Source organism: Ochotona curzoniae, unplaced genomic scaffold, assembly GCF_017591425.1.
Source record: "Ochotona curzoniae isolate NIBS_2020 unplaced genomic scaffold, NIBS_Ocur_1.0 scaffold_3890, whole genome shotgun sequence".
Classification (NCBI taxonomy): domain Eukaryota; kingdom Metazoa; phylum Chordata; class Mammalia; order Lagomorpha; family Ochotonidae; genus Ochotona; species Ochotona curzoniae.
This window is the reverse complement of record NW_024467115.1, coordinates 31531550-31603638: the sequence shown is the minus strand read 5'-3', so window position 1 is coordinate 31603638 and position 72089 is coordinate 31531550. Positions and strand designations below refer to the sequence as shown.

General features: G+C 42.6%; 2 protein-coding genes across 5 annotated transcripts in view; both read left to right on the top strand.

Annotated features, from left to right (window-relative positions):
* The first annotated feature begins 22680 nt into the window (after positions 1-22680).
* Positions 22681-57688, top strand: RGS17 (regulator of G protein signaling 17). Its single transcript, XM_040965442.1, has 4 exons — positions 22681-22799; positions 45600-45689; positions 46793-47027; positions 57500-57688. The coding sequence occupies exons 1-4, from the start codon at positions 22681-22683 to the stop codon at positions 57686-57688; spliced, it is 633 nt and encodes a 210-aa protein (XP_040821376.1).
* Positions 57689-66203: 8515 nt separating this feature from the next.
* Positions 66204-72089, top strand: part of MTRF1L (mitochondrial translation release factor 1 like) — a 10831-nt gene continuing 4945 nt past the window's right edge. For 3 of the 4 annotated variants that reach the window (XM_040965466.1, XM_040965468.1, XM_040965469.1), the window contains exons 1-4: positions 66204-66462; positions 69402-69481; positions 70901-71084; positions 71849-72012. In XM_040965466.1, the coding sequence (XP_040821400.1) occupies positions 66204-66462; positions 69402-69481; positions 70901-71084; positions 71849-72012 (687 nt within the window). The remainder of the gene's footprint in view (positions 66463-69401; positions 69482-70900; positions 71085-71848; positions 72013-72089) is intronic. The other variant, XM_040965467.1, reaches the window with a different exon arrangement.

Below are 72089 nucleotides of genomic sequence, written 5' to 3'. Positions count from 1 at the left end.
GGATGCTTTTTTGAGAGAATATACTCATGTTGGATTTGGCTTGCTTGCTTGCTGTTAAAACTCAGAGATACTTCCTTGGCATCAACAGAACACTGCTGGTTTTGGTCTGTGCTGCTTGTGTGTTAAGCAGAAGTGAGTTATTGCAACAAATCACAGAGAATGCTCTCAGCATTGGAAATGCAAGAAGTTAAGTACATTTGCCTAACATTTAGGGTCAATACTTGAGGTCCGTGTGACTTATTTCTTCCTCAAGAATTTTTTAAATGCGGAAAACACTGTTCATATTTCTAGAATGACATGAGATACTCCTCTTGATAGCCCCCAAGCACGTCTGAATTCTGACACCCATCTGGGGTGCATCTGAATTCACTTTTATTGTAGGCCTGAATATCACGCTTCGCAACATCCAGTGGAGAAAATCCTCTCAACCCACTTAGTCTTGATAGTGTCAATACAGTACCAGGGATGAACAGGGAAGCCTTCATGACTGAATAGCCATAATTTTCCCTTCCGGAACATTTTCTCTTTTCTACCCTCTCGTACTTCAGAAGACTAATCTATAAAGGCTGCCTCAGTGGATTTGACAAATAGAAAGTACTGGCAGGAAATTAAAGGGAAGTCGGGTAGAGTGGCTGGGTTGTAGTTTTACTGCATGATTCTGTGGGCTGATCTGCCTGAGATCCCAGCTTTGGTTAATGCTTGGGTCTGGTAACTGCCTTGTCTTTGACCCTGTAGCTCAGAATCGTAGCATTACCTTTTACCTGTTCCTTTACCTGAGCCTGGCATACTGCACTGTCCTTTGGGGTTGTCTTACATTGGCTCAGACCTGTGTTTAAACAAATGCTTATTAAACACTCTCTGAGTTAGTGTTACCTCCTGGGACTTCTGACTGCCAAATTCTCTGTGACAATTTCACCGACTATCCTTGAGCTGCTAGAGGCGGTCCCTTGTGGTACCTCCAGCTGCGTGTGCAAAGTCACAGATGCCATATTAAGACTGTCAAGTGAAGTAAGCCCATGTGGAGAGGACAGTAAGGGCATTTTACAGCTGGGGCTCAGGAGGGTATTTGCCCTGATAGTGAAGGATATATCTCCTTATGCTTATTTTGGAGAAACAAAATTATGTTGCTCTGTAACTATTTCAGGGGGTGGCATTTGGTGCAGTGATTAAGACACCATTGTGGCACTCTCAGCCTCTGTTAGACATTCTGGTTTTGAGTACCAGAGCCACTTCCAATTCCAGCTTCCTGGTAGTGCCACCATGGAAAGCAGTAGATGACGGTCTCTGCCACCCATGTGAAAGAGTTGGATTGGATTAATTTCTGGAATCATGGCTTTGATGTTGTCTAGCTCTGATTGTTGTGGGTATTTATGGAGGGAACCATATCTCTCTCTCTCTCTCTCTCTCTCTCCCAGAAATAAATTTAAAATATGTGTACATCCCTGGATAGATGAGCTTGCAATGAAAAGGATGCTCCTTTATTGCAAGCCAACATACAAACTTTCATTACAATTGAACTTTGTGAAAACTGATAAATCATGAAGATGAAAAATAAGACAGTCTTTTGGACTCCTGTAATTAGTACATGGTAGGAATACAATACATATATGTCCCTGAGTATTGGAATTTGTACATCCCTGATTTGAAGCCAAAAGATGTCTATTTTACAGTTCATTTGAAATGAAAACCAAGTAGTGTAAGTTTGTGATGGACTACCAACTGATACTTAATCACAAGAGTACTAAAAAAATATTCTGGAAATGCTAGTGTTGTGATGTAGCCTGTTGACCCACCACCAGTATTCCATCCTGGAGCTCTAGTTTGGATCCTGGCTGCTGCTGTCCCAAGATGGTGCCCCAGTAACGCACCAAGGAAAGCCACAGAGGGTGGCCCAAGTACTTGGGCCCTTTGTGCTCACATGGGAGACCCAGATAGGTTTCCATCCAGGCTCCTGGTTTCAGTTTGGCCCAGAGGGACTGTTGTGGCTATTTGGAAAATGAACTAGTTGATGGAAGGTTTCTCTCTTTCTCTCTCTTCCTCTTTCTCTCTCTCTTCCCCACCCCTCTCTCTCTCTCCCTCTCTCTCCCTTTGAAATAAATCAGTCTTCAAAAATACAAAAGAAAAGACCTGTTCTTGACATTATCTGGATATCCATGACAAACTAATGTCTTTGCTTTCAGTTTCCTTGTTTACAAAATGAAAATATCTCACCAGTGGACTTGTTCTGTAGGTTTCTGGAACATGCACGCAAGCACTGTTAAACTGAAAAAGAATTACCATTCCCCCACTTGTATGTGTTACAGCACCTGTTTCTGCCAGTTCAGTAAGATGGTTACAAGCCCGTGTTTCCTGAGGCGGATTGTTGTTGAGACCTGTGATGAATGCAATGTATTCTGCTTTATTGACTTGTGGAGAAGAGCAATTCAGCATTATTTTCCAACAGTGTGTGGATTGATTATTGTTTACTATGTTCTATATTTATAGTTCTATTTCTAGTTGACAGATCATCAGCATTAACCAAGCAGCCTGTGGCTCCTGAGCACTAGCTTACAAGCTCTGGATAGAAATTATGGCATGGTAGGCTTCTTAGCTTCACACCTCAAGTAGAAAAAATGCAAGACTCAAAATAATACTGATTACTGTAACTAAAAAACTCACATGTGTCCAGAACTGTGTAAATCACAGAGACCCTTTCATTTGATGTTTACATCAACCTGGTGAATGAGGTAGTTAGTAAATGTGTCCTATAATTACATAACTAGGGCTCAAGATAATGGAGAATATTATCCTTAATGACACTAGTTTTGACATTATTATTGGAACATGACTACTCGCTATGTGATCTACAGGCCTATTGTACATTTAAAAGGCATTTATTTTTGTTCTATAAGCAAAAACAAGTAAGGAAAATGAGAGTACCTAGAAACTTATTGCTCAAGAAGCAAAGAGATATGGAGAGATGAAACAGGGAAAGATAATACTCCTCATCTCTTGGTTCACTCCCCAAATGGCCAGAACGGCCAGGGCTGAGCTGGGAAGAAGCAAATACCCATGTGGGTGGCAGGACACAGTTATGTGAGCCATCAGCTGATGCAGGGAGATGGAATCAGAAACTGGATCCAGGAATCAAACAAGGCACTCTGATGTGAGATGAGTCTTCATCAACATAACACGTGTATGTATGCTCAACATAACACGCACATACAGAAATATATAAATTATTTTCCATGATACGGTGTTGTAGGTATAGGGATTCCCCCCTCTACTTCCACATTTTCTCCCCGCCTCCCCCAACTGTTTTCACCCATATTGTTACAATAATATAGTTCTTCAGCAACAGTCGCAAGTCCTACATTCTACTGTTTAAGTGCATCATGGCACCGGAGGTATAAGCAATCGTAGAAAATCTAGTATCTTATTGTCAAGGTATATTCAGCAGTTTCCGTGGGATCCCTCCTTTTATTCTGAAGTAGAGATGCATACTTCATCATATCTTTACTTCCAGTTATGCTAGTTTACATTATATAGTTCCTCTATGAGAATATATAAACACATCTATCTATTCATATTACATATTTATATAGCAATTATACAAGCATATATATATTTGCATTTTGTATGAATGGTATCTTATATCAGAGAGAACATATATTTGTCCTTTTGAGATTGGCTTGTTTCACTGAGCGTAGTGGTCTCCAGTCAGGGTCATTTTGTTGCAAATGGTAGAATTTCATTCTTTTTAATGGCTGAGTAATATTTCATGGAGTAGATGTACCACACTTTCTTTATCCAATTCTTTTTTGATGAAAATCTGGGTTGTTTCTATACCTTCTTTATTGTAGGTTGTGCTGCCACAAATATAGGATTACAGGTCACTTTCTCACATACAGTTAATCAACATATTAACGCTAAGGTGAAGGTCCACATCCTACACATCTTTGGACCAATTCTTCAGAATTTTGTTGCATCAATTAACTCTAATGGCAGAAATCAGTTTGTGCTTTTGTTTTGCATGGGCTTTTTTTCACTGTATTATTTACTTTTATTGTATTTGACATAAATATTATTCCATGGATGATTAGAGCTACAAATAAAACATACCCTGGTACTTTATCACCAGCAATAGGAGCATAAGTGAGGTGCACAGCTGTCATGAATGAAGTGGTCATTATGATGACACTATAAACAGCGGATGCTAATTGACCTCTATGTACTCATGGTTGGATTTTGTATCTTACTTTTACACCTACAAACACATAAAGCTTGGGGGTTCCTGAGCAGCAGGCCCCTGCAACTACCAAGGAGATAAGGCAGTGGTGGTGTTCCTCAGCACGAACTACTGGAGACATCTAATCGAGCATGTCCCTTTGTTGTAAAGCAAGTACAAACTTATACAGCCTAAGAAAGGGGAAGGCAGAAGGGCATCTCCTGACAGTCCTCCCACCCAATGATGACACTGTAATTGGCTAGAAGGTATGTCTATCCTTCTGGATCCTCCATTCATGTAGCAGGTCCTGTACAACATGCATGGCTGGCAGGTATGCCACAGGTAAAGTTCACTGTGTGTGGGTGTGGGTCAGCTGAAGGTCATGTACAACACAAAAGCTGGCAGGTAACGTGTACTGAACTTGACTTCTCAGGGTGGCTTATCAAGGAAGTCCCAGCACAACTTGTCCAAGGACAAAGAGAAACTGGGGTGCAGCCCACTATTCTTGCCTGCATGGCCAATGATCGTGTCAGGTTGATGTCTTGGTGAGTCCAGACCACTGTCAGGGGGTCCCCGGGGCCACTATGCTCTGTGTCCCTATGAACTCTCGCTTAGGCAAACCAAGCAGAAATCCAGGGGCGATCTCCCACACACAAACACCAGAGCACTTCAGTCTCTGCAAAATAAAATTGCACGTTAGTTTTGTGGAAGAATAAAAGAAGTTCATGTAGTTTTCTTTCTTAATACATACCTTTAATAAATATTTTAAAATCTTATATTTGTGTGTTGATACATGCAACTGTGTATGCCTCAGCCCAAAACCACCCCTGCTCTTAAGCAAACCAAAGGGTCCTGTAGTCCCAAAGAAGCGAGCCTACAAGTCTTCTACAGAATGTGCCCCCAGTCTGTTTCTTTCGCTTTCTGGTGAGTGCTGTGCCCCAGCCTGACATGGCCCATCCACCTCTCCAAGACTTGTCCGCAGGCCCTACAGCCTATCCCAGCCAGGCATACCTGCCAGCCCCACATTTGCATTCATTGGTGGACAGCAGCTGAGACCACTTATCCCAACCTTGATGTGCCACATGGGCAGGTGCCTTGGCCTGACCCAGACATACTCTCTGGTTTCTCCTCTCTGAAGCACCCTGTCTCAACTCCCTCACCTATGTGCTAGCACAGTGACCAGTTCATGAAAGCTCCCAGTGATCATTCCTTCCACGCTGTCCGCTGCCTCCACTCCAACATGTCCCCAGACCTGATTCCCCTAGCAATCTGCAACCGGTCCACGTGGGGGAGGCGGGGGTGTGGCCCAAGCCAGCCTTTGCCACCTTCCACACATATCTTCAAAACACAAACAAAAATAGAATAGGCAACTATGCTGGCACATTGGTATGGTTAACACAAAGTTTTCATTAACCACGCCCATAATCCCCACCAGCTATTGGCTGGTCTTCTTGTACTGTAACAGTGTAATGCAAAGGCAAGCTAGGTAGATGCCTACAGCTGGGGCCCACCAAGTTAATTTTTTTTTTCATTTTGCTGAAAAGGCAAAGAGGCAGAGAAGAAGGGAAAAGAAACACAGAAAAAGAGAGAGCTTCCCTCTACAGTCTGACTCCCCAGTCCCTGTAGTAGGAAGCCAGGAGCTGGGAGCCCAGTGTGGGTCACCCATGTGGGAGTCCAGGATCCAGCTCCCTGAAACATCGCCTGCTGTTCTCAGTGTGTGCTTCAGCAAGCCGTTGAATGGAACCACAGCCGGGACTGGGACCCAACCAGGCATTCAGTACGTGGTGCTGCCCCAAGCTGCGTCTTCAGCACTAAGCCCAAATCACCACCCAGAACTCCCAGAAAGCTTTGTCTGTGTATACCTGTGTGTGTACACATATATAATTATTTTTCTTTCTCGCAACAATCCTGGAACGTTAAGAAGTAGATACTGATTATTCCTACTTTGTCGGATTATGTTCCGAATATTACTGCACTTCCCCCGTGGAGCTGTTCTCTGCTTGAAACTAAATCAGAGGGGTTCCTTTCATCACCCATGTTCTCCCTTGGATAGGAAGACAAAGAATCATACTTCTGTGTGTGCAGCATGAAGGAAGAAAAGGCCTGTCGCTCTACTTTCCCTTCTGGCCATACTTCAGTGGGTGTTTCCGAGGAAGGTTGGGAGTCACTCTCAGGAGATGGAGTTTCTCCTTCATTGTCAGGTCTAACCTCTGTAATAGCTGCTCTGCTTTCTTCCTGAAATGAGTAACAATGCTTGGCTGGGCGAGGAAAGCACTGATTGAAATGGTTCCATCCTTGTGTGCTTCCTACAGGCTGGTGTGTTTAGTTAAAAAAAGAAAATGTGGAATGAACTGATGGGAATTCAGTATCAGGACCAAGTTTGCCAAAAATACATTCTGTCAAAGGCATAGAGATTGGAAGGCGTTATTTGAATAAACAGACATAATGAATAATTTGTGATAGGACCAGTGCAATGGCTCAATTAGCTGACCTTTTGCCTACAAGCTCTGGCATCCCATATGGGCACCAACTCATGCCCTTGCTGCTCCACTTTTGATCCAGCTCTCTGCTCAGGGTCTTCTCAGGATCTGGAGGATGACTCAAGTACTTGGGACCCTGCAGTCAGGTGAGAGAAATTCCTGGCTCTGAAGAGCTTAATAAATGAATGGCCAATCCTTTTTGTTTAAAAAAAAAAAAAAACTTGAAAATCATGGGACACTGACACTGGTTTAGTCACAGAAAATATATGTGACTCCAAGCAAAAGGACTTCAAGGGCCTGGCATGGTACCCTAGTGATTAAAGTCCTAGCCTTGCATAGGCCGGGATCCCATGTGGGAGTTGTTCATGTCCCCTTGGCCCTGTTTGCCATCCAGCTCCCTGCTTATAGCTTGGGAAAGTAGTCAAGGATGGCCCAAAACTTTGGGACCCTGCACCTGTGTAGGAGACCCAGAAGATGCTCCTGGCTCCTGGGTTCAGATCAGCTCAGCTCCAGCTTTGTGGTTACTCATTGTGAATCAACAGACAGAAAATATTCCTATCTGTCTCTCCTCCTATGTATGTCTGACTTTCCAATAAAAATAAGATAAATCTTTTTAAAAAGACTTCAGAATGATTGTGGAAAGGATGTAATTCAAATATGATTAATTTTTTTCCAGAAATGTTTTTACAGCCCTTTGTTTAGGTATGATACTGTAAATACAAGCATAAGTAGGATATATTCTCCATGATTTAGCTCCTTCTGTACTTACTTCCACATCCTGTTAATTTTATTCTCATTTGATATATTTTAAAGATGTGTGTGTATTGAATTTCCATAGCAGTTTTCTCTGTTTGTATAACTATGTTAAATAATTATGTGAATACTTACTATTTGGGGAAATATTCAGTGAGACATTCTTTTCCATGTGTTGTCTATTTTAGTTTTACTTGTTGAACACTATATTTAGTAGAGTATTAAACCTGTGATTATAAAGTAAATTGGAAGTGTGTTATCACAAAAGTAAAAGAAAAAAGAAAAAAAGGAAGGAGATGGGAGTGAGGAAAGAATCCTGATGTTCTTAGAGTTTGAGAGTTGGCATCACAGTGCAGTAGGCTAAGTCTCCACATTCAGTGTTGGCTTGCAGGTTCATGTCCCACTGCTCCACTTTTGATCCAGCTCCCAGAATAAGGCCTGGGACAGCAGTAGAGGATCGCTTAAGATCTTGAACCAAGGTACCCATGTGGGAGACACAGAAAAACTCCTGGTTCTTGGCTTTAGACAGCCCAGCTCTGGCCATTGCAACCTTTTGGGAAAGAACTAGTGGATGGAGGACTACCTCTCCGTAACTCTGCCTTTCCAATAATTTATTATTATTATTATTACTATTATTATTATTATTTCATTTTATGACACAGTTGCATAGGCTATGAGATTCCCCCAACCCTTCCCTAAACCCTCCCACCACACATAACCAGTCATAATTCCATCATTGCGGGCTTGGACCATGCAGAGTCCAGCATCTTATTGTCCAGATAAACTCAGCAGTTTCATTGGGAGACCATTCTTGATCTGAAAATAGAGCTGGCAGAATATCGTCAACTCCAATGAAAAGCCACAACACAAATTTAACAACATCAAGAAACATGGAAATTTACAACATCATGAAGTTAATTGACATGGTACTGAGTGACCAATATGTTAGAAAATGCGAGTTCTTAACCACATCCTGTAACTACTTCTCCAATAAAAATTTTTAGACTTTTTAAATTGGAAAGACAAATGTACAAAGAGAAGAAGATACAAACAGAAAGATTGTCCACTGGTTCACTGCTCAAGTGGCCGCAATGACCACAGCTGAGCTGATCTGAAGCCAAGTGTCAAAGAGCTTCTTCCAGGTCTCCCACATGATTGCAGGGTCCCAAAGACTTGTGCCATCCTCCATTGCTTTCTCAAGCCACAAGCAGGGAACTGGATGTGAAGTGGAGCAGCTGGGACAGAAATCAGCACCCATATGGGATGCTAGCACTTGCAAGTGAAGAATTAGTCAAGTGAGACATTGCACCAGTTCTTACTCATGTTTCTAACGGTTTTAATGCAATAGTAAGCATGATGGTTTTGAAAAGAATACCATAAAAATACTTCCTTTCTTTCTCTGATAAAAGAATATAACAATTTGAATTGAATGAGTCATGAAATAGGAAAATAGTGACGTTGAAAGCTTGCTTAGGTACATAGTCATTATGACATTTTTCACAGGAAAATACATCTCTACTATGTATAAATGTCTATAGTGAATTGCTTCCTTGTCCAACCAAGTGACAAGATGGCTGCAATTATAATGGGGTTTGATCGTCAGATAATGAGTTAATTATGGACGCCATGAGTCAGTTGAGACTTAGTTCAGTTACATGTGATAAAAAGTACAGTTAGCATTGAAATAAAAAAGCCAAATCATTAGTCTTTTTCTCTCTTTTCTGAGTAATCCTTTGGGTAGAACCCTGAGATAGGAAAATTCTAATTAATGGACACAAGTAAAACTCGTAAGTCAAACTATAAGAAGTTAAATGATCACTCATCAAGAAGATACTGATGGAAATTGTCAACATCAATAGCCTAGAAACATTGTACCATGTCAATTTTGGGAGAGCATTTAAAACTCTCCTCAGTATTACCTTGGGAGCTACCATTTGTTGAGTATTTACCGTAAGTGCCAAGACTTGTTCTCAGGATTTCTTGTGTTCAATTTCTTCACCTCTTACAATAGTAACAATAGGTGCTGTGATCAATTATCCTCTTTTTTTTTATAGTACAGAGGTCTTTTTGCTTACGCTTATGGTGCCATGAATTTCTAGAGAATGGATTCCAGTGGGTCAGGTTTCTTTCCACTAGTTCTGAAAAAGTAGTCTTCTCTTGGGGGAGCAAGCTGGCACTTCAGGTGAATGTAGATACCTTTTTCTAGACTTCCTTCTTTCTCTGATCATTTCCTTCATATGGTTCAGGAAGCTCTCATGCTTTTAGTCCTTAAGATGCTCAAAACGCACATGAATTCTCTTGACAAGAGTCTTGCCCTTAACTTCTTTGTGTACAAACATGTTGAAAGCGTGCTAGGTAACACTGTTTGCTCTTCCAGTTTTGGCATGGTAACACTTGTGAAGCATTCCTTTCTTGAACACCACTCATTTTCTTGATGTTTACATTGGAAATGTTTGCATATGTGTGTGGCCAAAGTAACACCTTCATGTTTTCCAAAAGGCCTGGAGAAGTGTATCCGGTGTCTTTCTCTTTCCTTGTGTGTTCTTCATCTTGGTGAGTTACTGGAAGATGGCAGTTCCAGCCAAAGTGAAGGACGTACTATCTGAAACACAAGGGGTGAGGACATACCCAAAGACCATCGGGTTGACGGCAGGGACAGCACTTGAACTGACGCAGGACAACTCCAGAGCTTGTTTTATCCCATCACAATGACAGAGTTGGGCCATGGGTTGGAGGAAATGGCCATTTGTGTATTTGTAAGGTTGAATCCCCAAAATATTTTGACATCAAAGCATTCTAGAGACACATGCTGATCTGTAGAGTCATTTCTTTCTAATGAAGCCTCATTTGCCCAAACTGACTCTATAGTGTCATCTTAGCCATTAAGAGGCATGTAGGAACATCCTTTTTCTTCCAATGTGGGAAAACATGTGGCAGCTATTCTTATAGTTGTATGTTATAGGAGCCAAAATTCTCAATTTGTATGAATTTTTCACTTAAAACGTGTTATTACAAGTCATTCAGTCCTTCGTTTTGTAGACTTAATAGGCAGAAGTTTCTGCCTGTCTTATATGTGTACGCTTGGAGAAGGAGCAGAAACACTGTTCAACCATGATGGAGGCTTTGGGGAAAAATAGATATTTTTAATAATTAGAGAAGTATTCCATATTCACCATAATTAGTGTGTTATGCACCTACTTAAAAATAGAACAGTGCATCATTACACACACAAACACACACACACACGCACACACACACGCATCCTCTCAAGAGTTTTCCAATCCTATTGGGAAAAAAATACCTGCATTGAAAGATAAAGAGTATTAGTCACTGCCCAAGGATTGACAAGATGATCTACGAAATATAGAAATTGAGGTAAACACTGCTTCGCCATCTTCTCTCCCCTGCTGTATTTTGGAGAGGGCAGTTAACTCCAGCAGTTCAAGAATGATAACCTCAGAACTGAGAGATTTTTCTTTTTAATCATCCATGTCGACTTGAGGACTCTGTAAATCTCCCACTTTTGAAGAGTTGCTCAGCCTTGGCTTGAATGCTCTGGAGTGTTTGCAGTGAAGCTAGCTCACGGGTCATTTGAGGTCTTACCGAGTATCAGGATGACTTTCCATTTCTGCAATCAAGGGCCTCACACTGCTTGCATTTGTCAATCCACCCTCTGACATTTGGGTTTTTACAAAGCAAATTTATATTCCTTTCTACATGGAATCATCTCAGAAATTGGAGATTCATGATTCCGTTATTATTCTGTTCATTAATGTAAATGCTTGTGTTCTGATCAAGATGGCGGAAGAGGTTAAGAACACGTTTAAACAGAGAATCATTAGTGAGAGTGAAGCAGAGAGGGCACATTCCAGGAAATAGGAGAGGACAGGCCGGGAGCAGAGGGGCCCCTAGAAACTGACACATACGAGAAAACAGCAGGCACAACGGTGTGGTTTTTACAGTGACCAGACACCCCAGTGGCAGTAACCAATTGGGATCTGAGCTCCACCAGTAGCCAGGTGGCAAAGGGAGTTCACCAGGAGCTCAACAGGTGAACCCAGGCAAAGAACTGCCTATTCTGCTGATTTGTTTGATTCAACCAGGAGCAGAGACAGAGCAACAGAAGCCAAGCAGGCAGTGTAGGAACAGCATGGAACTCACAGCCCAGACCCCCAACAGGCACATCAGGTGCCATTCTGTGTAGACAGAAAAAGGCTTTGGGACAGGACTGTGCATACACTAGCCTGGGAGCAAACAGTGCTGGCTTGGTACAGTACACAAACAGGGCATCCTACAGGATCCACCCAAAATACGTCCACATAGCCCCCAGACTGAATTGCCACCATATCCAGAATTCCACCAGCGAACATTAAGTGTCATTTTACATAGTGTGGCAAAGGCTATGAGACTGGAGGGACAACAGTGAACTACACATGCACTGAAGTGGGAGGAAATTCACTTGCAGCTCAGAGCATTGCATGGTCCCACTGGGAAAATGATACTGACTTTGGCATCTTACAAGTCAAAATAGATCCGTGTGGCCCCAGACCTAATAGCTAACAGGCTCCAGTAAGATCAGCATTGCCAATAACCTAGTTATTTAGGACAACTGGAGCCTCCCAATCCTGGGACTGCTTGAACCAGGAGTGGGAGAAAGATTGTACAGACAATGGTGCAGCTACAGCACGGGATCACAGGAGATGGAGAGTGCAGTCCAGGAGCTGGGGCTGCAGACACCATGGAAGTCTAACAGAGTCCAGACCTGAAACATGATAGAGGGAGTGACACAAGTGACTGCAAACAAAAACCCGGGTACCTTACGCCGTAAGTAAAATTGAACTGTAGCCCTGTGAATGACACAGCTTAAAAAACTGCCCTCATTTTATAAGATTTGAGTTTAGAGAATACATGACTTTAAAAAGTAAAAGCACTAGTCTTTGCTTATGACTCGAATCACAGTATTACACATTGCTTTTTTAAAGAGTTATTTATTGCTATTGGAAAGGTGGACATACAGAGAGGAGAGACAGAGAGGAAGATCACCTGTCCGATGGTTTACTCCCCAAGTGACTGCAACGGCTGGAGCTAAGCCAATCTGAAGCCAGGAGCCAGTAGCTTTTCCAGGTCTCCTAAGGGAGTGCAGGAGCCCAAGGCTTTGGGCCATCCTCGACTGCTCTCCAGGCTACAAGCAGGGAGCCGGACTGGAAGCAGGGCTGCCGGGATTAGAACCAGCAACCATATATGGGATCCCAGCGTGTGCAAGGCGAGGACTTTAACCACTATGCTATCGTACCGAGCCCCACATTGTTACATTCTTATTTTCTTACATCATTATATTATAAAGGTTTATTTTAACAAAGAAACAAGGAAGAAAAAAATTATCTGCAACATTTATTGAAAAAAAAAGAAGAAACCTGTATTAAGGAGAAGATTCTGCTAACCAGAAGTAAAATGACCAAGAGCAAAAGAAGAGACAAGCGACAATTAATATTATTGAAGACTCCCTGCAAAGGGGCAAAGCCTTTGCCAACCTCAGAGTTAACTGAAAAAGACATCGAGGAGATGGGGGATACAGAATTCAGAAAACCCGTTGTAAAACTTCTTACCAACAACCAGGAGCACATGCAGGAATTTAAGGAGTATGCCACACAGTAAATAGCTATGCTGAAACAAAATCAAGCAGAATTATTAGAAATGAAGGATACAATAGAGCAAATTTAAAACTCCTTGGAACATCTCAATAATAGAATGAATGAGGCAGAAGAAAGAATCTCAGAATTGGAAGATATTTCTGGCCTCAGTGGGGAAACAATCAAAAAGCTGGAAGAACTGAGTTAACCTAAAAAGGAAAAAAAAGTGGTCTAGCATGAAGATACATTATTAAACAGCCAAATATAAGAATTAGGGAAGTTCCAAAAGGCATAGAAATAGATTCTGGTTTTTAAAATGTATTTAACAAAATAATAAGGGAAAACTTCCCTAATCGGGGGAAAGAATTGGGAAATAACATCCAGGAGATACACAGAACTCCCAACAGGTTCGAACAAAAGTGAATTTCACCATGACACATGATAATCGAGCTCTCTTAAGTCAAGCATAAGGAACAGATTTTTAAATATACATGTGAAAAAAAAAAAACTGAACCCCAGTCAGACTCACAGCTGACCTCTCATGGGAAACTCTATAGGACAGAAAAGAATACAGCGACATATTCCAGATTCTGAAAACAAACAAACAAAATTGTACACCCAGAATAACGTACCCAGAGAAAGCTCTCCTTTGTCTTTGAAAAATGAAATAAAATTCTCCCCAGCTAGAAATATGCCTCTTCCTGTCTTGTCCTACAAGTGATGCTTAAAGACGTTCTCTTGACAGAGAGAAGGAATAGCTCCCACCAAAACTACAGGCAAATGTGAAGAACGTTCCAATCAAATAACAACAGAAGACGGAATCAAGCAATGAACAACCCATTACTAAAATGACAGGACAAATTACCACCCATACATATTAACCCTGAATGTAAATGGCTCAAACTCATCAATCACATGTCAGATTAGCAGACTGGATTAAAAACACAAACCCAAATCTGTTGCCTACAGGACACATCCCACCAACAAAGATCAGGGGAACCTGTATCCCATGGATATTGATGTTTCTGTGTTTATGTACATGTCTTCAAAATAGTTTTTTTCTTCCTCATATTAAATTCTTCGCTGACTCATAGGTCATTCAGTAGCATCATTTTCCTCAAGAATGTTCTTGCTTTTCTTTTTCATTTCTTCAGTGACACATTAGTCATTCAGTAACTTGTTCTTAACTTCACGGTGTTGTAAAATTCTATTTTCATTCCTGTTATTGATTTTTTAAAAATTGATTACATTGCATTATGTGACACAGTTTTATAGGCACTGGGATTTCCCCTGCCCCTCCCAAAAAAAACCCCTCCCATGGTGGATTCCTCCACCTTGTTGCATTACCACAGTTCAAATTCAGTTGAGATTCTTTCATTGGAAGCATCTACCAGGCATAAAGTCCAGCATCTTATTGTCCAGATAAGTTCAACTGTTTCTTGGGGAGACCATCTCTGGTCTGAAGGTAGAGCCGACAGAGTATCATCCCAATCAATTAAAAGCCCCGACATTACATCAGTAACAATTTATAACGTAATGGAATTAGTTGACATGGTATTGAGTAACCAACATGTTAAAAGAGAGAAAAAAAAAAAAGAATGCAAGTTTTGAACCACATCCTATGACTTCTACATTGACATTTCAATTATTAGTTTATATACAACTGGGTTCTATACACCTTAAAATGGCTATGGATTAATATTCAGCTGACTCATGTCTATTTTAATTTTAGTATTTAGTAGTTTATAGCGTTAAAGCATGATTTTGCAGAACCTGGCTGTTTTTTGGGTAGCCTAACTCTAACTCTAACAAGACATATGTCAACAGTTTAGGTGAACAGTTTTAGGAGGGGTGTGCAGAGATTTTATTTTGTGGCTTTTCATTTAAGGGGATATATAGTAACTGTGTAATGGAGATTATCTCATTCAGATGTATGATGTATTCAAATCATTCCATACTTTGGTAATAGCTTGATAATTTGTTTTTAATACTTACATTTTATTCGTCTGGTGGTAATTAGAATGAACAAGTTATTATTTGAAGAAATAATATTCTTTTTATTTTTGATTTAAAATTTTTATTTTTAATGTTGTTTACATAGTGGAGAGGCATGTATGCCCATGTGGGTCTCTGATCAGGGCGGGGAGGATTGAATAGGAGGAAATGTGGCTGGGACAAACGTTTCAGTTATTTCCCTGTGTCTGCTGAGGAGGAAGGGAGACAACATTCCTTGCAGTCAAACCAAATCAACACCCTGGGATTTGGGGTTGTCGTTTGATGATGCCTTGAGGCCACCATAATGGGAAGAATATTCTGAGGGTGTTACTTGAGTTACTTTAATAGCTCTGAGACATAGTCATCTTTGTTGCACCAGGGCTTAAACAAGTCCCCCTTAGTGCAGAACCAGACACTTGCTGCAAAGCATGGCCAAGGTAGTTGTCAAATCTGTTCTGCTTTCCATCCTCTGATGAGGCACCCCACATCCTCTGCTGGTCTAAACATGCTGGCTGTCATGTCCCTTGTGTGCATCTAGGCATGCTGTCCACTGCACCAACATCAGCAACTGAGGAGGCCCAGTCCTGTGTTTTGCCCTGTGGCCAGAGTTTGAGTGCAGTGACCTAGTTGGGGAATCTTCCCAACAAACCTTGCTATATTGACCTCAAACTTGACTGTTGTGTGCCTCTGCTAGTGCCAACCAGGTAGAGTCTATCACTTGTACCAGCCAGTGCACGTATGGGTGTATGCAGCTGCCCAATCAGTTCCTCTCCCGACACCATCTCTCACCTGAACTGACAGTTGCTACAAACCTAGTCTAGCCCAGCCCACCACAGACCTGGTCTTGACTCACACCAGTGGATGCTGCCCCTAATTGGGGCAACCCCAAGAACCTTCACCAGGCCTGCCCCTAGCCCCAATTTTTGCAGGTGCTGACATGTACTACAACATAGCCCAGACTGTTCTACATCCCATCTGACTCTCAGGCACACCCATTGGTGCTGTGGCTTAGTTCAGTCAGACCTGTCCCATCGCTTCTCTGCCTTTTGGCTAAGATCAAGTGTAGACCTGTCCCCGCACACATATGCTGATGGACGTTGCCTTCTTGTCCAGCCAGGTAAGAGGTGTCACATTCGGTGTTCTGATTAGGGATCTTGGTTAGATAGAGGAGTGAAGGATGAATCCAAAGCTTCTTGGTCTAATAATTAGAAGGCTGAAACTTTTTATTTGGTGAAATTGGGAAAATTGTGGAAAAAGCACATTTAAAGGTGAGGAGAAGAATATAAAGGGGTCAGATTGGAACTTTGCAATTTTGTGAGCCAGACTGAAAAAGCCATGTACATTAGGGTTGCTGTACAAGAACCTGTAAAATGGATTAAAACGTCTTGATAAATTCACCGAAGAAATGAGGAGCGAGAACCTAACAATGAAACACTACAGCCATCCAGCCTGTGAGCTTGAGAGTGATGGAAAGGAAACCCAGGAGACTGAAAGGTGGCAAGCAAGATGGAAAACAAATGTTTTTGATGCATGGGAAGGCAAGAGGCAAAGGTGTTTCAAAGACAGTAGAAGTAGCACTCTGTCTGCCATCAACCGACATGGGTATTGTTGTGGTTCTGAGAGTGTGCACGGCTTTTGCGTTCCGGTTACGTCCCTCCTTCAGTGATTTATGCTTGCCAGGCTCACAGGGCAGAGCAAGGCAGCTCCCTGGGTTCCCTCTCACAGCGGCACCGATTCTTACGCTAATCACTTCTCCAAGACCCGGCTTGTGATAGCATGTGAGTTAGGATCGAGGCATGCAGATGTTGGAAGAACATATTCAATCCATTGCAGTGGGACAGAAATGAAGGGAAGGGACAGAAATGACTGGAACATCCTTTTCAGAAGAATACTGCAGACCTCCCCTTTTCCTGATGTGTGAGTTGTACATTTAGTTCTTGATTTTTTCTAAACAGGGATACAGAGAGTTTCGTTTTACCTGTAATTAAATTCATTGACATATTTTGATCATTGTTAAGTGCTTTTCTTCAACACAAAGCAGCACACTTTGTTTTCTTACTCTTGGTGTAACAGGTAAGTATTTTATTTTACTAAAATAATTTATTAATACATCAAATTTAAAGGATAACAGCCAATGCATGACAATTACTACAAGACAATTCTTATCAATTTTCAACTTAATGTGATATTAATAACAAAGGTATATTCACAGTAGTTCATAAATACGTTTCTGAGAAATTTTCTCCTTTCCCCTCTCCCCCCATCTCTCTCTTCCTCCCTCCCTTCCTTCCTTCTTCCTCTGCTTTCCTTAATGTTTGAAATACCATTTTTAATTTACACTATCATTGAAGGCATAATACTACACTAAACAAAGAATTAAACAAATAGAAGAAAATTTTTAAGTAACCATAGTTAATTGGAAATATATACAGGGGCTCTAAAAATAGTTAGATGAAAAAAAATGCCCATTTCACTCCTATACATTAAATTTTAAAGAAACTACAAATCATTCTAACTACCATAGTAGTTTTGTATATTTTAAATATATACATGTAATTTACATTTTTGTAATTAGTTGATTTGAAAGCCACAGTTAGAGAGAGAGGGAGATATCTTCTGTCCACTGATTCCTTCCCCAAGTGGCCAAACTGTCTAGGACTGAGCCAGGTTGAAAAAGCCAGGTACCAGAAGCTTGTATTGAGCTCGCCCAGGTGGCTGGCTGGTACCAAGCACTTGGGTCCTCTCCTGCTGTTTTTCCCAAGCTATCAGCAGGGTTGTGGATTGGAAGTAGAGCAACCAGGACATGAATGTCTGTAAGACATGCCCAGTTGAGGGCCCAGCACGGTGGCGCAAGTGGTTAAGGTCCTTGCCTTGCACGCCCGGGATCCCATATGGGCGCCAGTTCTATCCCAGCAGTCCCGCTTCCCTTCCAGCTCCCTGCCTGTGCCCCGGGAAAGCAGTCGAGGATGGCCCAGAGCTTTGGGACCCTGCACCCACGTGGGAGACCCAGAAGGGTCTCCTGGCTTCGGATCGGCATAGCATCGGCCGTTGCGCTCACTTAGGGAGTGAATCATCAGACGGAAGATCTTCCTCTCTGTCTCTCCTCTCTGTATATCCACCTTTCCAATAAAAAGTAATAATAATAAATCTTTTAAAAATAATAATAATAAAATAGTTCTTTAAAAAAAGACATGCCCAGTTGATATGCTGCATAGTATGTCCACTTCTCAGGCTGCAGCTTTACTTGCCTCTCCACAAGGCCAGGCTTGTATAGTAATATGTCCTTTTTAACTATCGATCTTAAAAAGATACAAAGCAAAGTTCGACAAAACTATATTTGCAGGGGGTGGGGCTTGGGGAGGGAAGGGGGGAGTCCCAGTGCCTATAAAACTGTGTCAAATAATGCAATGTAATCAATTAAAAAAAAAGGAAAAAAACTATATTTTCAGCAGTACTGACACACAGACATTTCTTTGGGTTTTTTTTATATACTTTATAAAATATATAAATATGTATGTGTATTTTAATTTTAGCTTCTACACACAGGTTTTGGCTTTCTGTTTCCAGATTAGTTCACTCAAAGTAATATTCTCCATTTTGATGCAGATGATTGAATTTAATTCTTTTTGTAGCTGAATAATATTCCATTGTCTGTATGTGTGTCTATGTGAATGCTGCCTTTATTTGTCCATTTGTCTATGGATGGTGAGCTTGGCTAATTCGCTGCTTGGGTTATTATGAGCAGTCCTGCCGTGATGAGGCTGGTTCTGGAATCTCTTTGATACAGCGTGTTCATGCCTTTGGGGTATGTACTCAGTAGTGGGATTCCTAGATCGTGTGGCAAACCTATTGGTAGTTTTTAAGGAAACACCTGTGCGATCTTCCACAGTGGCTGTGCTGATCTACATTCTCACCGACGCTGTGAGGGTGTCCCCTTTCTCACATACTTCGCATCAGTTGTTATTGTCTTCTGTTTTTTAGCCGTTCCGACAGGGGTCATGTGTTATCTCATTATGGCTTTGTTTAGTGGTGCATTAATGGCTAGCAAAGTCAAGAATTATTTTATATAATTGTTGGCTGCTTTTATTTCTTCTTTTGAGAACTGTCTATTGAGGTTCTTTGCTCAGCTTCTCATTGGATTAGTTGTTGAGTTTTTTGCTTGCTTTTTAATATTTTGGATAATAATCCTTTGTGGAACAGATAGCTCGTTTTTATTTTTCCCACCTGGTTGGATGTATTTATTGTTTCCTTTGCCGTGCAGAAGCTTCTGGGTTTCATATAATACCATTTGTTTAGTTTTGCTCTTGTTTTCTGGCTTTGGGGTCTCATCCAAGAAGTTATCACCTACAGCAATGTCTTGCAATGTTTCTGTTATATTTTCCTCAGTAACTTCATAATAGCAGGTCTCAAATTGAGATCTTCAATCCATTTGGGTTGATTTTTACTTACGGTTAAAGGTCGGGATCTAATTTCATTCTCCTGCTTATATACATACAGTTGGTTTTTAGAGATTTACTAATTTGAAATCCATAGGTAGAGAAAGAGAGAGAGATTCCATTTGCTGGCTCCCTTTCTTGGTGACTGCAGTAGCCAACATTGGGCAGGCTGAAGCCAGGAGTCAGAAACTTCATCCGGGTCTTCTCCGTGGGTGGCAAGGGCTCAAACCCTTAGACCATTTTCCCCTGCATTACTTGAGTCATTGGACTTGTCAGTATTGCAGGTGGTAGCATCAACAACAGCCCCTAAATGTCTAGTGTTTCTAGCACTATTTATTCAAGAGTTTATCTCTTATCCAATGTATGGTCTGCACAGTTTTGTTTTTGTTTTTTTTTAAGGTTAGCTGTATGGTCATGAGTAAATTTCTGGACTCATCTATTTTGTTTCATGGATCCCTGTGTTAGTTTTTACGCCAACACCATGTTGTTTTAGTTACAATAGCTGCTTTAAATCTAGGAACCAGCAATTTCTTCTGGGTCTCCCATACAAGTGCACAGTTCTAAGGCTTTGGGCCATCCTCTGTTGCTTTCCCAGGCCACAAGCAGGGAGCTGGATGGGAAGCGGAGCAGCCAGGACACTGTCTGGCTCCCATGAGGGATCCCGGCTGGTGCAAGGCAAGGGCTTTAGGCAGCAGTCTATGGCACTGGGCCCTTTTTTACTTTGTTAGTCTGGCTAAAGTTTTGGATGTTTGGTGGATCTTCTCAAAAATCCAGCTTTCTGTAATAGTAGTGTTTGTTCCATGTAATCCACTCCTTCCGGTTATTTTCAGCCTTACTGGGTTTTAGAGTTATGGTACCAATCTGATGTAGTTGATCAGAGATACTCTACATTCCTGAGTTTGTTACTTACCTGCATAGGAAATTGCACGATGATCATTACTCTCCCTAAGCACTGGGAGAATCTCACTTCATTGCCAATTGTCTTTGATATCTGATGCTCCTGCTGAAACACCTGCTGTCATTCACTGTCATTTCTCTGTAGATAGTTGACTATGTTATGGATCTGTGGTTTTACCAAAATGTGTGTAATTGTGGATTTGTGTGGATGACTGTGCTTACTGTGCAGTGTACACTTTCAGTGTAAGGCTTTGTTTTGTCTTTCAATTCTACACCTGTCCCAGTCAGCCTCCCTTAAAATATCACTTTCCTGACAATGTAGTAATTCTCTTTTATGATGAAAATCCTACTGGTTCACAGTGGAGCTTTCCAGAATCACTGTTCTACTTGTTGTGTTCATAGCTCTCTAATGAATTCTGAGGATTTTCTTGGGGATTGTCACAATTTCACTTTGGGGTTGCTTCAGGAAGCGCTTTTGGATAGTAAGTCTTCTTATTGGCTTTGTGTTTTTGTTTTCTTCCTTTCCATTTTGCATTATCTCCATTCTTGTTTTGTATTTTTGTTTTATGCTTTTGTTTTACATTTTCTTCTTCCTGAGATTTAAGTTTGAACCTAAATCTCACTTCAATCCCTTTCTCTGATTCCCTTCCTGCAGCTAGATACTTTTAGAAAGACATTGTTGGCACAATCTTGTGAATAGCATAACCACAGCCTGTGACTTAATCAACACCCTGAAAACCTGGTCCCCCACTACGCAGGGTGAGACATTTTACACAGTGTTGGAGTATGCAACATTTACCCCTTTCTGATTTTGTGTGTGAACTACAAAATGAGGTGGCTTGAGCAAGCACTGTAATTTTTTATGTGAATTTTTTTCTTTTAATTTTTTGTATAATCTTACATAGTTGATTAGGATGCAAAGGGTCAAGGGCTACAGGAAAGTGGGTAAGATCATTGTTACCACACTAATGTCATCATTCATTTTTTCCCCCGTATCTTGGGCCAGGGGAGAAGTAAAGGGATTTTTTTAAATGGGGTGTTTCTCTGATTTTGAAGACTATGCTGTTTTAAAAAGTATCATTCTCTTCTGAACTGAAAATACAATTTTTGTATTTTTAAAATTTATCTAAAAGACAGAAGCAGGCAGAGTGAGAGCTTCCATCTGCTGGTTTACTCCCCAGATGGCCACAACAACCAGGCCTAGACAATGCCAAACCCACGAGCCAAGAACGCCACCCAGGTCTCCCGTGTCCGTGAGAGGAAGCCACATGCTTGAACATCGCTGCTGCGTCCCAGCGCGCAGATTAGCAGGAAGCTAGACTGGAAGCTGAGTGGTAGCCAGTGCTCGAACCACGAACTCCAGTGTGGGATGTGGGAATCCCAAACAGTAACTCAACTGCTGCGCAAAATTCATACCTCCCAAATACGATGTTCCAAGAACAAGCTCACAATGCAAAAATGACTCGAGGTGCTTTGTATTTCAAGACTTACTGTTCTTAGGCACACAGGATAACATACGCACAAATTCATGCTGAATTTGAAGCTATACCAAAATAACTTTTTTCTTTCTTATCCACAGCCCCGTCCTAGATCAGGGTTGATCTTGCAAATACTTGGAGATAGTAACTCATTTCATCTAATTTATAAGGTTACAGGTACAGAATTCTGTACCCAGTGTTTTATTTACCTTCCATAACATATAAATTATACCAAAGCAATTTAACAAGTTTTTTTTTAATTTTCTTTGAGGTCTTTATTAAATTTAAATAGATTTGAAGAATGAAGGTAACCTCACAATGTTGCTTAGCTAGAAAAACCCGGCAGCATTGATTTAAGTAAACCACAATTCACCATTCTGTAAAAATTACCAGCTGGAGAAATGAATTGATCATAAAGCTGTGACAATCTAAAGGTGTTCAATACGGAAAGCAGATTAATCTTTCTTGAGTAATGAAGGAAATTACGAGTAAACTTTCAAGCCTTAACTTGAGTACTTATTAGACATCATGGGCAAGTGACAATTAATATTACTGTTATTTCAGGTAGCGGAGAACTGAAGAATCTTGCTCCTGAAGTTTTTAAAAATAGTGTCCTAGAGATTTTTCCAGAGAATTTTCAGTGTGGCTGCTACAGCTTATTTATGTGCCCTTCCGGAGCGTATCCCCATGGGCCCTTTGTTAAAGGCTATGTTCTGCAGCATACGGTGACTGTGCTTATCATGGCTCTGTCACACCCTATGTTTTCTCTCTTGTTGCAGCCTGTTGGGTACCGAAGTAGTTGCAATGCGCAAAAGGCAGCAGTCACAAAATGAAGGAACACCTGCTGTGTCTCAAGCTCCCGGAAACCAGAGGCCCAACAATACGTGTTGTTTCTGCTGGTGCTGTTGTTGCAGCTGCTCCTGGTATGTTGCAGTATCTGTGTGTTATATTATCATACCTGTGCTAGATATTAACTAGAGCAAAAATACATGCCTAATCTTAGCATTGTAGAAGCTTTCCAATATATCTCTTTTTTCTTTTGCAAGTGGAAATGAGTGAAGACTATCATTGATTTCCACAAGCAAAATAGACTGATTTCCTCAGATTCTACATTTAAAGTGATACTAAGGTAAAAATTATTTTATCTTTTTAGATTTTCATCCTTCTTAAAGGTGATGTATACACAAGACCTTAGTGATATTTGTGTCAATAAAAAATATTCTCCACTATTAGAAAGGTGCAAAAACTTAGGTTAGATGATGGCTAGTAGCACTGTATGTATTGAATACAGTATTGTGTGCCTCTTATTAGGATGGTTAATTATTTCATTGCATAGCCAGAGAACCAGGAGCTCGGGGGCCAGGGGCCAGTGTCTCCACCATAGAACTCCGGCCAATAAAGAGGAGGGAGACAGAATCGCCATAGGGTCGTGAGCACCAATCTAAAAGAGTAAGGGTTGTGCTTACTGTGAAGGCCAAGTCAGTTTGCTGAAAACTCAAACCAGAGGTGCAGAACCTGCTTTCTGTTGCAGCGTTATTGCTGGAGGCTGGCACTGGTACCCTGTCAAAGCTTGTTCTTTGGTGCCCTCATTGATTAAAGATTGAGTTGGACATGCTGATCCCCAAGGTCCTGTCTACCGCTGAGTATCCATGATTTGAGGGCCTCATAGAACCAGTTCCAATTCTCTGGTTCCAGATTTCCAAGTTGCCTTTCAGTGGGAAAATCATCAGGACCCAAAGTCCAAATCAAGATGATGCATGTGGGATTCTTCAAGGTGGTTTGGACTTAATGGAACTTTCTTCTGAATTATAATTTTGGGATCTCTAGAGATGCTGTTTGCAAGTGGATCCAGACTGACAATGTCTTCTTCATCTTCTCTGCCTGTTTCAAAACTTGAATAAAGGCCCCAGTATTCGAATCATCTCTTTTTGCATAACCTCTATAGTTCCAAACACTCATTGAGGACAATAGTAGTGTCCTTGTGGCCAAAATGTAAGATAAATGTGATCAGTTGTAGTGATAGCCCTTTATGTTGAGAAAAACTCCCCCGGCACAGAAAACAAAACCCAACTCCCCAAAAGCCATCACAAGTTGTAGTAATCTGAAAGAATTGACAAAGTTTTTGTGAGTATCAAAATTGCTACCTAGATCACGATTCTTTCCTCGGAAAAGTTGTCTGTGATATCTTTGCCTTCATTCTCAACACAATTTTAGGAGGAAGTAGATTTCTAAGTGAGGTAAATATTTCCATCATGATTGTATAATTCTTTGTTTTTCCATTTCACTCCTAAAGATATCGTGCAGATCTTATTCTGTGAAATACTGCGTAGTAACTTAATCCTGTGGTTCTACACTTGATGTTAGCCAAAAGACCAAGAGGTTATCACCCTGTGGTTCTGAACCAGGTCCGTCCTCATCCATAACTGTTTGTGTGACGTTCATCAACTTTATAACTCCCTCTGGTCCCACAGATCCTTGTCTGCCAGAGGACAGTTACACAAGGCTATTCCCCTAAACCTACCCTAAGTGCAAAACACTATCTGATACATAGTCATTTAATAGCAGTTTCCTAGACTCTATGGAGCACAACATATTGAAACTATAAAATCCCAGTAAAGGAAAATAATCTGCTTATTGATAAAGCCCAAAACTTATCTTGGAAAACAGAACTATCTGGGATTTTGTAAAAATATTGAAAATAGTTGTAGTGTTGAGAATTATTTGTTTCCCGTTTCTTTTTGCCAGGTTCCTATAATGAGTATATCATTTTATTTACCTGCACAGTTTCTGAATTGCTTCATGATTAAAACATCAAAGCATTACAAGCATGTTCTGTTGTGTTGCTGATTTTGGCTGTTAAATCAATAGCAAAACTTGGCCTTAGCAATTCTTGAAGTCCACGTTAAATCACAGAACATTTCACGTTAGCTCATAATGATCAGATATTGTAGGAGATAGACTGAGGACCGATAACAAAATAATTCTTGGAAGATGCCTTCACTGGCCACACCTCTAGGGTGACACACATTTTGCGATCCTGAACAGGAGGTGCATTGGCTGTGAACTCTGTTAGTTTGAGGGTGAAGAGTCAAGGTCAAAAACTGCATTTATTAGCCCTGAGTCACGGCTGCCTGAGTCCAGCCTAGCAGCTTACAGATCCTTCTGTGTATAATAAATGATAGGTCATGTCTATTGCAAACAACTCGACATCTTAAAAGGAGAATAAAAGCTCAGTTGTCTTGAACCAAGGATTTTAATTATCACCATATTGTCTTATCAAAAGCGAGTATGTTCTTTATACATGCATTCTTTAAAAAGCATTGTTTTTGAGGTTAGAAAAGAATATCTTAAAGGCCGTTTCAGTGAGTAAAAAGGAAAGGCATAGTGTTCAGAGTTTCCAAGCTAGGTCAAAGGAGCAGAACAAAAAGAGCCACTAGGAAAGAAAAACTGTAATTTAGGCACTAAAAAAAAAAAAAAGTGAAAATAAAAATGTGACAGTACTGTCATTTGTGAATAGGACTAGTTGTCATGTGCCTGATTTTACCTCCTTTTAAGGAAATAAAGAGCTCTGAAAATAAAGTTCTATATCTAGTAACAAATACGAATGCTTCACCCTAGCCGTGCATGTTAAGGCTGTCCGAGCAACGTGTTGTCTTCAGATATCCGTTTCTCATTCACATTTCTTTGTGTTTTTTTTTTATTGTTGCTTACATTATGTTATGTAGTACAGTTTTATAGGCGCTGGGGATCCCCCCACCCCTCCCATACCCCTCCCCCCATGGTGGATTCCTCCACCTTGTTGCATAACCATAGTTCAAGTTCAGTTGAGATTCATTGCTTGCAAACACATGCCTAGCATAAAGTTCAGCGTCTTATTGTCCAGATAAGTTCAGTGGCCTCTTGGGGAGACCTTCTATGGTCTGAAGATAGGTCTAACAGAGTAAAGATCCGGTCAGTTAAAAGCCCCAACAAGGCCTCAGTATCATTATACAACATTATGGAATTAATTGACATAGTATTGGGTAAACAATATGTTAAAAATAATGCAAGTTCCATTCTTCGAAACATCTGGGTTGAGACAGTATCAATGACAGGTTCAAAAAATAACAAACAACCAAACAAAAAATTACAGGTTAAATCAAGGCAAACATGTGGTATCTAATCTTTTGGGATTCACTCATTTCCCTTAGCATTATAGTTTCCAGTTGTGCCCATTTAGCCACAAAGAACTGCATTTTGTTTTTTTTAATAGCTGAGTAGTATTCCATGGAGTAGATGAACCAAAGCTTTCTTATCCAATCTTCTGCTGATGGGCATTTTGGTTGCTTCCATGTTTTCGCAATTACTGATTGTGCTGCAATGAACATAGGGATGCATGTTGGTTTGTCGTAAAACAGGTGTTTTGGATATATTCCTAGGAGTGCTATTGCTGGGTCATATGGTATGCAGATTTTGAGTTGTTTGAGTGTTCTCCAGACTGATTTCCATAAAGGCTGTACCAATTTGCAGCTCCACCAGCAGTGGAGTAGGGTTCCCTTTTCCCCGCATCCTCGCCAGCAAGCGTCGTTGGTGTTCTTGTTTATGTGGGCCAATCTTACTGGTGTTAGGTGGTACCTCATCGATGTTTTAATTTGGATTTCCCTTATTGCTAGGGAGCTGGAACATTTTTTCATATGTTTGTTTGCCATTTGGACTTGTTCCTTTGTGAAATGTTTGCCCATTTCCCGTGCCCATTTCTTGAGTGGCTTGTTTGTTTTGGTTTTTTGGTTGTTTTGAAGTTCTTTGTATATCCTGGAAATTAGCCCCCTATCGCCTATATCGTGTGCAAAGATCTTCTCCCACTCTGTGGGTTGCTTTTTTACTTTGTTGATTGTTTCCCTTGCTGTACAGAAGCTTCTTAGTTTGATGAGGTCCCATTTGTTTATTCTGTTCTCAACTGCTATTGCTTTTGGTGTCCTTCTTAGAAAGTCGGTACCTACTCCTAGGTCTTGCAGGGTATTTCCTACATTTTCTTGCAAGAGTTTGAAGGTTTCTGGATGTAGGTTTAGGTCTTTTATCCATGTAGATTGGATCTTAGTGTATGGTGATAGATGTGGGTCTATCTTTTTGTTTCTACAGGCTATCAGCCAGTTGTCCCAACAACATTTACTAAAGAGTCCTTCCCACTTGCTTAAGCTGTCATTGGTCTTTTTGTCAAAGATTAATTGGCTGTATCTGTGTGGATTCCCTTTTGGTGCTTCTATTCTATTCCATTGATCTTCCTTTCTGTCTTTGTGCCAGTACCAGGCTGTTTTGATAACCACTGCTCTATAGTATGTCCAGAGGTCCGGGATTGTGATTCCCCCTGCTAAATTCTTATTTTTCAGGATGGTTCTAGCTATTCGTGGTTTTTTGTGTTTCCAGATGAACTTTTGAATCATTGTATCCAGTTCCGTGAAGAATGTTTTGGGCAATTTGATTGGAATTGCGTTGAAAATGTATATTGCTTGTGGTAGTATAGACATTTTAATGATATTGATTTTGCCTATCCAGGAGCACGGGATGTTATTCCATCTTTTGAGGTTTTGTTCAATTTCCTTTTTAAATAGTTTGTAGTTTTCTTCGAATAGGTCTCCTACACTTTTGGTTAGATTTATTCCCAAATACTTCATACTTCTCTCTGCTATTTTGAATGGTATCCTGTTGGTTAGATCTTCTTCCATCTTGGTGTTATTTGCGTACACTATGGCTGTTGATTTTCGTTCGTTAATTTTGTACCCCGCCACTCTGCCAAACTCTCGTATAAGTTCTAGCAGTTTCTGTATTGAGTCTCCTGGTTTTTCTATGTATAGGATTATGTCATCTGCATATAGTGAAAGCTTGACTTCTTCGTTTCCTATACGTATGCCTTTGATTTCTTTTTCTTGTCTTATGGCCTCTGCAAGTACCTCTAGGACTATGTTGAATAGCAGTGGTGATAGTGGGCACCCTTGTCTTGTTCCAGATCTCAGTGGGAAGGGTTCTAGCTTTTCTCCATTCAGTATGATACTGGCGTTGGGTTTTTCATAAATTGCTTTAATTATGTTGTGGATTTTCCCATCTATGCCTACTTTGGCTAGAGTTTTTAGCATGAAGAGGTGTTGGATTTTGTCGAAAGCTTTTTCTGCATCTATTGAAACTATTATGTGGTTCTTGTTTTGCAGTTTTTGGATATGGTTTATAACATTTATGGATTTCCGAATGTTGAACCATCCCTGCATTCCAGGGATGAATCCTACTTGATCCGGATGAATGATCTGTCTGATGATTTTTTGAATTCTATTGGCTAGGATTTTGTTGAGAATTTTAGCATCAATGTTCATCAGAGAAATAGGTCTGTAGTTTTCCTTCTCTGATGGTTCTCTATCCGGTTTTGGGATTAAGGTGATGTTGGCTTCATAGAATGAGTTTGGGAGGGTTGCTTCCTCCTCTATTGTTTTGAAGAGCTTGTAGAGGATTGGGGTTAGTTCTGTTCGGAATGTTTTGTAGAATTCTGTAGTGAAGCCGTCTGGGCCTGGGCTTTTTTTCGTTGGGAGATCCTTGATGACTGTTTCAATCTCTACCTCGGTTATGGGTTTATTTAATTCTGCAGTTGCCTCCGGACTGAGTTTTGGTAAATGGTGGGAGTCCAAGAACTTTTCTATTTCTTGGTGGTCCTCAAATTTGTGGGAGTACAGTTCTTTGTAGTAATTTCTAATTATTTTCTTAATGATTGCAGTGTCTGTTGTTATGTTGCCTTTTTCATCTTTAATGCTGTTGATTCTCACTTTCTCTTGTTTTTTTTTTGGTCAATCGGGCCAGTGGAGTGTCTATTTTGTTTATTTTCTCAAAAAACCAACTTTTTGATTTGTTGATTTTATGTATAGTTTTTTTGATTTCTATTTGGTTTATCTCCTCCCTTGTTTTGATGATTTCTTGTTTCCTATTGTGCGTGGGACTCTTCTGCTGCTGTTTTTCCAGATCCTGGAGGTGTGTGGTTAGTTCCTGTATTTGGCGTCTTTCTTGGGCCTTGACATGCGCTCCGATTGCGATGAATCTACCTCGTAGCACTGCTTTGGCGGTGTCCCACAAGTTTTGGAATGTAGTATCAGAGTTTTCATTGGTTTCCATGAATTTTTTGATCTCATCTTTAATTTCTTCTCTGACCCATTGTTCGTTTAATAGCATATTGTTCAATTTCCAAGAGTGCCTATACTTCCTGGGGAGTTTTGAGTTGTTGATTTCCAGTTTCATCCCATGGTGGTCTGAGAGGGTACATGGTATGATACTAATGTTTTGGAAGTTGTTTAGATTCGCTTTATGTCCTATCATGTGGTCGATTCTGGAGAAGGTGCCATGCACCGCTGAGAAGAATGTATAGTCTGTGGCCTTAGGATAAAAAGTTCTATATATGTCTACTAAGTCCAGTTGTTCTATTGTTTGTGTGAGCTCTGTTGTTTCTTTGTTGAGTTTTTGTTTCGTAGACCGGTCCATTGTTGTTAGAGGTGTGTTGAGATCGCCTACAAGAATTGTGCGGGTGTCTATGTCTTCCCTTAAGTCTGTAAGTAATTGCTTTACGTAACTAGGTGCATTAAGATTCGGTGCATAAACATTAATGATGGTGATTGCTTCTTGATGGATCATTCCTTTCACCAGTATAAAATGGCCTTCCCTGTCTCTTTTGATGTTAGTTAGAATGAAATCTATTTCGTCTGAAATTAGGATAGCTACCCCAGCTTTTTTTTCTCGTCTATTGGCGTGAAATATCTTTTTCCATCCCTTCACTTTCAGTTTCTTTGCATCCTTTCTGGTTAGATGCGTTTCTTGTAGGCAACAGATGGTTGGGTCTTGTTTGATGATCCATTCTATTAATCTCTGTCTTTTGATTGGTGAATTTAGACCATTTGTGTTGAGAGTTAAAATTGAGAGGTTGCAATTTTGCCCTGCCATGTGATTGTGTTGTGTGTGTGTTGTTGCCTATGTAATTGTCTTGTTTGTGTGGCCTTTAGTTTGGAGACCTTCTTATTTGCCAACTTTGTTTGTGATTTGCCTCCTTTTTGTCCGGGACTAGCGCATTTCTAAGGAGACTTTGCAGAGCTGGTTTTGTGTAGACATATTCTTCTAGTTTTTCTTTGCTATTGAAGTATCTGATTTCGTTCTCATATACAAATGAGATCTTTGCTGGGTAGATTATTTTTGGTTGACAGTTGTTTTGTTTCAGGACTTGGAAGATCTTTGTCCATTCTCTCCTTGCTTGTAGGGTCTCTTCGGAGAAGTCAGCAGTGATTCTGATGGGTTTTCCCCTGTATGTGATCTTTTCTCTACTTCGTACTTGTCTCAGGATTCCTTCTTTGTCTTCATTGGAGTAGAACTTGAGCACCGTGTGTCTGGGTGAAGATCTCTTTGGATCATGTCTGTTGGGAGTTCTCTGTCCGTCCTGTATGCGGGGTGGATTTGTGTTCCAAGTGTTTTGGAAGTTTTCCTGTATAATTTCATCAAGCACTGCTTGCATCCCAGATTCTCTTTCTACTCCCTCGGGGAGGCCGATGATCCGAATATTCAGTTTTCTAAGGTAATCTTTCATCTCTTGCATCATTTTATTAGTTTTGCTGAGGTTTGTCTCCAGCTGTTTAATTCGCTGGACACCTTCATTTTGTGTGTCTTCTGTTTCAGAGATCCTTTCCTCTGCCGCATTTATTCTGTTGATGAGGCTTTCAATTTTATTCTCTTGGGCATCCAGTTTGGTTTTGATTTGTTGTATTTCGGTGATTATGCGGTTCTGGAGGTCTTCCAGCTTTGTGTCCACGTCTCTGAGAGATTTTAGCATTATTTTCATCAATTCCTTTGTTGGTAACACTTCCATGTCTTCATCTCGCATCGCCGATATTGATAATGGCTTTTGGCCCTTGTTTGGTGGGGTGCTGGCTCTTTCATCTGGAGCACAACTCTTTCTGGTGGTTTTTCCCATTGCGTTGGTGTATTCTGGTGGGGCAAATGGACCCGTGTGTTGAGGGGCTGTCAGGTGCTTTCCTGTAGAGATTGGAGCCTGCAGGCGTGGTGTTGCCGGGCGTGGTAATTTTCAAGGCACCGTTGGTGCGTTCTCAGGGCCCGGGGCTGTAGAGCACCACCTTGGGGGCCCAGTGGATTCCAGGCACACTCTGGGCACCTCTTCTACAGGTGTGACACCCCAGGGCGTGGAGGGATGGAGGCGCTCTCTGGGTGTGCCCCCTGTGCGGGAATCCCCAGGGCTTAGAAGGTTTTATGTGCTTTCTCCCTGCGTTCTCCGTGTCAGGGACTGCAGGGTTTTTCAGGGCCCACCTGTTGCGTCTCCCACACACGGGACTGTGGGTGAGGCACTTTCCAGGCGTGGCTCTTGTGCAGTGAATCCACCACTCGTGGTGTGTGGGTGTTCAGAGCCCCTGCTCCCGTGTGGCTCCCCCACACAGGCCCTTAGCGGAGGAGTGACCCAGGCGCCCTGTTATAATGACTTCACGGCAGGTTCTCACCGTGTCAGTGTGATGCAGGAGTTTTCAGAGCTCTCCTGGTGGGTCGCCCACGCTCAGAACTGCGGGGTGGGAGGCTAGGAGTGAGCAGTTCACCCTATGGGAGTGGTACCTGCGTGCCAGGGACACACAGCGCTACACTTCCCAAAACTGGGAGCTCTCCTGACACCTGACACCTGACACCTGTGCTGCGGAGGTGGCTGCTGCAGGCAGCGATCAGAATCCTCCTGGTGTTCTCGCGCATCCACCAGGCAGGATGTGGGGGACTCCAGATCCTCGCCAGCAGCCTCTGCGCACCGAGACGCACTGGCCCCCCTCAGCGCAGGAACATCCGAGGTGCCTTCCCTCACCACCAACACCACTGCGCGTAGTTCCCAAGGCACAGACCCAACCGTTTCAGGCTGCCTGCCCCACCTTCTCAGAGGCTGGAACCTCAGTAGGGGGCGAGGAATGCGGAGGCTGCCACGTCAACCCCCCACTCACCAAACGTCCGGCTGCTGCAGTCTGCCTCCACCGCTGTCAAAGGCTTCCCGCCGGCGACGATCCACCCGATCTCCCTGCCTCCGAGCTGGCCGCGTCTCCCGTCAGGCCGTTTTCAAAAGTGACTCTGCAGGTCTGGAGTGGGATGTCGGTTTCTCTACCTTTGTCCTGCTCCGTTCTCGTTGTTCTTCCGAGTTGTGTGGATCTTTTTGGCTCCACACTGTCCCAGGGAGCTTCACAGACCTCTCCCTGCGGTTCCCTGCTGTTCCTCTTTGCTGCTTCTGTAGCGTTTTATCCCTATCTCGCTGAACGCTCCCTCACAGCCTTCCTCCTACGTCGGCCATCTTAAAACCCCCATTTCTTTGTGTTTTAAACTCTGTTCCTGTCTTCCTAAAGTGATCACTGTGCTTTACTTTGGGGGATGATACCTTCAGTGGAAGGGTGTAAGTGCGGAGCAAGCAGTGCCACAGCTTCCTTGGAAGAGGCTGGTGTGCTTGGTCTAGTTCAGTGAGTGTCTTCCCTGCCCTGTTCTTGTTCCTTATGACATTGAGCCCTCTGACAGACGCGCAGGCTTCTCACTCCCTGCCAGCAGGTCAGCAGGAGCATGTGAGGATGTTCAGACATGCACAAATGAGACAACACGTAGTTCATTGCACGCTCTGGATTACTCCGTGCCCACAAACACAAGGTGCGCTAAGAACGATGTGGGGAGGTAGAACTTTCAAAATATATTTTGTGCTTAAGACTGATTTCCAAATTGTCCTACAAACCCTCTCTTAACATCAGAGGTTATATTAAAATCACCAGACCTATTTAAAAAAAAAAAACTCTTCGGGCGTTTATCACTCTGATAATGTCTGGCTGCCTCTAGATGTGCCTATTGAGCGGGGAGTGGGGCTCCCTGTGCTTAGTCACAGAAAGTCAGAGTGCACAAGGGCTCAACTTCTGCCTCCCCATTGGTCACAATGACTTCTGCTTGCCACTGCGCAGTGCCTAGTGGAAGTAGAGATGGAAGTTGCTGGCCACCACCCGGGGTTTCCCAGATAAGGAAAGTGACGGTTCCTCAGACCAGTTAACGCATCAGCAACTGAAGTGGGAGTAAAGTACAAACCGTTGACTTCATACCCCGCCCATTGGTTGATCCACTTTAGTGGAAAAGTCTGAACTTCAATCGTTTTCAGGTTTGATAGGAATCATCTCAAGTAACACTTCCCCAGTCCAGTTCATCATCGCACACAGTGCTAAGCGGTGCCGGCAAGATTCGACCCTCTGCACCCGAGTCCTCTCAGGAGAGATTGTTCACAGATCCAATGTAAATTAACTAGCCCTGTTGCAAGCTTAACACGTCTTCCTTGCACACACTTCAGCTACCACATTTCAGATCATGGGATAATTCTCACTAAGATCATGTTAAGCATCTCATAAACAAGCTCTTGGTCGCTCCTACCTTTGTTTTTTAAAAGTGCCACAGCTTCCATGATTTAGAAAATTTCAAAAATGATGTCCTGTTTTATCCTCTGATGCTGTCACACATTAGCTCTCTGCCAATGAAAGTGTGAAGATGCAAGCTTTCAAAATGAAAGGAAAGAGAAACAAGACCCACGACCGCGCCTTGGTGAAGAACCCGCTCCCCAGAAATGAAAATCCTCACACAAGCAGTGAGCAGCATCTCATCTGAGGCCCTGCTCTGTGCCCGTCCGCCTTGGAGAGCTGCCCCACGCCCCTGGGCAGCCCTGCCCGGGATTGCCAGAGTGCTTGAGCTAGGAAATCCTGACTGTAATTTACAGTTTCAAAACTCCATCCTGCCTTGACATAAGAGTCCTCATTTCGCTGCTACCAATTACATGCAAATCAAACCACACAACCGAAACACATCTACCATAGCAAAAGCAGGTTTCCCAGGCCTAATACACACTAAAGGGTGGCATTAGGACTGTGGGCTCTCACGCATTGATTCATGACATTGCATGCACATTGCAAACTGCTGTGCTTCATCAGCGTTCGCTGCGTTCTCTCTGCTTCCCCAGTGAGAACACAAAGTATCAAAGAACAGTTGCATCTAGAAATTCTTGGCCATCCTTAAAAAGAAAATAATCAATCAATCAATAATAGAAAGAAAGAAAAGGTGTCTACTGCTATAAGAGACCAAAATAATAGGCCATTTTCTATCAAAGACTTAACTGGGTGTACTCGTTTTAACTTTGTTTCCCACAAGTGCATTTTAACCATCTCACTGCCATCTATAAATCATTGATAGATGAGTAAGAATAAAATAACATTTAAAAACTCAAGCCCTTTCTTATATATTATGGTGGAATAAAGAACTATGAACCAGAATAGAATGGGCAAGAGAAGACTCACTAAGTTCAGGCAAGAAAAAGGCAACAGCGGTCGCAAAAGCCAGACAGCTCCCAACAGGAGATGCTCTGTTCAACAAGGAGCCTTGGAGACAGCTATGGCCAGGATCTCCGAGATGAAGGCCGAGGAAAGAGTCTGCCATGTGAGGCAATTACAGGAGGACAGACAGTAGGCAGAAAGAGGAAGCCAGGTTGACTGAACCGCAGAGGGTGTGAAAGAGAAATAGCAGCCCACACCTTGCTCTGTGTCAAGTGTGGAAGGAGCCGCCTGAGAGAATTCTGAAACAAGTGGTGTCTTTGGAGAAGGAGCGTCTGGGTAGGTGGTGTCCTTTAAGAAGTAGGTGCTAGGGCCCAGTACTGTAGCCTAGTGGCTAAAATCCTCTCCTTGAAAGCGCTGGGATCCCATATGGGCACCAGTTCTAATCCCAGCGGCCCCACTTCCCATCCAGCTCCCTGCTTGTGACCTGGGAAAGCAAGTGAAGCCTTGGTACTGTGCACCAATGTGGGAGACTCAGAAGAGATTCCTGGCTCCTGGCTTCAGATTGGCTTAGCACCAGCTGTTGCAGCCACCTAAGGAGTGAATCAACAGATGTAGAATCTTCCTCTCTGTCTCTCCTCTTCTCTGTATATCTGACTCTGCAATAAAAATAAACAAATAAATAAATCTTTAAAAAGAAGAAGGTGCTGGCTAGAGATTGAGGGAGAGAATGGGCCTCAGAAGACTGAGAGTGCAGAAGACTTGAGTTCCCATGAATAGGGGTGTCCCCAGAAGGAGGGAGTTGAAGGCAGAAGCATTGTCCCTCTAGGGAGAAACCCCAGAGTGCAGGAAAGAGATGTTGCAGCTCTCTGCAGACAGGGCTCTGCCTGGAGACTCGAGTGAGGTGCACTGGCCCTAGGATCCCACCTGGCTTAACTTATTTCAAGGCCAGATCGGGGGAGAATCCCTTGAATCTCAGCCACGTTGGCTCACTGTGCTCAGGCGACAACGTAGTGAGGACCATCTGTGTCATTATGATGTATTAATCCTATAACCATAAGGAAAACTATCAAGACACTGATAACAGAAATCCCCAAACAACAATATTAGAGTATTGCCTCAGGAAATACTTCAGTAGCTATTATACCAAACACCATCAACAATCTTCCTGAATAAACTAAAAACACTATTAGCCCTAACACAGATCCACCCCAGAATCCATTGCAGTTCCATTACTGTCAGTTAATGCTAAACTAATATAACAGGCAAAGGTTTAGAAAAAATACCTACAAAATGTATAACAAAGGTCACGGTTGATTAAACAAAATACAGTATCTAGCATAAGTCTCACATAGAACTTGACCAGGCTAAAGTTTCATGCTTCAAAATAGTCAGAACTGCATTTTGGTGATAAATGTGTTCTTTGACACATGGGATGACTTCTTTAACATCTGTTGGGTGAGGATAGATTTGGCTTTTCCGAGTGACTGTGCTTTGTGCAATATGAGCATTTCAGTCAAATGAATTCTTTTCACACATTAGAGGCGTATTTCCCCAGGCCTCCCTGTGATATGGGAGGTGGTGAATTCTGTGTGCCACCAGGTTTTTTCCTACGTAGCATATTACACTGAAAAATGCTGAATGCTAAAAGCAACTGCCACTAAAAAGGTAGGCAGAGAATTGAATACTCAATAAGGAACTGGGATATGTTGCCAAATATTAATTATAGGTGACAAAAAAAAGAGAATAACTAAGTGGTGTCTTCAATGACAGTGGTCCCATCAAATGAAATAACACTGGAACAAAGTCATTTAGTTCAAATGTAAGATGGTGAGTTCAACTAGCTGTCTTTGAGATATCCAAGAGTTAGTCGTGTAAATGAATTAAAGCTTTTAGGATAAGTAGACACTAAATATGGCCATCTGAAATCCAGTACAATAGAATATTCAGGCAGTGAGAGTGTTTATAGCAAGTACATATTAAAGATAATTGGGGAGTCCAAAGTATAAACACTCTATCCAGCAGGGATGAGAATACAGCCAGAGAAAGAGCAGTGAGCTAAAGATGGAATCCTCAGGGCGAAACAACAATGAAAAAAAAACATCTGAAGAGTTGCAAACACAGAACGCGCAGGCGCGCTTTCCTTGCAGATCATGTGGAAAATACAGCAGTGGGCTCTCACGGAGGCCAAGGGGTATTCAGTTTCACAGAGAAGGAATAATTGTGGTTGCAAATACAACAGGGTGGTGGGGCCCAATGTGATACAAACTATATTAATATTTTGCAATCTGGCCAAGCAAGGGGTTATTAGTGATCCTTGGGAGAGCCAGACTCTTCCGAAACGTGGGCAGCGAGGAGAGAGTTGGAGAGGAAAGCTGCTGACATAGAAAAGGAGACAACTCCTTTCAACTTCTAGGACACATTGATGCTGCAGGTGACCGCTAAGAATCAGGGAAGCTGGAGTTCCTTTCCGAGACAACCGTCCCAAATCCAGGCTAGCTGGCTGACTATCTGGACAATGTTTAAAACTTTCAAAGTCTCTCCTGCTCAAGAATTATGAAAAAAAAAATAGAGTTTGTAGATATTTGCTGCTCCTTGACCTACAAAATGCCATGGCTGGGAGCGGGCATGGCATCCAGGTTCCATACCGGCATGCCCATTCGAGTGCTGGTTCTTCCCCTTCTGCTCCAGTTTCCTGTTAATGCCTTGGAGAGCCACACATATGGCCCAAGTCCTCGGGTGGCCCTGTCACCCACGGAGGAGGCGGTGGTGGGGTCCCTGGCTCCTGACTGCAGCATTTGGGGAGTGAACCCACAAGTGAACCTCTCTCTGAGTCTCTCTTACTTTCTGTCACCCTGCGTTTCAGACAGGCACAGAAATCTTTTTTTTTTTTTACGTCATACTTGTGCTACGTCAGTATTAACTATTTTTGTCTTGCTCATTAAAATTCTTCTCCACTGATTTTAGCACTAGCCTACTTCCTGTCATTGCCCAGGACTTATTATTTCAGGATTATCATTTAAGCATCACTTTTTCCATCTTTATCAGATGAGACGATAAAATCCACCTTCTGTGAAAATGGAATTGATTGCGTAATCGTTCCGCTGAGTTGGGTGTTACGAATGCTGTGATACACACCCTTGTCCCAATGATTAACAAACTATGAATTAAACAACATCCTGTGCCCAAGAGCGTACTCTGCCACCTTTGGTCTAAAAAGATGATTCCAACACGCAGAGCATTTTGGTCAACCAAACCCATCAGCAACAATGGAATAATAACATTTTGTGTTTCACTCTGAATAAAAGCAGTCTGGTTGCTTTCCCACAAACGCGTTCGCTCCACTGCCTGTCAGTGACAGAGAAAACTTCCAGTGGGCTCAAGGAACGGCCTAAAATAGGGCTGTAATCAACCCCAGAGCAAGCGTGCGTTCTAAGGACTGGCAGAGTGGGCTCTGTTCTATGATTCTCTGAATTCTGAGGGCAAATTAGAAAAAAAAAAAATCTATACCAAACCAACAGCTTTGGTTCTTTCACCAAACGTAAGCTTACAGATCCCAGTTTTCATCCCGTAATTACTTGTTCAAAGCAGTTGGTATTCTCAACCAAGCTACCACATCGACAAACCTTAAAATGGCCTGGAATCTGAAACAGAAATCTAAAACAAATGAAGAAAAAAAAAAAAGAGGCAATTTTTGAAGCCCACGATTTCAAACAAATGCATGTGTAGACAAAAATCAGTAGCAAACATAGAGGAGAAATCAAAAAATGAAAAAAGTCTTCCTCGTGCGTGGAAACTCTAGATTTATGTTGACCTGCAACCCGAACTGAAAGAGAAATAGCATGGAGACTTTATACTCACATGCCTATTTTAAAAGGTTAAAATTTTAAAAATACTTCCTATCTATGCTTAGTTAGAAACCTTTTCTAATTAATTTGTTCTGAGGATGTGTGGACCAAGTTACACATTACCCCAGTACAAGACAGTAGAGTACAGAACAACTCGCAGCTTTGCAAGTAGGATCACGCCTATCTTTTTAAAAACTCTAAAAGTATTTCCAAATGAAATTGCTTTTGGCCAAGAAGTATCTAGAACTTTTACAAAAAACAAAACTGAAAAATGGATGCAAGACATGTATGCCTCCCCAAGGTAAATTTGTCTCATTCAAGTTTTATGATTACATTCCCAGAGAAAATGAAGGACTTATAAAGATATAATAATCAAAATTCCTTACATGTAAAATTGCACATTTTTCCAAATAGGGTAATTGCTCCCAGAAACTTTTTCTGTTTCCGTTTATTCTGGCTGGGCAAAAGCAATGTGACAGTAAAGCAAACACTGCCATCTAGTGGTCCTGTTTGTAACAGATTATTCAGAAACTATGTTTCCATTTCCAAAAGTTTCACAACTTTGGATTCCACCCACTGTGGTTTGAAAATATTAATAAAATGTATACTAAACCTGCGCCGACATTTTCTTGTCATTTTTGCCTAAATAATACAATTCAAAAATCATGTGGTGTTTGTGTTGTTTTTAGGAATTGTGAATAATTTAGTGACTAATTAAAATACGTGGGAGGATATGCCTACATGGTATGCAGATACTGCACCATTTTACAGAAGGTACAATATTTCCAGACACAAACTCATTATTTAAAGATTTGTTTATTTTAATGCTGGAGTTGGTGGGGAGAGAGACAGAGAGAGGAAGGCAAAGGGAGAGACCTTCCATCGCTGGTTGCTCTGGCTGCAGCTGGGCTCAAGTTAGAAGCTAGGGATTCTTCTGGGTCTCCCATGTGGATGCAGAGGCTTAAGCACCCGAGCCATCCTCTGCTGCCCTCCCAGGGCCTTGGCGGAGAGCTGGATCAGATATGTTGCAGCCAGGTCTCAAGCTACAGAAGCTGGCTTTGCCCACTTTGCCACAGTGCCCCAGACACAAATTTCTGACAACTCCTCCCTTTATATTCCACACTCAAAATGCTGCATCCGGTTGTCTGTGGTCGACATGGCACCTCCTGTCTTCTTGCTCTTTCAAGCTTTGCTATCAAAATCTCCAAGTATTCCTTCCCGACAGCCTCCTGGTCCAGAATCAAGCAAGAAGTTGTTGCTTAGTCATATCTTTTGTAAAACACAGTTCTCTGGGCAGTGGCTCTTAAAGTGCTGACCACAGGGAGCCCCTGTCCAGGGGGCGTTTGCACCCAAGTGCACTGGTTTGTAAGGGAGGAAAGGGGCTTACCCTCTCCAAACCTATGAGCACAATCAATTTTTAGGATTTATGTGTGTGTTTATTTATTTGAAAGGCAGAGTTACAGAGAAGACAAGAGAAAGAGAGAGATCTTCCAACTGCTCATTGATTCCTCAAATGGCCACAACAGCCAGGGCTGGAATAGGTTCAAGTCAGGAGCCAGGTGCTTCACCTGTGTCTCCCACCTGCAGACAGAGCCCCATCTTCTGGTGCTTTCCCAAGCACATTAACAGGAAGCTCAACTGGAAACAGAGCTGGGAAGAGTTGAACCAAAGCCACTATGGGATATCGGTATTGCAAGTGTTGGCTTAACTTGCTGTGCCACAACACTGGCCCCAAGAACAATCAACTTTTGTAAACAGACTGAATGGGTAAGATCCCACAGCCAGCTCTGTTGTATAAGGAGAAGCAACGTTGCGTGGCTAATATGAGCAGGAATGCAGAAGTAAGGAGATGTAACAGTCTCTGTTATGACGGCTGATCGTTAAGTGTCCTGTAACTCAACCTTGGGACTACTCGCTCCCAAATACGATGATAATTAGCGATAGCAAGTGCTGCGGCTTACTTTACAGGACTTGGGGGGTGAAAAGAAGTAGTAAGGTCAGGTGTGAGCTTACATTAACTGCATTTATATTAACTGATTTATATTAACTGCGAAGTAGGAGCCTCCATGATCTCCAGGTTGAAGCAAAGAAGCTGTATGCTCAATTCAGAATCGCCATTTGTAACGTTTCCAGTCTGCCCTTACATGTAAGCGACTGTAATCCTTTGCCTTACTGTCACACATTCTTATTGCTTGTTGCTCATCCTTGAGAAGTAGGTTTCAACCATTATCCCAATTAAGAAGTGGAAAAGGACAGCAGAGAAAGCCCGTGGCCCAGTGAGGTGTGCTCCACGTTCAGAGTGGTCTCTTGACCGATTGTCTAAGGTGCTTCCCTGCCTTTTTTGGAAACATATGAACTATCCTTTTGGCTCTTTGTTTATTTCACAACTCTTTGCAGCTCTTGGGCACAGTATGCCATCGTTATCCCTCTGCATGGTTTCCCTTTGGTTAAGTCTCCGTAACCAAACACCTGCTCGTGTTCAGCCCGGTGTGACCGCTGCGTCCTCTCTGAGGCCATTCTCCACTCCGACAGGCCCGAGCTCACAAGCTGTACAGGTGTGTGACAACACCGTGGACACGACCCTATGTGAGTGCTCATCACACTGTCACGTGACATGCACTCACCTGCGCCAGAGCAGAGCCCGTGTGCGGCTCCTGCTTCTCATCGAGGCATCACTGCGTGAGCCAGCTGTTGGGCCTGTTTGGCAAAATGGCTGTGAACTGAATAAAGCTGTGGTATCTTGCTGTGATATTTTCGAATGGGGAAAGTCAAAGGTTTAGAGAATAATCCTCAAAGTCCTTTTCAGATCCTGAAGGATGTTGACTTTGTTTTTGCCACAACGCTGGGACATTTGAGCTTCAAGCTTTTAAATAAGACACGTGTCACAATGTGAGAATATTAAAATGCTGGCTGTCACTGCTTTGAGCAATGGCCGTGGCTCCGTCTGAGGGTCCGGATGTCACACTGTGTTACGTGTAGGTGGACTGTGGATTCCTAGGTTGAATTTGTTGTGTAATTACATGTGCTGTTAGGAGCGGCCCTCTATGCTGGAGTTACCATGCTTACTGCAAAGAACCCATCTTATTTACAACCATTTAAAGATTCTTCCCAAGAATTGATCATTCCAACGTGGGCCTTACAACCGTGATCCAAATCAGTACGTAAACCCTTCCCTGCCATCCAGGCAGTGTTTTCGCCCCCTCGCTGTCCACCTGCCTTGGAAGCAAACAACCCAGTTTTGTACAGAGAGAGAACCTGTTTCCTGACTTTCTGAAATATACCATATGTTTTTGCTCCCTTCTCAAAATCATCATTCTTTAAAATCCCCTCATGTGATTTTAAATGCTTATTGCATTACATTTAGGCTAGGCTATTGGCATTGTTCTTTCATGGGCTGTTTAAGCTTTGATTCCAGCTGCCACAGTGAACACGGTGTAGTGTTGTTTTAGAAGTGGAATTGTTGCGCATACTCAAGTGAAAACAAAGTCATGTTTTGGCGTGACCCCTCGCAAATACGACTGGTCTTTAATGTGGAGATTTTTTTCAAGCATACAGAATATGTACATTTTAATCTGGAACACATATTTCCAGTCATGTATTACCCTAAAAGAATCCGTATTATTTAGAGCAAGAGCCACCAGCACGGGAAGCATCCACTCACAGCCAGACAGGCCAGCAGTTCACGCCTCTGCCTGCTCCTCCATCCAGTCGGTTCCTTGATTATTCTCTCCATTTCTCTTCATCTGAAAATACCTCCTATCAGTGACTATGGATGACTGAGACCTTGAAATACATTTTTTAAGAGCACTCCTGTAGCACAGCTTGTTAAAAGGACAGGTTGTTCAGTTGCTGCAAGGCAAGATTTTGTCTCAGTTTAAGCATGATACAAATGTGGATGGTTAAAAAAAGTACTGAGCGGGCCCAGTGCTGTGGCCTAGCGGTGAAAGTCCTTGCCTTGAACACATCTAGATCCCGTACAGGAGCTGGTTCTAATTCCAGAAGCCCCACTTCCCATCCAGCTCACTGCTGATGGCCTGGGAAATCAGTCAAGGATGGCCCAATGCCTTGGGACCCTACACCCGCGTGGGAAACCCGGATGAGGCTCTTGGCTCGTGGCTTCAGATTAGCTCAGTTCCAGCCATTGTGGCTGCTTGCAGAATGAACCATCGGACAAAAAAATCTTTCTTTCTGTCCTCCTCTCTGTGTATCTGCCTTTTAAATAAAAATTACAATGAATCTTTTTTTAAAAAAATATTGAGGTGCCAGTGCAGCGGCATGGCAGGCTAATCGTCCATCTGTAATGCCAGCAATCCAGATGAGCACCAGCTGGGGAGCCATGTCTTCCACTGCAGTCCAGCTCCCTGCTTATGGCCTGGGAAAGCAACACACGAACGACCCAAGACATGGGCCCTGCACCTGTGGGGACCCAGAGGAAGCTGCTGTTTCCCAGCTTCAACCCAGCTCAGCTCTGGCCATTGCAGCCATCTGGGGAGTGAATCAGCAAGTGGAAGCTCCTCTCTCTCTCTCTCTCTCTCTCTCTCTCTCTCTGTGTCTCTCTCTCTCTGTAACTCTTTCAAATAAAAATATCTTAGAGAAAAAATTGAGTGGCTGTCATGTGCAGTTCTGGTTCAATTGTGTGTCCGTGTTTTACCATCTGTGGGAATGACAGACACAGATACAAGCCAGTCTTCTATCACCATTACGCTAATATGGTAACATTTGGGATGTTTGTAAATAGCACAGAAATAGATAGTGGAGCCAAGATTCACGTTCAGGGAGTTGTGATTCATCTGTGCGGATTTCAGAGTTGTCACTCCTCAGAAATGGCATCATTGGAGAACAAACTTCTCAGAGACGTTGTGTGAAAGGAGCTGAGCCTGCACTTCGTAGGCAACACTGTGTGGGAAAGAAACAGAATCGGTCTCCAGGATGCTACTATTGGATCCGGGCGAGATATTTTGCAAGTCTTTTGATAGTGCTTTAAGGTGTGTGTATCTATACACACACATATACACACACAAATTCAACAAAGCTGGCCAGGGGCCTGGCACAGTAGCTCAGCAGCTAAAGTCCTCACCTTGAACACGTCTAGATCCCATAGGGGTGCCTGTTCTAATCCCGGTGGCCCTGCTTCCCATCCAGCTCCCTGCTTGTGGCCTGGGAAAGCAGTCAAGGACGGCCCAAAACCTTGGAACCCTGCACCTGCGTGGGAGACCCGGAAGAGGCTTTGGGCTCCTGGCTTCAGATCAGCGCAGCTCTGGCCATTGCGGCCGTTTGGGGAGAGAATCACTCAGAGATACTTTGAGAACTTAATGAATCTCCTGTAACACTTATCTGACTCGAGTTCACAGGAGCAGAGAGAACCGCAAGCACACTCCCACAGCCGCACACGGAAGCCTGATCAGCACTGCTCCCCGAGTCCTTCCGCCCAGCCAAGGTCCACTGGAAGCTTTTTTCCTAAATATTTACTTATTTACTCATTTGTCTGAAGAACAGAGTGATGAAGAAAGATCTGCCATCCACTTGTTGATTCCCCAAATGACCTTGACTGGATCATGCTTATACAAAGACTGGAATGCATCGAGGTCTTTCATGTGGCTGGGTGGAGTCCAAGACATCGGGCGTCATCCTCTGCCTTGCCAGGCATATTGGCAGGGAGCAGGGAAGGGCGCTCCCATCTGTGTGATTCCACATCAGTGCACCTGCCATTATCCTGCCACACGCTCTCCGGAGATCTTTGTTTCATTGTTACATTATGTCTCTTGCTTGTGGCGTCCTTTTTCTGACTGTCCATGTCGATTTCTGTTGGACTCTTTCGTCCAACGAGCCCAGTGTTCTCCAGTAAGTTATTGCCGTCTTCCTTTGGCCGCAGGCTGGCCTGTGCGTGGGGCTCCTGCTCCTCTCATTCTCCCCTTTGCCACGCTCTTTCCAGCCTCACTTCTGCATCCTCAAAGGAAAGAGTGAATCGAGGAGACGTTGTTTCTGTTACTCATCCCAGACTTTCCCGACTCACTACTTGTTGGACGCTGTCTCCCTGCATGTCTTTTTTTCCAGCCCGTATTTTGGGACACTGTTTGCATTCACATCGGTGGTAAATAACCAGGAGATCTATCAGAGGGCTTTGTTCCCAGTAGGTGATCAGAAAGAATGAAGGGTGCTTCCGCAGAGCAACATTTAAACTCCAACAGTGCCACGCGTATAGTGTTCTGTTTGAAAACTACCTACTGTGCCATTCACTTGGCTCATTTGCAAAATGGAGATAATAGCATGAGTGCTTAATGAATGGCATGTGGGTCATAACAAGCACTAAAAAGTGAATCTTTCCATTGCCTCTGATGGACCACATCAATGGAAGGATGGAGAACTGAAAGAGATCACCTCTGAACTTTTCATGCTGACAGATGGTCAGGAAGGTCATCTTTCTGACAAAAGTATCCATTTCTTACAAGTGATGCCTGGCAGTGAAGCCCTCTTCTCCAGCTTCCTTCAGATCCGCCCATGAGCGACTGCCCTGTGTGTCTGGCCCACACCTAGAACCTGCCTGTTGCAGCTGAAGGGGCTGCCCAGCCTCTGCTTGCCTGAACCAGACCACTGAAATTCTGGGGTACCCACACCCATAAGCTTGGCCTCATTTGTATAATTTGGTAGAATTCCCAAAATGTATCCCAGGAGACAGAGATCTTTCCTATCCAGGTCTAAACTTTGTACTTCACAAGACAATGGAAATTGACTGCCAGGGGTGGAAAAGCTAAAGATGCAATCAGATTCAAGTCCAACAGCAGGAGGATTAGTGGCTGGGCAAAGGACAGAATCTGACGGTGCAGCTGCTCTGTGAGGAAAGATAGCCTGTGTTAGATTCCGAAATGTTTTATCCTCTTAGTTATCAGTGGAGAAAATCGATAGAAAATGAACTGAATGGAACCAACCGAAAGTCAAAATGAGGTCCCATTTAAAGAGCTAACACGTAACATACACACACCCACACACTTTGCTCTTAGCTCGTGATTACGATAGAGTGGAAATGTGGCCTTTTGATCCTCTCACATTTTACGTGTTGAATATTACGGTTAGTGGCAAGGTAAGCCTGTGAATATGGAATAGATTAAATTTACGTCTGTGTCCATATGGTTGAAGATAGAGAAGGGAGCAAAGGCAGTCGAATTGTCTTCTTTAACTGTGTCCATGGAATGCATTAAGTCTTTTATCTGTCACGATTTAAAAACTTTAAAAGGAATAAAGCAATGACATCTGTGAAAAACCGCAGCATATGCTCATTTGTCTAAGCCATTTCTAAGTAATTCAAATTATATGGTCAAAGTCAGAATTTATGATGATATCCATTTTTAATACTCTGATTTGCTTTATTATGTTAAAGTTTTCTATTTTGTTTATCAACATGGGCTTGCCGGCCATTTAAAAACCATAAAGCTGTTTTTGTCTTTTAAATATTCTCAGAGAGTTGAAAATGAAATCTCCTATAAAATGTTTTTCCTGAAAACGCCACTCTTTTCTTTAATGCACAAAATTTCCCTTGACAAAATAGTGTTGTGTTATCTTACAGCCTCACCGTCCGGAATGAAGACAGAGGGGACAGTGCAGGGAGACCCACACACACCACAAAAATGGAAAGCATCCAGGTCCTAGAAGAATGGTGAGTGTGGCCAGCGCGCTGCGCTTGGGTTTGGGTTTCCGCGCTGTCGGCTGAGCGCGTGAGCATCCTCTCCCGCTCTCTGCTGTCCCGCAGAGAAGCTCAGGGAAATGAATGCAAGTTCAGTCTGGGAAAGCTGACTTTGTGACCTCAATGGCCTTTCATTCAATGTCTCTGCTGGTCGTGGCATCAGCTTAAATGTCATTCACATAGATCTTTCTCTTTCAAAAAACAAAAATTGCCAAAGATGCTTCGTAGTAACTTAGAAGCATTATTAAAATGAGAAGTTAAGTGAATGAAAAAAAAAAAAACAGGCACTATGGATTGGTAACAAATCCAAGTCAAACAGCGGGCCTAAAGGCTAAGAAAGATGTACATGACGTCATCGGCCAAACGTGCTTCAGGGAGAATTTTCATGATGTGCAACAGGGAGAGGGAAAAGGAATTTGCAGGTTCCGTTCTTCCACTTCTTTGAGGAAAAGAAAATGCAACAATTGCTGATGTGTCTTTCAGTACAATCGCCTTTAAACATTAGCACTGATATCGTTTGCAAAGCCCCTGTGTCGTCATAAAAGCCTTCGACTTCTCAACAGTGATAACTCCTCAGAAAAACCCTTCGTGTTTTGGGCAGTGTGTCGTAGATACACACCATCCAACTGTTCTTGTTAGGCCCAGTGACACATGAAAAATGCCTGGCGAAGACAAAAATGCCCCGTGTATGTATAACTGGGAAATTGGAAGCTGTATCAGAGGCAAAGAAAAAATTAGAGGCGCTTTCCACAGTCATTTCCAGTCTGTTTCTGACTACTTGTGTCGTTAGAGCTCAGACGCTTCCAAGCTTCACCCAGGATTTACGAGGGCTGGGTGCCTGTCGGGCACAGCTCCTTGCTGTGTGAGCGCTGCGCCCCCTTCCCCGAACTCCTGCCTGTGGGAATGTTGGTCCACATCCAGAACCAACTTTCCCAGTTTGGGCTGGGATTTGACCAGATCTGACCTGACTGAGTAGTCAAGTAGCGACCAGCAGGTGGCAGCAACCGAAGACCATCGCTGCCCGGCCGGCCTAGGTCACAGCTGCCTGATAATGAATTCTTTCTTGTCCTCTCCAGCCAAAACCCGACCGCGGATGAGGTCTTGTCCTGGTCTCAGAATTTTGACAAGATGATGAAGGCCCCAGCAGGGAGAAACCTCTTCAGAGAGTTCCTCCGAACAGAATACAGTGAAGAAAATCTACTTTTCTGGCTTGCCTGCGAAGACTTGAAGAAGGAACAGAATAAAAAGGTGATAGAAGAAAAAGCCAGGATGATATATGAAGATTATATCTCCATATTGTCACCGAAAGAGGTAAAATAATAATAGTAATAATAATAATAACCCTTTTGGCGGGCCTCTTCACCCTTAGAAAATCCCAAGGAGACCCCTGTTCTGAGTAGTGCGTGGGGTGTGGCCAAGTTCAAGGTCTCTGGATGGGACTTCAGCTTTTGTCCTGAGCTGTCCTGATCATTTGCTCTGGCTGAGTCGTGTGGCAGTCCATGTGCTTTTCAGAACCACCCTGATGGAGCCCGTTCCGGCAGTTTGCTGGGGCGGAAGCTACCAAGGACGAGGGAGGACTTACTGGCAGGCAGTGATTCTGCCAGCTGAGGCCCGGCTGGCTTGGGTGACACACTGCCCCAGCTTGTGGGTGAGAGGTGGATTCCTGAGTCCCTCTCAGGACTGGATTTTGAAAACAGAGCCCAGGAATGTGCACGTATAACATGACCTAGGGGCTTGGCAACAATGGCATAGCTCTCAAAGCTTCCGATTGCATTTTTACGGAGCTAAAGAATAGACCTTCACAGTGGCTGTGAATCCAGGGGCCAGATGGAAATGGAAATGATTTTACTTATTCTAGATTCTCTGTTTTAGGAAGTATGTGCAAGCTGTTTTTCTGATGATCAAAATGTACTTACAAAGAACACTTGTAGCAACCAAATCTCTTTTGTACGCTAACTTTTGAAGAAACAGGTTTGCACTTGAACGGACCAAGAGCCGGGAGTTGGCTACGCTGGGTGAGGGCGGAGGTCCGGCCGCGTGGAGGACCCTGGAACTCTGGGCAGCCGCTTGCTGCGGATTTTAAGGCACGCGGGGAACACAGCGGCTCCTCCAGGGCCTTCCCTTTCCCCACAGCAGCCTCTTCTTGCCTTTATATCTCAGTAGAACGACTGTGATTTTTGTCTATTTACATGAATGTTTAAATTACACAAAAATTACCTGCCCCTTGCTCCCAGAACACACCTCCCCCTCCCCATGTGCACTGCACGTTGCTCAAATCCCTGGTGGCTGAGCTGTGGCCACTGCTGCTCATCCAGGGCTGTACATGGCCCATCCCAATCCCTCGGGGCTGCGCTGTGGCCACTGCTGCTCATCCAGGGCTGGACACGACCCACCCCACCATGCCTCTCACTCCTTACTTTGACAGCTGCGCAAAGACTTCGTGTCTGCTTTGGATAGCTCTAGATGCTGTTTAAATCTGGAAAAGCTATCCAGGTCATTTTGTGTCTAAAGAAACGTAGCTGAAGAAATGGTCCATCAGGATAAAGTGCCATTGGCGTTTCAGATAAACCAGCAGCAAAGGCTCTACAAATGACAAGCCTGCTTCAGTTAGATACACAACAGATTGATTCTTTTTCACTATTATTATTATTATTTTCTACAGGTGCAGGAGAAAAGGCATTCATAGAAACGAAACAGGAGATTTTTTTTCCAACAATACGTTTTGTTTTTCTAGCACCACTGTAACTCTACATGTTATAAGTTTATTCTTTAGACTATTGATTACCCCGATCTCAACATCTATCAACCTTACTGAGCTTCAGTTAGCATAATCATTTGATTCTCACTTTTATCCTAAAAATGCATTATATATGACAGGCAAATAAACCAGGTGATTCAAATGTCCCCAAAGACATGGCTTTCTTGTCTATTCATTATACAAAGCTACAGTGCTTGTGGAAATGACCCCGTTTCTCTCCTCCAGTTATACGACTGTATCCAAGTGCTGCATCTCCGGCCGCCCTCAGCCTTTGCTTTGAATGGTGGATGTGTCATTTCAAATCAATGGCTTTCCTGTTGTTGTTTTTCAGGGGGAAAAATGCTCCCCATGTTAAGTACATGTAGAGACTTTGTTTTGACCATTATCCTTTTTTTTTATGAAGATTTATATCTTTATTTGAAATGTAGAGTTACTGAGAGAGAGATGCTCTGTTGGTGCATGGCCTGAAAGAGCTGGGCCACCGGAAGCCGGCAGCCAGGAGCTCCACTCACATGAGGTCCAGGCGCTTAGACCATCTTCTGCTGTATCTCGGGGACAGTGGTAGGGAGAAGGGTTGGAAGCGGAAGAGCTGGGAGCTCCAAGCAGCCAAGCCGGTGACGGCACTGCAGGAGGAGGCCTCTCTGGCTGTGCCACAGCCGGGGTCCCGGGCTCCATGTTCTAAGTTTTAGTTTTTGGGAGGATTCTCACACTTTACTCACAGCTCCTGACTTTCACATGTCGCTGATCAATAGAACATTGTGCAAGACTTAATTTTCAAAACAATTTACTAGTAATTAGCTATTGGTGAAATATAAATATTATATTCTGATTCTTTTAATAATAGTTTGTTTCACCACAGTTCTTTGTTGTAAACATGAATCTTTACTAAAAAGTCATTGAAATATTATTTCCAATTCAAAATAGTACCTTTTCTAAACTACAAAAACTATTATTACTTAGTGTAATAATCAGTATGATTCACTCTTTAAATGTTTCTAATATTCACATTATGACTAAATATCTCAGATACACCAGAGGAAGAACCGAGTGAAGTTTCAATCTTTGTTATTTTAAACCTTTGTGCCAACATGTCGATAGCAGTTGAGATAGAATATAAATGATTGGGTTGAAGGAAGTACCTTTGCTTAATTAACTGCTCGCTTGCCTGTCAGAGTACATATGATTGGTATTTGATAGCAAAACATATATATATAAACCCCAAAGGATTTTCAGCTATAAAAGTTTAATTGTTGGAAAGGTTTTGCTTGAAGGCAAGTGTTAGGTGTATTTTCTCTTGGGCCATATTTAGAAACTTGACTCACGAATGTATTCACAATCTGACACATGTGTTTAGTTTTCTGAGCCTTTCAAGTCTTGTAGCTCACTGACCTTTCTTGCAAAAACTTGTTGATTTCTTTCTTTTTCCATTTTTAAATTATATTTTTGACAATCTTTACATAATTAATTAGAGTAAAAAGGTTCAAGGGTTACAAGAAAGTGGGTCAGACTATTATTTCCACATTGTTTCCTTCATGTATCTGAGGTAAAGGGGGATATTAAGGGAGAAGCCCCACCCAGTCTCCCACTCACCCCAGGTCCCTGATGTGGGGCATGCTCCGAGGGTCTTGCTCAAGAGGTTTTGATAGTTCAACAGTTATGAATTGCTGCCAATCTCGCCATTCCAAGCACGATGAGGTCTTTGAAGAATGCACTGATTGACAATAGTCCATCATAGAGTCTCTGTTTGCTCAGTATTTCGCTGCCAACATATAGCTGAGGTGGTTGATTGACTTGTTCTGTCTTCTGTCTTTTCATGGTTAGGGTTCTGAGTCCAGAATTTTCGATTGGGGGGATCCCCAAAGAAACTTTGTCTGAGGTGTTCCCAGACCAGATTCTTGTATGTACTAGCAAGTACAGGGCCTGGCACAGTCCATCGCCCCAATCATCTGGTGGTTGCAATCGCTGGGTTGGTTGTGTTTCCAGCCCTGTCTTCCACTAGGACCAATGGGTGTTGCAGTCCAGCCTGGTTCTGCCCAGCACACACTCGGCCCTCACATAAACCAGTGGGAGCCTAGTCGGAGTGATCTGCAATAACCTCCATCACGCCCTCCCCCTAACCTGGTTTGCCAGTATGTTCAGCAGACTAGTCCAGTCTGTCCCACATCCCATTCAGCTCTCATACACGGCAATGAGCATTGAAGCCTAGCTCCATCTAACGAGCTCCACTATCCAGCCCACACAGATGTTGTTGGGTGCCTTTCGGTCTAGCCACCCCAGCCCCTGTCCTAGTTTTTGTGCCCTCCAGGGGGAGTGATAACCCTAGAGGGATCTTGTTGATTTCTAATCAGCCACAATAGATTACTGGTGAACTGAGTTAGTTCCATCTGCACCTTGGTTTTTCACAGTGAAGAGAACAGAATCTTGAACAAGATGTGTTCAGAGCCCCTGAACTCATGTTCAAGTGCACAGGGTTCTAGACCCGGCTCTGCATCAGTTTCATTTTGTGGCCTTTGATAAATCACTCACCTCTTGGGCCACAGCATTCCGTTAACTTGTTTAGAAAAACACTATAATGGAATGGGCACAGCAGCAGCTGTAGCTGCATGGCTCTTGGGCGCCTCTCTCCTAACGCAGCTCTCAGCACTGTCCCCGGGAAGCAGTCAGAACTGAGGCCTGGTGCTCACAACTTAGCTTTTCTACTTCTCAAATTCTGTAACTTTTATTTACTAAGACCATTTTTGGAGAAAATGAACCTTTGAATTGATTATAAAGTGATCATAGCTTAAGAAACTGAAAGTGATCTGGATTTTGTAATTAAGTAAGTGTCGTTCTTCACTAAGCTTAACTTCCATTGTACCTTTGTTAGATTGGATGATGATGTACATCTGTGCTATGTGCGAATAAAGTCTGCCTCTTCAGTATTACTGATACGTACATAACACTTTTCCTTAAACTGCTTAAGCCAGTGTGTAGAAAATTTTTTTTTTTTTTTTTTTTTTATTTTTTTATTTTTTTTTTTTTAAAGATTTATTTTTATTATTTTTTCATTGGAAAGGCGGATATACAGAGAGAGGAGAGAGAGAGAGGAAGATCTTCCGTCCGATGATTCACTCCCCAAGTGAGCGCAACGGGCCGATACTATGCCGGTCCGAAGCCAGGAGCCTCTTCCGGGTCTCCCGCACGGGTGCAGGTTCCCAAAGCTTTGGGCCGTCCTCCACTGCTTTCCCAGGCCACAAGCAGGGAGCTGGAAGGGAAGCGGGGCTGCCGGGATTAGAACCGGCGCCCATATGGGATCCCGGGGTTGCAAGGCGAGGACTTAACCACTTGCGCCACCGCGCCGGGCCCCAGTGTGTAGAAAATTAAACTTCATGGCTTCAAGAGCATGTTGCTTATATTTGAAACTGTCTGTGCATTATATATTAGTGTCCAAGATCAACTCAAGGAGGAGAAAGCATCATTTCTGTTCTTGGTATAAAGTACATTCTAAGAGGAGAAATGGCCAAATTTTAAATTTTAAAAATCCAAAAAATTTACACGAAAAGTACCATTTGTTTCAAACATGAATTTTTGTTTAATTATGTCCTCTATTGAAAACAAATGAGGACCTGTAAAAGGCCATTGAAGATCAATGGCTTTGCTGCACACTGCACTTTGCAGCAAAGCCACAGCAAGCTGTATCTGTTAAATATTAAAAAAATAACAAAATGAAGAGCTTGAAAAAAATATCTATTGAAAGGGTGCTATCAGCTATAAGCATGGCTGAGAAAAGAAATAAATAAAAATCCTAGAAGTATAGCATTTTTCTGTGGATGAACAAAACCATGTGCTACAGAACTCCTGAGCAGTGACGTCACCATTCATCAGGGCTGTAATCTACCTGCCCCTTGGCACCTGCATGGCACTTGGAAACGCACTTCAGTGTCCCGAAGCCTGGGCATTAGTTTCCTGGGTTGATGACATGGGGAACGCGCTGCAGGCTACCAAGTCTGTGGTGGTACTCATGGTGCTTTAACAGCTGGAATAGTCTGTGACCTCTGGCTTCTTTGTAAATGTTCAGTTAAAAGAAAAATGTTATAACACCGATGAGCACTGAACTCACGTAAACCTCACACTTAGGCAACAACCAGATGGACTCTGTGACAGAATGCATTAGAATGTGTGCCTTCAGGCACAACTGTGTGTACATAGCACTTCCAATAATTTAGGTCAGATTTTTCCAAGCACATTTTATCAGGCATATTTTGCTGTTTATTTCTTCAAACATATATTTGGTATTTAATGAGTTAAGCACTTTTACAAGATGTATTTATTATTTATTTATTTGAAATTCAGAATTAGAGAAAGGGAAAGAGAGAGTCTGGTCTTTCATCTGCTGGTTCACTCACTCCCCAAGTGGCTGCAATGACCAGATCAAAGCCAGCGTGAAGCCAGGAGCTTCCTCTGGGTCTGCTCCTTGGGCAGCAGGAGCTCGGGCACTCAGATCATCATCTACTGCTTTTCCCAGGCTCACTAACAGCAGATGGGATCAAAAGCGATGCAGGTCCCACATAGAGGTTTTACCCACTATGCCACAACGCCAACCCCAATGAGCTCGATATTGACAACACGAACACAACAAAATAAACTTGGAGAAAAGTCTATTTAAACATATTTATGGAGCATTTCCTGTAAGCCAGGCACTGGGCCAAGTGTCAGAATGATGTCTAACCAGACAGACCTTTATACTTTAGAAAGTCAGGAAAGTCAGATGGAAGACCCAGAAGTTGAAGTTGTGGTGTTATCATGTGGGGAGGTGCAATGATACAGCTGAAAGTAGAGGCCATCAGGACGATGCCTCTGAGAAGGTGGAATTTAAGCTGATACAAAGCTTAAGACATGGAGTTTGATTTTTAAAATATGTCAAAAATAAATTCAAAACATATCATTAAATGTGTATTTATGAGAGAGAGAATGAGTGAGTACTCCCACGCACTAGTTCACTCCTTAAGTGCCTAGAGTGGTGGGAGACTGAATTTGGGAAGCTAGAACTCAACCATGTTTTCCCCGTGGGGATAACAGGAAGCCAGCTGGTTAAGCCATTGGTACCATCTCCCAGTGCCCACTTCAGTGGAAAGCTGGAATCTAGAGCCAGAGCAGAAGGCTCAACTCAGGTCCTGTGCTGAGGGCTACTAATGTTCAAACCAGTGTCTTCATGACCAAGCTAAACACCCATGGCATTGGATTACTGCAAGTAGCGTCCACGGGCCTTAACTTTGCTGCTCACAGATACTGTTAACACCTGAGTGTCACCACATTATTCAACCACAGCTTTCACTTCAGATTTCACTTCAGCTCAAAGAGGTAGAGGGACCCTATCTGGCAGCGAATATAAGTCCCTGATCTTCAGATTCCGCTCCTCCAACCGCAACCTGCTGAGGGTTCTTCCCTTGCCCAGTATCTTCTTCAGCACACTACTGCAGAATTCTCTAGAATAAACATGTATCCTCAAACCAAGTGAAAAACAGTGACTTTAATCACATGGCTGAATCCTCCCCACAAACACGTGAGCTTTCTCATCTAGACCTCACCAACAATTTTGTTGTTACACTTTGTTCTAAGAGTAATCTTAAATCCATGAGATAAATCCAACCAATCTTACTTGTAATCTATGTTTGCTTTCTGTATACTTGTTTTTAGCACAAGAAGATTCATGTCTAAGTGAATGCGTGGTAAAAAATATATATATGAATTGCTAAGAAGTTAGGTGTCTCTTTAGGTCTATGAAATACAACCCAGGAATACTAAATTTAGTTACTGTCAGAAAATAAAATCTGCAATGGTAGAAGTTACGCTCAGTTAAGAGTTTATGTGGACTTCTAAAGGAAAAAGAAAAGAATCAGAATTTTACATGGAAAAGAACCCTAAATAAAGCAAGTTTAGAAAAACCAGAAAGTGGAAAAAATGAGAGGAAAAAAATCATGACATTAAAATCAACATAAAATTAAATTAATTAACATATTGGAGAATCTTCTGGGGGGGGGGAAAAAAAGAGTTTCAGTGAAAATTCATCGTTTTCAGCATAATTCTCCCTAAGGTAGTAGAGTCAAAATTTCCATTGCATCTTGATGGCTACAACAAAAAGACATAGTCAAACTTGGTATACTTGCTCCCAGAAATAATTTTTTAAAGGTATATATATATATATATATATATATAAATATATGAAAGCCAGAATTACAGAGCGCTTCTCGCTCCCCAGAGCAGAATTGAAGAGCTCCTCGCAGGTCTCCCACGTGGCTATTAGCTACTGTCACAGCGGGTGGCTTTCCCTGCCCTAGCACGGCACAGAGGCACAGATCTCTGGAACCATCCCGTCTCCAGACGCCGGATAAGAAATCTACAAGATGAACCACTTCGTATAACTGACGTAGCCCAGGTTTCCAAGCCGCGCTAGCAACATCTCTCTGTCCCAATTCTTCTCGCTGTAAGTGTGTGCCCTTGCTGGAGCCTTAGCTCTGATTGCATTTCTCTGAGTCTGTGGCCTTGCCAGGGGGCATTTGTATTACGCTTGCCACTTCTCTTCCGGCTCCTCTCCCCTGTGGGGAGGAGTGTTCCCGGCTTGAGGAGACCGTAGAGTCACTTAGGTCTGTCTCAACTTCAGCGGCTCAACACTGCCAACATTTTGAGCAGTGCTAACGCCGCCAGTTTACGTGATGTTAGGTCGAACAGAGGGCTCCTGTGCCCTGGGTCAGGGTGAGTTTTAAACTTGTTTCTGTGGTGTGCCCCTTGCCTCGCTACACTCCGCAGGGAGCCTGGGGGAGAGGCAGTTTCCTTTCTCCAAGGATGGTTCTTAACCATGGTGCTGAACTGCCTGTTCCCTCAGGGCTGGTTCTTTCCAGGGAACTCCCCATTGCTGGATGCATTGGACCTCAAACCCGGTGGATTTACAAACCACCCAGACACTGTGAATCCTGGAGTGCCTGTGGCTCAGGCCCGGGCTGGCGTCCGGCTCCCCTGCCTTGTACAAACATGTCATGGGGAAAGGACACATCTTCACAGCCATGGGGTTCATCCTTACTTGACCTCCTTTGATCAACAACCTTGTCAAGCAAACCATCAGATACTAAGATAAATATCATATTTTTAAGTGGAAAAATGAAAAGGTAATCTTGTTACAGATCACTAAATGTTGAAAACTACTACTCTGTATTTTGCTACCATCTCAAAGTAGTAAAACACTTTTGCAATGAGTGTTCACAACGCTTAATAATAATTCTGGGTATCTATTAATATAACACGATTATAGCTACTAATAAGAAAATGAGATAATCATATCATTATTTAATAACTAAATCATTCTCTTACCTTGTTTCTCCATTGGAAAGACAGGTTTTCTCAAGTTGGAAAGGAAGAACAATATTTACAAAAACGATTGAGTGTGTTGGGGACGACTTTACTTACTATACATAACCTTGCATGTCAGGATACAAGTCAGTTTAACTCCAGTGGCAACATTTTCCTCTTGAGTAAAAAAAAAGTTTGCAAATAAAAATCTTGAAAAAAAATCTAGATTTTGAGTCACTTTGCACTTAATGAGGACGTCAGAATATGGCAATAACAGAAAATAAACACTGCATAATCCTTTTCCAGAGCATTTTTTTTCTCCTCTATTAAAGAATTCTCAAAGACTATATACAGTGCATCTCAACGTGGTTATGATGTCCTGTGTATGAACAATCTAGTGAAACCGCAGAAATCAGTGTTGTCACCATCTTCTGCTGACAGATGTACCAGCAATTCCTTGTCAGTCAGCTTAGCTCCGTTAGTCTGTGGTGTTGGGGACCCTAAGGTAGTTAGAGGGGGAAAATGGGCGATCCAATCATGAAGTTTTCAGGCACCAGACTTGGCCTGAGCAGTGGGTGGGAAGCATGATAAAAGGAAACACACACACACACACACACACACACACACACACACACGAGCTCTAGCTCTTCCCCCAAATATACTCTCATTGCTCTTATTGGACCTTATTTCCCTTTCCAGCACGATGTGCCATTTCCACCAGGGTTAGCATTCACTAAGAGGGGGAAGTGAGACACAAATCAGTTTATAATTTAATTGCTGGGCACTTCTCAAAGAACACCATGTGGACTGTTACAATGTGCATTCCAAATGTTGGTTTTATTTCTTATCTCCACTCTCACATCAAACAGTTATTCTGTTTTGTTGTTAGCACTTTGGGTGCGTCTCAGTAGGACATAAGACTTGCAGACTCTGTTGCATTTCTGCCTCCTCAAGTCCTTGCACTTGCTTCATTTCCTGCTTCTGCTACAGTTGAACCTGTGGGAAGCCAGTAGAAGTATGTTAGGTTTTGTCAGGGAACTCTCCTCTGCCAATGCATGCTTACCTTGTAACCAGTAGAGTTAACAGAATAGGAGGAGGCTGGATTCATATTCTGCCGCAAGAGTTCTGTGATACCTCAGTTTTATCTTTTCAAGATCTGTTGTGTTTGTTTTTCCAACTTGGAAGGCAGAATGACAAAGAGCCAGAAATGCATCCACTGGCCTGCTCCCCAAAGGCCCACAAAAGCCCTGGAATTCCATCTGGGTCTCCTGTGTGGGAAGTAGAGCCAAAATTCCCTGCTGTTTTCCCATGCACAGCAGCAGGAAGACGCAGTGCAAGCAGATCAGCCCTAGGAGCAGCAGTCTGACGATGTAGGCATTGCCAGAGGCATCCTCACCCACTGCGCCACAACTCTGCCCCTGGGCCATGTTTCTGACAGTTGTCCAAAGATTCTGAGTGGATGCGCAGAAAAGTGAGTCGAAAGAAGTCAAGCTGTCTGTGAACCGGATGTCCGGATGAACAGATTAACTTCCTCTGGAGGAAAAAAGAAAGCTATAAGCTTATGCAGCCTTGAAAGGATGACCTCCAGATGCCCTGAAGTTGTGTTTAATCTCTTAGTTTCTCTGCAATGTCACAAACCTACAGTTACTTAATCAAGGTCTTATGAAAATGATTTAATGTATCTGCTCTTATTTCTTTTTAGGTCAGTCTCGATTCTCGAGTTAGAGAGGTGATCAATAGAAATCTGTTGGATCCCAGTCCTCACATGTATGAAGATGCCCAACTTCAGATTTATACCTTAATGCACAGAGATTCCTTCCCAAGGTTCTTGAACTCTCAGATTTACAAGTCATATGTTGAAAGTACTGCCGGCTCTTCTTCTGAATCTTAACTTTCATTATAAGGATGATTCTGGAGGGCTGGGATGGGAACTGAAAGTAGTTTAGTATTCCTCAGGCTACTGTGAAAATACAACCATTATGGTCTTTGTCTCCATTTTTATCAAGGCTATCCATGGTTACGTTTGGAGGAAATATGACAGAAAACAATGAATTGCCAAACTCAGTTTGTTTTACATTCACTCTACTTGCAAGCAATCTGTATTTGTAGTCCTATGAACAGTGTCCTAGTGTAACTCCAGAGACTGCATGTGCAAAGTAAAAACTGCTTCATTTGCCACGTAGCTGTTGTTAAACTTAATCCAATCGCATAACTTTTCTGTGTATCTAAGGACTTTTGTGCAATATGGTCTTATAATCGCCAAAAACTGGCTGTGATTTGCATTTTTTATGATAATCTGAGATAGACAATTTTTACAATGTAACGATTGTGTTGAACATACTATCTACTGTGTTGTTCCATACACTAATTTTGAAGCCGATGGTTCTGTAAATGAAAAAAGAGCTATTTACCTGTTTGCTGGAAATTCCTTATGGAGGCCTCTGCTGGCCGATCACTGCCAAAATGGTGGCATTTTCATTAAGATGAGTTTGCTATGTTAAAAAAAAAAATCAAGAAGAATAAAAGCACAAAACAATTTGAAAATATCCTATCTCAATGACAAATCAAAGAATGATATTGTTTTTTTAATTGTAATAGAAGTAAATGAATCTATGTATATATCAGATGTCCAATACTGTAATTAATTTATTAAAGACTGGATCTCCAGTTGTAAAATGGTTGTGTAAAGTCATGTCCTGCAACAAGAGAAATATAAGCTTGATAACTTAGTTTTGGAATAAAAAGAAAAGGATTTAATAAAGGAATGCCTGCATGGAGCTCTGTAAACCATTTTGATGGATGGCATCTGTCCGTGGCTTTTTTCCTTGAAAGTGAAAGCCAATAAAAAAAAAAAAACCTAAGATTTTACAAAGAGAGGGTTTATAAGGGTAATGAAAAAAGATAATTCTCTCCTTCAGACCTTAACTGTTTCCACATAGTATCTTAAGAATGACTTATTTTAAAAATGTTGAAACCAAACTATGAATTCTCATCCATAATTAAAAGGCAGCACAGTGCACAAGTCTTCTAGCTGCCAGATTATTTTTATAATTACACCAACTCTCTAAGACAAAATACTTGCCTGAAGTTGGCATGTGTTTCTGACATTCAAGAAAACACTATTGTGTCATGCACAAAAATTATAATAGCAAAAATCATTGTCATATTTATATCAAAGTGTTACTTTGAATATTAATATCCCCTGAATGCTATTTTTTTAATCTTAAAATGAAGGAATATAATACTGAGTATTCTAAAAGTGAAAGTTTTAAAAAGATTTATATCCACCGAGAACACTGGCCTTATATTAAGGATGATATTAAAATTATAGGTTTCCTTTGTCATTTTTTTAACTACCTCTCATTTTTTTAATTTATTAAATGTTTTTTTAAAATGCAAGTTTGCAATTTTTCTTTTTAAATTTATTTTACTTGAAAGGTTAACATCATATGTTTCTTTTTCCATAAACTTAAAACATTTCAAAGATTTTTTTTTAAGTGATAGGATTTTTAATTTATATAGAATTCAGGACACAAGATTTAAAGGGCTATTATCTATTCCCTATGCAAATATTTTAGCTGTTGCAGTGTTTGACAAAATGGGATTTACAACAATTTGCAGAGAAGAAAAAATATTCTGTTTACACTGGCGTTGCTGACTATCCTACAATATTCAGCACTTTTAAATACATTATTTATGAAAATGTAGTTACAATGCAAGATAGAAAATATTTATAATAACCGTTTCTTTAAACAAATGCCTGTTTTTTTTTCTCAAAGTGTTCGTGTGTTAAGAAATATTTTATCCATGTCACTTAGATATTAACTATTTGAATAAAAATTTTGAGTAATATGTTGAAAACAGATAGCAATGAAGATGTTTACAAAAAGTCATATTTTTTCCTAAACAGTGAAGAAAAACCTAAAAGAATCATCATTGATATTGTGAAGTTCGACTGTTCCTAACTTATTTTTTTCTTGATTAGAGTTTATTATGCTACTATGATGTATTCACATGTATGGTGTAGTATCCTACTTGTTTCTGTGTTTGAGGCACAATGAAGTGGCGCACACGACGAGAAAATGGGTAGTATACAATGATACAATGCATGCTTCAGCCTTTTTCAAATGTAAGCTTTGTATTCTCGTTGTTACTGTATATGATGGTGACCTGCTAGTTGCAAGCTATCTTTATAAGATACTCTGGACTATTCATTGTCTGTTTGACAATACCTTTACTATTTTACCAAATGGACAGGAAAGGGGCCCTTCTCAAGAGCCCTGATCTCTGAGGCGGCCAGGCGTGGCCTGCAGATTTCGAGGCGTGTGCACCAGGCTGCGCTCGGGGTTAAGAGGGTTGGTGGGAAGGACTGGACAGCAGATTCGCACGCACAGATGTTGGTAGCCACGTGATGTGAGCATTTCTTGCCGAACTCACATTTTCAGGGGAGGGAAAAGTTTCTCATTTAAGTTTCTAAGATTATGTCTGTGTATTTGCAGTTCTACTGTTTTTTAAGCATGGCACGACTCTCAGTTACGGAGCTATTACAAACAAACAACAAAGCCCTCAGTGGGGTCGACACCACCATTCCAAGAGCACAAGACTTGTTTCAGAATTTGATTTTTCTTCCTCGTGAGTCACTTCCTCCCGGGGGGAGGGGGGGAATTAGCACTTTAAAAGTAGCACTTCAGGTTTTAGATAGCGAAGGTATCTTCATGTACTATTAGAATCTGCTAATGCACAGGTATATGAGCTGAATAGAATTTCTGTGGTTTGTAATCTGAAACGTGTCTGTAACTGTAATGGAAAGTAAAGCGCACGTATATTCAACACGTTGGAGAAGCAGGTCCCTGCAGAGCGACCTTGTACAAGCATGATGACGATGGACCAGCAGCACTGCAGTGGCCCTCTCTTGCCTGTCGCTGCAAGCTGTGGAAGTGTGCTGCTGACAGTGGCCCAGGGCAAATAGGAACAGAGCAAAACCCAGTGTCGATCCTGAAGCTATGAAATGTGGTCTCTTTCTTTAAATCCTAAGGTTTGTACATAGGGTGACCAGTTATGAAATTTGCTCGTGCTGCATGGGGTATTAATGTCCTTGATGCTGCTACGGTTCTTATGTACAGAATGGAATGTGTGTCGTATATTTACCTCCTAGCTCAGTTTTGTAAAAGGATTGTAGACATTAGGGGCCAAAATACACTTTCATCCCATTAAGCTGATTTACAAAAATACCTGTCTCTTAATCTGAGTTTAATCATTCATTTCTATACTCATTTAATTTACACTGAAAAAGATTGAACATATTGTAATTGTGACAAATTTGTTTGTAAAAAATAGAAAATATCAGATGTTTTGGTAAAGAAATGTAAATAAAAGTCATTAAAAATAGATTCAAAAAACTGAAAAATGAATCATTAGGAAGACCTTGTAAAATTGCTTGAAGTTGGGGTCCAACATGAAGGCTTGATGGCTAAATCCTCACCTTGCAAGCTCTGGGATCCCGAGTGGATGCCGGTTTGTGTCCAAGCTGCTCTGCTTCCCATCCAGCTCCTTGTTTGTGATCTGTGAAACCAGTGGAGAATAGCCCAAAGCTTTGGGACCCTGTACCTGCGTGGGAGACCAGGAAGAGGCTCCAGGCTCCTGGCTTCAGATTGGCTCAGCTCCGGTGTTGTGGTCATTTGGGGAGTGAACCCGTGGATGGAAGATCTTTCTCTCATCTCTCCTTCTCTCTGTAAAATCCATTCTGCCTTTCCAATAATAATAAATAAATCGTTTTTAAAAACTCTTAGACAATGCTAGTCATTACAGCCCTGTGAAACATGTATTTTTAATATTTTGAACCTGCTGTGTTAGCAAACTATTTTTAAAAAGTGGTAAGGATAGTTCCATAAAATTTTCATTCTCTTCTATTTGTCAGTTTATAATCCCAATTTTCAAAGCGTATTTTACAAATTCTACGTCTGAGTGTTTTCCAGTTTTTACATTTTTACCAGGGTAAAGGACTTTCCCTCCTGAGAAAACAGTATTCAAAACATAAAAATGTAAGCATCCCTCCCTTGCCACAATGATGAATATTTATTATTATATTAGTGATATCAAACTTTAGTGTCAGCTTCTCTCTGCAGTACTTACACTACCCAAGCAACACACAACAGTGCTTACAAATAAAAGTATGGTCTCTAAGTTCCAGACTAATTTCTTCAAAAATATTTTTTAATTCTTAGAAGAATTACTCTTAGAGATATGGTCCTCTGCAGTCTCTTCTGTTATCTGAAGTGACATTATAAAAGAAGATACTCAAGATTGTGACTCCAAGGACAACATTATGGAAGACAACGTACGGCCCTAATGGCTAACTGCTCCCAGTCTGTGGCCTGATTTTATTCCTGTATCAAAAATTCTAACAGAAGTAGAGATAGGAATACTGTTAGGAACTAATGAGAGTAAAAAAAAAAAAAAAAACTAATGAGAGTAACCAAATATTTTTTCAGTATTTCATATGCTCAACTTGAAAGTCATGCTTGTCACCTTACAACTCTTGCTTCAGAAATTGTGGAGTTTTATAACTATTGACTTAATCAGACCTGTAATGATAGCATTCTGACATTTAAAGAATTAACAAGTAAGTTTTTTAGAGTAATAGTTAAGCAGCTTATGTTTCTGTCCTCTGCTTAAACACATTTCCTTTCTAAATATCCAGCTCTTGTTGCTGTGTTAAAATAACGCACATGTAGCTGTTATGATTGGCAATGAATGTCAACAGATTCCCATACAGAGTATAGTAAAAAAGAAAAACATACTGGGAAATCAGGATTAAGAATCTGCTATAAAGTTACATTTCTGTTTCATGTGACTTAGGTAATCTATCTGAAGTTTGTTTTCTCATGCCCACTTTCCCACTACATTTTAAGTCTAGCTAAAACTCCTATCAATTATTCATCCAAAAAATGTCACCAGGCTTATTTTAAAAGGGTGGACTGCATCATTATTAAAACTTTCATAAAGTATTTAAACCACTACTTTCAGTTCATCAGAATCCTACCCTATCTGAAATCTAGAAATATTTCCTCTGCTGTTGGTCTCATACACACGTATTTATGGGTTCGGCATTGACTATATGATATATATGTTTTTTTTTTTATAAACACAAATGTGTTAAAAAGTAACATTTCAATAAAAGAAATTAGTTGAAAATTTTATCCTTCCAAAGGAAGGAAAATGAAATAACTACAGGAGTAATATACATATCAAGTCACTTACCAAACATATAACCGGTGATAGAGTTAAAACTAAGTAATACTGAACCTTTAGAAAAACAGTCTCCTTTACATTAGAGTAGCATCATTTCTCTAACGATCTTATCATGAGAATATGTACAGAAAAGGAATACTAAAAGATAATATTTATGTGTTCATAGCATTTCCATCAGATCTTTTATTGATCATTTTAGATATACAAAAAAACTATAACACTTTTCAGAGATGTGCCAGATAATATGGGACATTAGTCACCATTTCCTTTTCCTGTTAATGTCCTTTTTCTATTCCAGGATCCCATGCAGTATCAACTTGCCACTTCTCCTTGGGTTCTGTTTAGCTCTGACCATTGGCCGCTTGTCTCTTGTCTTTGATGAGCTTGACCTGTTTGGTTACTGATCTGGTGTTTTGTGGACTATCGCTCTGTTGAGATTTATCTAACGCTTTAGCAGGAGAAGGCGGTGGGCTCCGGGCTTTCAGAAGTGAAACCGCAGAGCGGAAGAGTCATCCCCAGGAAATGATCTCAGAGACTCACCCATCACCGTGACCCCTTTTGCTATGAGCTTCTCAACCCTTGGTCTGCTTCTAACTGCAGACTTGATCAGCTGGCTGAGGGTGCAGCGGCTGATATTGACTCTGACCCTGATGGCTGGGTTGAGGTAGTGTCTGTCAGACCCCTTCCTTGCACAATGCATTTTAAAGAGGTTTACTGGAATTGACACTAAGCTAGGAAAAAAATGGAGCGGATTCCTCAACACTAGTATAAAGGACCATAAAGGGTTAGTAATAAAGGATTTGATGGGAATGGAATGAATGTACTGGCTGGAGAGGAAATGGAAGAAGCTCAAAGCTGCATTGACTTGAATATTCCCTTGCCCGAGGCGAGAGCCACAGGTTTCCCGCAGGCACTTGGATAATTAACTTAATCCTCCATCTACCTTGGGTGTTAAAAAGCTCAGTCTGATGAATCATTCTAAGAAGTGATTAAGAGTGATCACGTTTTTGCTTAGTGCTTTTCTATATACCTTTCACTGAACCATGAACCTCATAATAGAATAAGGTAAAAGATTCTCTCATCCAGCTTTAACCTGCTTGTCATATAAAAAAGTATTTCTTGTGTATGATTTTAAGATGTTTGTAAAATATTAAAAAAGAATTCCTGTGTCATTCTGTAATAGTTAATCAGATTCGATGTGTATAAATTTTTACTACCATGTTCATTGTACCTAATCTAAACCCCGATTTTGGACTCCAGTATTTATTAGTGGATGATAAGAAAGTTCTGAATGCATGACTACAACCAATGAGGCACTGTGCTTGGTTATTTTGCAATGCCAGAATAACTGTAGCTACTCATAAATTGAAAATATAGTGCAAATTCTTTTTTTCCTCAGTTGTTCTAGATCTTTCCTAGAAACTATGTTTCATCATTTTACCTATGTACAGTAATAGACTTCCTTAAAAACGACCAGAATTTTCACCATGTAATTTGAATTTGAGCATGACAATAATGTAAGAAAATTCAGATGCCTCAAACTAAGTATATTTGAGTTTTCAAAGTAAGTCAAATTACAGTTGTTTTCATTTGACTACGTTGTGGAAACTTACGGATGTTACTGTAAAATGCATATGCATTATACTTTCTTAACACTTTTGAATTTTAATAAAGAATTCATCAATGTATCCTTAGACAAGTTACTGTCTCCTTCCTGGTGTGAAACCATAAAGATAAAAGACACACTTGCATGTGGAACTCAAAACACTCGTGCATCTAAGGGAAAATAGAATCTGGCTGGGCTCCTTCCACTGGACTGTCAGGTGACTGTTTATTAGTTTTTCACCTTTTATAAAATATATCCTTAAGGTGACATGGCTTGACAATTGAGCTGTGCCATGTATGCAGAAGCCAATGATTGCAACTGTTTACTTTTATAGCAAAAAAGCTCTGGTGGCATATTGTATTTAGATTAAAATTTAAAAGCATTTCAGCAACTGTTACAAAACAATTTCACAAAGCAGCATAGCTTTTATAACAAAAAATTATTGGAAATTTGAGAGAGTTTTTGGTTAAGGGAACCTTGTCTGCCTGTTATTCTTTGGATAGTCATTTTGTATTATTACTTTGTTACTTACTGCTACGAGGTGAATGAAAGCAATCCAAATTGTTGCTGCTAGAATCTTATACATGACTTTATGTTTGATTAGAAGTTCCCATTGTTTACCTTTAAAAAAAAAAAACTAGTTCCTTCACTGTGTCATCCGTCTAGCAGGAAATGTCAGTAGGTTTTTCCTAACCCACTGGGTAGTGGCAGTTGCTATCATTAATACCTATCCCCTTGGTAAACTTGGCATTTCTAGGTTTTCTGTGTAACGGGGTGAGCTACCGAGACATGTTTCCCGAAGGTCTGGCTGTGCTGTGGTTTATTCTACCACCACCTCGTTACCAGGTCGCAGCTGGGAGTGCTGCTTTGCAAGCTAAGGCCGCCTGAAAGCAAGTAAAAGAGCAGGGATGTAGGGGTTTTGAACAACCGCCCAGCGGCTGTCCTTCCTTTACACACGTCAAGCCTAGCTCACCGTGGAAGAGAGGGATAGGAATAAACACAACCGCAAACGAATGACCACCTTAGAATCTGACGTTGGGGACTTACGCTCGGGCTGGCACTGGGGACAACTTCCGTGGCTCTGATCTTGGGCTCCGTGGCGGACCCTAGGCTCTCCTCTACTGCCCACACACACTCCGTGTTTAGGAACAGATTCCCACCGTCAGCAAACAGTGTCATCTCCCCCTTGCAGCGGAACACGCCTCGCGGGCCTGGTAGCCTCTCGGCCCAGAGGTGGTGGCAGCAGGTGGCAGGTGGCAGGTGGCAGGCGGCCCTGGCCTCAGGCCACACACCCAGCCCCGCCCCGCCCTTCTAGGTCCCGCCCCGGCAGCCCCAGACCCCGCCCCAGCAGACCTAGGCCCCGCCCCGGCCCCTGGACCCCGCCCCCTCACCAGGCAGCACTCTCCGGCTCACACGGAAGTCCCGCCTACGTCCTCGGGGAGCCCGTGAAGAGCGGCACGTGGTTGGCCAGCTCTCGTGCCAGTCTCCGAGGCAGTGGCGTGCCTGACTTCCGGCTGCGTCCCGGTCCGGCGGCCAGGGCGCCCTGGCCATGCGGATCCGCTGCGTGTGGGCGGCTGCCCGGCGTCTGTGCGGCCTCCCGGCCCTGGGCCCTCCTCGCCGGCTGGTCAGCGGCCGGGCCGCGGCGGTGGAGGAGCTGTTCGCCCCGGACGGGCCTCTGCGGTCCTTCCTGGAGCGCCAGGCCGGAGCTGGCTCCCCGGGGCTGGGTGGTAGGCCGCAGGTAGCGGCGGTCGCCCGGCTGCTAAGCGCCAAGGAGCGGGAGCTGCGGGAGACCGAGGCCCTGCTGCGCGGTGAGGGGCTTGGGTCTGGGGGGTAAGGCTAAAGTGGGGAGTGTGGGGTGAGCCGTCGGAACCGTTTGGTAAGGGTGGCAATTGCAAACGGGACCGAGCCACAGAATTTTGTGAGCCGGGAAGGTCGCTCTCGGGCAGGGCAGGTGTCAGCCCGGGATTGGGACATTGAAGGGAGAAGGCCCGGCACTTCGTTAAGGAGCGTGTAAGTTACACGCTGGAAGAGAACAGGTGCACGCCTGGAGAAGTTCTGGGGAGGGGTGGGGGAAATTGCATTTGTGGTGTGGCTTAAGCCGGCACGCATGCCAGATGGATTTAAAGGTTAAGGTGTGGGAAAATTGTTGCCAACAATATGCAACTCCATTCAAAAGCAATGGACAGTGTCACTCAGCAAATCTTGGGTTCTTAACTGCATCTCATACCATAATAATTATCAAAAGTATGTGTGTATACACACATACTATTGTATATGTATTATGAGAAGTATAAATTATAAGGTATATATATGTATACACACATATGTGGCATAAATTATAAGGTGTGTGTATTTATATATATATATAGAACTGCTTGTCAGAAGTTGCAGCCTGGTGAGAAGTTTTTAAGAAGTTCTATAAACGTATAAGTGAATGAATTTACTTAAGTGTGTTCCATAAAGTGCATAGTGTTGGCAGCAAAAACTGGCATTGATGTGGGCCTGGAAAGGGAGGCAGGGGATTGCCAGGAGGTTCCGAAGCCGTTGACAGAGGCGGGAGAAAAGGAAGCCAGCTGTGCAGGAGCACCAAACAGCTGTGGGAGCTGATGGGGTCGAGGAAAGCCTCGGGCCTAACAAGACCAAGAATTTGCGTTTATTGTTATAGGTAGTGGGAAGTGGGCATGCTTGGAACAGAGAAGTGACATCCTTTTTGAAGAAAACTTCCTGTGGGGGTCATTGCTGAGGATGAATTGGGGTGTTCTCCGGAGCGCCTGCTGGCCGAGAGGCCAGTGCGGAGAGTGTGGGTCCCCACGGAGGAGAGGGGGCAGTAAGCGGAGACCTGAGGAACAGCACGTGGGATGTATGTGTCCTGGGACGGATGAAGGGTCTGAAGTCCAGGAGAGCCCCGAGGCTTCTGGCTTCCACACATGAACGACAGAGATGGTGACATTTACCATGAAGAGGAGCTCTGCGCATCTTAGTGGCATGGAGAGGAGGTGTCGCCGGTCAGACGTGCAGCTGTTGGTCCACAGCCTCGAGGTGACTGGTCAGGACATGGTCACCCAGATCAAGGCATCTGTGGCCTCCCTGGAGGGCATCGCCCTGGAGGACCAGGTGCTCATGGCATGCCCTTGGGGGTGAGGCCGTCCTGACCCCATGTGGGTGCAGGCACTGAGCGTGCTGGGGAGTGGTTCTGGGGTCTCTGGCCCCCGTTGGCGAAGGCACAAGGTCAACTCCCAAGGTGGCCAGGCAGAAGACGGGCCATGCCAGGTGCAGATGCAGTACAGCGGACTCTTTGTCAACATGGTACCCACCTTTGGTGAGAACGGCCCCAATGCCAGCTCCTAGGGACCCCTACAGCTCTGGCACCTGCTATAAAGCCACCTCACTCAGAAAAAGGGGAGGGGAAGGGAGGAGCTTTGTGTTGAACAGCTGAATTAAAAGTCCATGTCAGAGTGGTGTTCTGATGAAGATCTCTATACTTGTCTAGGAAGAAAACCCCACTGACATTGGAGATAAGTTAAGTCATGACAGCACGAATACCTGCTAAGTGAAACCCTCGGAAATAGATGAGAAGACTTGCGGAATATTGCTAGATCCAGCCAGACATGACTGGCAAGGCTGAAAGGCTTGAGGGATAGCAGAGGAGAGAGCTGTGAGCCCAGGCATTGGTGGGCGGCTTCAAGTGGCAAGCCAGGCCGATGAGTGCCGCCGCGGAGGGCATTGAGCAGTGGGCACTGAGCCCTTGGGAGCCCCTGGCTCTGCAGAAGCGGAGAGGGCATCTTTTCAGCACCCAGTGAAAGAGGTGCTTGGCTTCAGCAGCGTTGTCAACAACTGTTTCAATAATAAAAGCATTCTAATAGATCATGAAATTCAGTTACAAGTTCAGAATTTTACAGTTAATAGAAATGATAAAGAAGGTATTTTATCTCTGTAAATTTGGGTGGGAGAAAGGATGGCAACAGTTACATCAAGGAGTGGAAAGGCTTTTTTGAATAGAGAAACCATAAATATTTGGAGGAAGAAGGTATGAGGACAGAATAGGCAGGGAGTGGGTGGGTAGTCCTCATGTTGGTAGACAGTCTGTAAGGAAACAAAGATAGAATGGCATCGCTGCCCGTGACTCGCCACGCCGGGGCTGCCCAAGGCTCGCCACATTGGAGCTGCCCGAGGCTCACCACGCCGGAGCTGCCCGTGACTCGCCACGCCGGAGCTCCCGAGCTGGGCTGCCAGTCGCCACCAGCCTTTACTCACAGACATGAAACTAGGTGTTTCCGAGTCTGATGCTGGGACTGATACAGCCTTTCTGTATTTCTGTATGCACATTGCCTTAGGTAGAGAAATGAAGAAGTGTATTTTGTAAGTTTACACTGAGAATTCAAAACAAAGCAGTCGTAGGGGTAAAGCCGTGGTCGGGGTGGGTATACTTTATAACAATATTGTGTAACCAGTATATGAAATCTAATATTTTAGGTAAATACCCACTTAACACTAAGGGCTTGCTGAAACAATGAAAACATTATAAATTATAAAGAAGTTTAACCAGGTTCTTTAAATTTTCCTGCAGATTTGCTTTAGTTTCACTCATACATTCTAAGTGCTTGTGGAAACTAATGTATACAGTGCTAATTTTAATGAATGGCTATTAAAGGCAGTTTAATTCCCCAGTAGTGACACCGGCAGTACAGCTGTTCCTCTGAAATCCTGGCAGTTCATGGAAGCATTGATTGTTGCCTTTTCCCCTCAGATGAGAATGAAGACTTAAGGAAACTTGCCGAGAATGAGATAACTTTGTGTCAAAAAGAAATACTGCAGCTCAAGCAGCAGGTACGGTACCTGCAGACAGAGCCTCCTCCCGCGGCCTTCGCTGTGTGAAAGCCGGCCCAGAAGCAACTAGATCAGCACTGTTTAGAGTAAACTTTTTTTCCAGCTTTATTGAAATAGAACTGACATAAATTGTAACTTTTTTTTTAAGATTTAGTTACTTTTTTATTTGCAAGGCAGACTTACAGAGAGAAGGTGAAGTAGTTCTTCCATCTGCTGGTTTACTGCCCAAATTTCATCTGACACCATAAGATGGAACTGTTAGCCGTGGGTTAGCAGCACTTCCCAGAGTTAAGAATTGAAATGGATCACTTCTCGGCCTTTTGGCCAAGATCAAGTACAGAGCTGAAATGGACTGCTCAGCGGGATATCCTGCTTATACTGACAAACTGGTATGTGTTGGTAGCTGGAACTGGTGGACCTAATCGCAAGTTTTTATCCCAGAGTCCCTTAATGGTACATGCTTGTTTTGTAAGATCTATTTTGCTTTTCTTTGCAAGGCAGAGCTATAGAGAGGAGGGTAAAGACGAGACAGGATTTCTCTTACATCCATGGTTCACTCTGAGTTACTGCAACAGCCAGATCTAAGCTGACTCAAAGCCAAAAACCTGGACCTGGAATGTCCTCCCAGTCTCACATGTGGGACCAGGGGCCCAAGGCTTGGAGCCATCCTCTGCTGCTTTCCCAGGCCACAGGCAGGGAGCTGAAAGGACAAGTGGAGCAGCCGGGGCACAAGCCGGCACCCATCTGGGATCCTGATACCACAGACAGAAGCTTAGCCCAGCGTGCCATGTTGCCGGCCCCTAATAGTGTGTGCTTGAGTGTGACGTGTGGTGTCGTGATGGGAAGAACACTGGCCTGGGGCATTGTGACGCCAGCCCTTCCAGTAACAGCTTAGCAAGCCGTTCAAGCTCTCAACTGGAATTAACTTTACATGTGAAGTGAGAGAATTGGACCAGATCATCCATACGGTCCTTTCAGGTTCCCAAACCAACATTTTCTTCTGTTTAATCAAGCTTATCAAATACAATGGAATTTGAGGCTTTCCTGTTTTCGCCATGCTGGGCCTTAAACTTGGGGAGGAGAGAGTTGAGTCTTCTGTGCTCTGTACACAAATATACTAGTATCCGCAAGCACTTCGTGCTTACTAACTGGACAGTGAGCTGCTAGCAAACACACAGTGATTGCAAGGAAAAAGAAAAACAAGCCTGTAAATTTTAGCTGAATATTACTTCCTTTATAATGTAGTGTAAGATTAACAGTTTCTTGAAGACATATAGAATACGGTTCTAATTGGCAAGCAGGTGAACAGCTGTCGGCAAGGTTATTTGCTTAGAAAACTTTGAGAGTTCTGTATGGAATCACTTAGCTTCTTTTTGGAAAGTTCTCAGTCACAGAGAAGGGATGTGTTTCTCTTTACAGATCATTGTGCTTTTGGTTCCCTCCGAAGAAGCAGATGAAAATGACTTGATCCTGGAAGTAACTGCAGGAGTTGGGGGTCAGGAAGCAATGTTGTTTACTTCAGAGATGTTTGATATGTATCAGAAGTACGCGGCGTTTAAAAGATGGCATTTTGAAACCCTCGACTATTTCCCAAGTGAAATAGGTCAGTAAACTGTTCGCTTTGCTTTGATAAAGTGTGGACCATTTTTACCCGTGTCCTAGGAAAGGAACATGTAAGATCATGGGTAGGCTTTATTTACGGCCGGACTTGTAAGGATGCTTAAGGATTTTTATGCCCATCATTTACTTAATAGTTTTAAGTGTCCCAAATATGTCAATTGTGAAACAGCTTTTAATGGTGATGGATAGTCCGATGCTGTGGCTTCAGCCTGCCTCACTGCATCCCATATGGGCACTGGTTCGAGACCTGGCTGCTGTCGTTCCCATCCGGCTCCCTACTTGTGGCCTGGGAGAGCAGTGGAGGATGGCTTTTGTCCTTGGGCACCTATACCATGTGGGAGAGCCGAGGGAGGCTCCTGGCTCCCAGCATCAGATCTGCCCAGCTTTGGCGTCGTGGGCATTTGGGGAGTGAACCTTGCCTGTTTCCTGTGTAACTCTAACTTTCAAATGAAAATTAATAAAATGTAAGCCAAGAAAATGTAACAGATAGTAATTTAGCAGGCTAATCACATGACTGATGGTCTTTAAAAGTGATCTGTTAGATGTTACTAGTGTCATTTCATTAGCAGAATAACTTTTAGTTTAAGTCATTGCAAGTTAATAAAAACACTGAATGTCATAGCACTATTGAAGTTTTTAAGTATTATTTTAGGATTTTTAGAAAATACTTGGAAGATAGTAGATATGGTGGTCAGATGTTTATAAATTGGAAGGACAGTGAAAGGATTCAATTCTGGTATTTTCCAGGAGGCCTTAGACACGCGTCCGCCAGCATCGGAGGCCCAGAGGCCTACAGGCACCTGAAGTACGAAGGAGGGGTTCACCGAGTACAGAGGGTTCCCAAGACAGAGAGGCAGGGCCGCATCCACACCAGCACGATGACCGTGGCCATTCTGCCCCAGCCCACCGAGGTGAGGCACGGCCCGCCTTACGACTGCACTCTGACCTACAGTGACACTCAGAGGTCACTAAATCGAGTATCTCATTT

Bases quoted from the DNA above. Each gene is read 5' to 3' on its own strand.
- RGS17 (XM_040965442.1), top strand. From the start codon at position 22,681: ATGCGCAAAAGGCAGCAGTCACAAAATGAAGGAACACCTGCTGTGTCT. The intron at 22,800-45,599 runs GTATGTTGCAGT...GTTATCTTACAG, and splicing joins TGTTGTTGCAGCTGCTCCTG to CCTCACCGTCCGGAATGAAG. The intron at 47,028-57,499 runs GTAAAATAATAA...ATTTCTTTTTAG, and splicing joins CCATATTGTCACCGAAAGAG to GTCAGTCTCGATTCTCGAGT.